Consider the following 62,821-nt stretch of genomic DNA (forward strand, 5'->3'; position numbering starts at 1 on the left):
TAAAAAATCCTACAATGTGATTTTCTGGATTTTTTTTCTCATTTCGTCTGTCATAGTTGAAGTGTACCTATGATGAAAATTACAGGCCTCTCTCATCTTTTTAAGTGGGAGAACTTGCACAATTGGTGTCTGACTAAATACTTTTTTGCCCCACTGTATGTATATACACACATATATATATATATAAATATATATATATATATATATATACACACATACATATATATATATACACATATATACATACACAGTACCAGTCAAAAGTTTGGACACAACTACTCATTCAAGGGTTTTGCTTTCTTTTGTACTATTTGGACTATGGAATCATGTAGTAACCAAAAAACTGTTAATCAAATCAAAATATTTTATATATGAGATACTTTGAAGAATCTCATATATAAAATATTTTGATTTGATTAACAGTTTTTTGGTTACTACATGATTCCACACCTGTTAATTGAAATGCTTTCCAGGTGACTACCTCATGAAGCTGGTTGAGAGAATGCCAAAAGTGTGCAAAGCTGTCATCAAGGCAAAGGGTGGCTACTATGAAGAATCTCAAATATAAAATATATTTAGATTTGTTTAACACTTTTTTGGTTACTACATGATTCCAGATGTGTTATTTAATAGTTGTGATGTCTTCACTATTATTCTACCCTTAAACCCTTGAATGAGAAGGTGTGTCCAAATGTTTGGCTTGTACACACATATACATACATACATTCATACATACATACATACATACATACATATATATAGAAATATCTATCTATATATATAGAAATATCTATCTATATATATATATATATATATATATATATATATATATATATATATATATATTTTAGCTTGGATTTTTTTGCACTGCATCAAGTTCACTGTTTGCATGAATTAATGCATTGTATGTTTTTGCCTTTCCTCCTCATTGATTCCAGAAGTAAAAGTCACGTGACAGTCTTGTGTCCAAGTCACACTCATGTTTCCATCCATCCCCAGGCAGAGTATGCTCACAACCCGCCTCTTCATTCGTTACTTTCCTCCATCCTTTCAATTTGTCCATCGTTTCCTTCCCAGGCTTTTGCTTCGGCACGTATGCATATACTGGATCTCTCGAGAACTGTGACGTCGCCAGAGTAACTCAGGCACGGCACTTTAGCTTTTCAAGGCTGAAAACAGTGGGACAAGGTGTGTCTGTGTGTGTTCTTGTCTCAGTGTGTGCCGGGGATATTTCCAAGTAGAAGAACGAATGGGAGACACTGAAAATTAGAGAGGGTTTCCGCACGTGTGAGTGTGCGCGCACATGGTGTGTATGTTTGAGAGAGATCGAGAACGAGCCACGGATTGCAGTCCTGAGCACAGGTTCAAAGTGCAGTGAAGAGTCCCGCAGTTCTGGCTTGACTGTGTTTAGGAGTCTGTTGTCACTTTCTTTATTTGTAACACAGTGTCCCAAGGAGAAGGTGTTTGTTTGTCAGAATGGAAGGAGAGGGTTGGTTGAGTGACGAGGGGACTAACTGGACAAGGATAGGCAGAACACCGGCAGTACACCGGGAGTCTCTCCTCCCACTCCCATCACAAGAGCTCGTATTGTCGTAAGTGCATCCTCTGAATGATGTCTCGGCAGTCGTTGAAGACGCGCCGGATGTTTTCAGTGTCCACTGCGCAGGTGAAATGGGGATAACAATAGTGCCTTCCGTCTCCACTGGCTGTGCTGATCCTCTGAAAAGGCCACAAAGAAGAGAAGGGATTCATAACCACATAGGGCTGAGTGCATATTGGTACACACAGTCTCAGACAAAAAAGGTCAACAAAAAGGTGAATGGACATTAAAGGCATGTACCAGAAACTCATCACGTATGAAGTACTTTGCCCTTGTGACACGAGGATCCTCCCCTGGCTCTGGTGTTGCTGGTTGAGAAGGACAAATAGACCAAATCATTGATATAATCGTCATGTCTGATCACTGTATACTAGACATTTTCATTTCGATCAGCAACATAATCCATGCCAACAAGATTCATTCTTCCCCAGAGAAGTGTTGTGCCCATCACGTCGCAAAAAAGTTCCAAAGGGTTCCAAGCAATATTAATACAATTGTTACGTTTACAGACTAACAAAAAAAAAACTTGATCTTGACAGCCTTGAATAGTTCCAGTAGAGAGTTGATCAAGAACCTTACTGAATTTGCCTTACCATCATCTGGCGTAGTGTAGCGTGCAAACTCTGGGAAATACTCTTCAATTTTAGATTTCCCTGCCAACACCTTCTCTGCTAGCAGGTCCTGTTTGTTCAGGAAGAGGATGACAGAAATGGTCCGTAGCCACCTGAGGAGAGAAACAACAACAAAGTGAGTTCAGATAGACGTATTCAAGTCAATGACTCATCCATTTACAGAAGCCCACCATGGCTCTACAAATCATAGACCTAGGCCAGAAATGACATTTAATTGTAGCGCATTGCATGTTAGTTGAGCACAAAAGGGGATGAGAAAAAAGTCTATGTCGGCAACTGCTGTGGCTGGGATTAACACAACGATACAGTATGTCAAGGGCAGAAATGGGGTTGTGAGGGGGGAGAGAGGGGGAGAGGCCTAAAAGGGGGAGAGGCCCGAAAGGGGGAGAGAGCATTGAGAGGTCTTGCCTGTTGTTCCAGATGTTCTTGAAGAGGTTGAGGGCCTCCTGCAATCGGTTGGTCTGATTGTCTTCCCGGATCACCATGTTGTAGCTGCTGCTGGCCACCACGAATATAATGGCCGTCACATCTGGAGGGACAGACAAGGAGAGAGAATCACCACTGGGTTAGACATGATACAGGAGATGTTCATGGATGTGAAGGTGGCTGCAACCCCATGCCATTTGCTACACACTTATTGGTGGGAGGAAATACAACAGTATTGGGTAGTACGGAGGCCTTACCATTAAAACACTGAATCCACTTTCGGCGTTCGTCCCTCTGACCTCCAACATCAAACATACTGGGAGAGGAGAAAAGACAGAGTTACTTACTGCCCGATAGATCAACTGATAACAAGTAACACACAGGGATCAACAGTTTACTGGCGTTAATCTTGCATTTAAAATAAAAATGGCCGACACATCAAACTCACTGAAAATTGACTTTGTCCACTTGGAATCTTGTCTCGAAGATCCCTGAAGTCAGTACTCTGCATCTCAACAAGTCCTGATCAGTGGGAGTGTAGTCACTCTGCTTCACAATTTCAATCTTGTCTAAAAAGCTGTAAAAGGCGGAAGCAGATTAGATTACACACTTGACAGCTAAGGACAGAGTATAATGTGCAGAAAAAAATAGCAGAAATGACTCATTTGCACGACATAACAATATACCTCTTTCCTGAGCTACAGATGACCAAACTCCACACAGTACCCCAAATGACCAAGCATCAAAAATGGTCAAACCAGAACTGTTGTATAATACAAAAACGTGTGTTATGGCTGTATTTGAGACATTACATTCCTGTTATCTGTCTGTGAACTCAGGGCTGAGTTCAGCCAGCTGCAGGGGAGACATGGAGGGGCAACAACAACCACACAATGTTTCACCATACATTTTTTTCTTTCCACCTTTATTGAACCAGGTCGGCCAGTTGAGAACAAGTTCTCATTTACAACTGCGACCTGGCCAAGATTTTTTTTAAAGCAGTGCGACAAAAACAACAACAACAGAGTTGCACGTGGGATAAACAAACAGTCAATAACACAATAGAAAAATCTATGTACAGTGTGTGCAAATGTAGAAGAGTACGGAGTTAAGGCAATAAAAAGGCCTGTCAAACTGACCAGACCATACACATTCTCAAGATGACATTGGTGGGCATTCCACCTCTGGTAAATTCCATACCAGACAGACTAAGACTAGGCGAGGGAGGTCACAGTCCCCAACCAGTAAAGCAAAAAGATGGAGAACACTTCCACAAACGACCAGCAGAGGGAGTGTCAATTTTTCCTCCACATCAAGATCACAGAGGCTTGCAGTGTGAGTCACCAGCCGTTTGCTCTGTCAGACACTGTAGTCAATGGAGCTGCTGTAGTAGTAATAGTGAGGGGGAGGGGAAGACTTCAAATGTTAGATGCACACAGTTCAACCATGAAACATGTTTATGCTGAATTTAGAGAGCTAATGGTCTATAGACGACTGACTGATGTGACTTGTCGTCAGCCAGCAAAGGCCAATCGGATCCACCCCTCCATCCTAAGAGGAAGAGGCCCTCCCTTTTTTCTACATGTGGACCCTTGGTGTGGACTGTCGTCATTGGTCCAGTCAATTGGGCAGAGGGTCTTGCTAGACTGGTGTGACAAGCCTAACCTCACACCATGGACATATGCTATACATCAGAGCGGCCTTGTGTGTTGTGTCGTCCCAATCAAACGCAATGAATGCTGTGTGAAATAAATGGAAAACAGCTCATTTCCACAGTGAAGTGCAGTGATTCAGGGCATTATTGAAGATCTCCAGGGAGACTTGCTTTTTGGAATAGGGAGGCCTGGTAACCCGCCTCACGTCCAGTACCCCACCATGGAGAATCAGTGTTCTGCCTGCTTGCCTGCCTCTCAGGCCAGAGGTACATAACCCCCCCCCCCCTTCCCTGAGATATCCAGGAATGTGACACACTAGGGTGAAATATGACAAGAGGGTTGCAGGTCACACACAGAGAGAGAGGAAGGAGGAGGTTGTGCAGACAGACAGACAGGCACACACACACACACACACGCTCACACTCTCCACACAGACACACACATCCCCACACGCATGCAGAACCAGCAAGCTACCACCTCCCTCTTGGGACTGAGTGGTGAGGCTGGTCTCATACCACAACTGCTCTGATGTGTCCACAGATCCAGTCCAAATACACATCTCAATTATAGAATTTCTCCGTATTAATAGAGCTAGTCCAATAATAACCCTCCCCAGTAGTCAGACTGAATAATAGTATTGCCCCAGTAACAGTTCAGCCCACACTGCTACATGTAGATACACTAACCTGGTGTAGTTATATTGGTGGCAGACGGACGTTTGTCTTGAATATTATTTGTATATTTTCTATAACTAGTTTGGTGATCTCAAAAGTATTTCAAAGATATCGTCTTTATACAGTGCATTCGGAAAGTATTCAGACCCCTCAACTTTTTCCACAGTTTGTTAGGTTACAGCCTTATTCTAAAAATGATGAAATAGTTATTTTTTTACTCAATCAAGCTACACACAACACCCCAAAATGAGAAAGCAAACTCAACATTTTTTTTCCCAAATGTATTTAAAAAAAACTTATATCACATCTACATAAGTATTTGGACCATTTTCTCAGTACTTTGCTGAAGCACTTTTGGCAGCGATTACAGCATTGCGTCTTCTTGGGTATGACGCTACAAGCTTGGCACACCTGTATTTGGGGAGTTTCTCCTATGCTTCTCTGCAGATCTCTCAAGGTCTGTCAGGTTGGATGGGGAACATCCCTGCACAGCTATTTTCAGGTCTCTCCAGAGATGTTAGATCGGGTTCAAGTCCGGGCTCTGGCTGGGCCACTCAAGAACATTCAGACTTGTCCCAAAGCCACTCCTGCATTATCTTGGCTGTGTGCTTTGTTGTCCTGTTGGAATGTGAACCTTTGCCCGAGTCTGAGGTCCTGAGTGCTCTGCAGCAGGTTTTCATCAAGGATCTCTCTGTACTTTGCTCCGTTCATCTTTGTCGTCTCGATCCTGACTAGTCTCCCAGTCCCTGCCGCTGAAAAACATCCCCGCAGCATGATGCTGCCACCACCATGCTTCACCGTAGGGATGGTGCCAGGTTTCCTCCAGACGTGACGCTTGGCATTCAGGACAAAGATTTCAATCACCAGACCAGAGAATCTTGTTTCTCATGGTCTGAGAGTCTTTGGGTGCCTTTTGGCAAATTCCAAGTGGGCTGTCATGTACATTTTACTGAGGAGTGGCTGCCTCCTGGCCACTCTACATTAACAGGCCTGATTGGTAGAGTACTGCAGAGATGGTTGCCCTTCTGGAAGGCTCTCCCATCTCCACAGAGGAAGTCTGGAGCTCTGTCAGAGTGACCATTGGGTTCTTGGTCACCTCCCTGACCAAGGCCCTTCTTCCCCCGATTGCTCAGTTCCGGCTGGGCGGCCAGCTCTAGGAAGTCTTGGTGGTTCCAAACTTCTTCCATTTAAGAATGATGTAGGCCACTGTGTTCTTGGGGACCTTCAAATCTGCAGACATTTTTTGGTACCTTCCCCAGATTTGTGCCTTTGACACAATCCTGTCTCGGAGCTCTACGGGCAATTCCTTCGACATCATGGCTTGGTTTTTGCTCTGATATGCACTGTCAACTGTGGGACCTTTATATAGACAAGTGTGTGCCTTTCCAAATCATGTTCAATCAATTGAATTTACCACAGGTGGACTCCAATCAAGTTGAAGAAACATCAAGGATGATCAATGGAAACAGGATGCACCTTAGTTCAATTTTGAATCTCATAGCAAATTTTAAAAAACCTATTTACATAAATTAGCAAACATGTCAACCTCTTTTTTCACTTTGTCATTATGGGGTATTGTGTGTATATTGCAATGAAAACCTTTATATTTAATCAATTTTAGAATAAGGCTGTAACCTAAGAACATTTGGGAATAGTCAATGGGTCTGAAGGCACTGTAGATAGATAGATAGATAGATAGATAGATAGATAGATAGATAGATAGATAGATAGGACATACCTACTCATTCAAAGGTTTTTCTTATAAAGGACAATATCCAAACGTAAAAGTGTATTATTATTATTAATATCATGAATTTGGTATCCTACTTATAGGGCTAATGGTGACTACTTCTAAACTTCAAAAGATCCAATCAACCATGGACGAATGATGGTATACCTAGCTTCACATTGAAATGACGGTGTGCTTTGGGGCAAATCAGATGTCAATGTTATTTAGGTAGTCTACATAAATGAGTACGGAAGCTGATCAATGTCTAAATGCATTGACATGATAGCTCAGCTGAATCGAACGCAGCTTGCTAAGCAGGATACATTAGCAACAGTCACAGAAATTGTTCAAATCTTTTAAAAACAATTCTTATAAATGCAACAGTTGGTCAATGGATGAAGATTCTCCAAACCTTTAGAATGTTTATAATACAACAGATATTGACTGAATTATAGCCCATAAAACAGTTTACTGGCACAGACAAAACATTTGGGGGATTTTGGTGGGAATTCAGGTATTCAATTTATTGTAAAATGTAACTTTTTTCTTTCTTAGATTGCACTCAAATATATATATATTTTCTTACTATATCAGGTATTCGCTTTAACAATTTGCATAAATACAATGGGTGTATTTGCATATGAATAGATTAACATAAAGGGGAGGACCAGAGCTGCAGCCACCAAACACCTGCTCTGTCTATCCTACCAGCACTCACGTACTCTGTCTAACCCTACCAGCACAGCACTCACCTGCTCTGTCTACCCTACCAGCACAGCACTCACCTGCTCTGTCTACCCTACCAGCACAGCACTCACCTGCTCTGTCTACCCTACCAGCACAGCACTCACCTGCTCTATCTACCCTACCAGCACAGCACTCACCTGCTCTGTCTACCCTACCAGCACAGCACTCACCTGCTCTGTCTACCCTACCAGCACAGCACTCACCTGCTGTCTACCCTACCAGCACTCACCTGCTTTGTCTACCCTACCAGCACTCACCTGCTCTGTCTACCCTACCAGCACTCACCTGCTGTCTACCCTACCAGCACTCACCTGCTCTGTCTACCCTACCAGCACTCACCTGCTCTGTCTACCCTACCAGCACTCACCTACTCTGTCTACCCTACCAGCACTCACCTGCTCTGTCTACCCTACCAGCACTCACCTGCTCCGTCTACCCTACCAGCACTCACCTGCTCTGTCTACCCTACCAGAACTCACCTGCTCTGTCTACCCTACCAGCACTCACCTGCTCTGTGTACCCTACCAGCACTCACCTGCGTTGTCTAGACTGTCTCATTAATCACAGTTTTTGTCATGTTCTCTTGCATAAGTGTGTCAATAGCAGGATACAAAATTCAACACACTTGGCTCTAAATTACACCTATCTTAACATACTGTACATTGTTTGCGAGATCTGACATAATACCACTATAATTCAAGTGTTCATTTTCGTAAGTTGCTTTCATTTCAATGCATCTCATTTGTAAACATTTCAACTGTATTAAATTATTACTTTTTCAATTCACCCCCCAAAAACAAAACATCAAAATAAAGTTATTTTTCTTCTCTTTTTTGTGAAGCAAGTGTCAAGGCGGTGTGTTAAAACCCAGACTAAGCTTTAGCGTTCTTATAGATTCAACAGAAATCCAATGTCTCCCATTAAGCCCATTTCAGCCATTACCGGGGTGTGTTTGACAGGTCATTACAAAAATGTTTGCAGTCTTAACGCTAACGGGAAAAAACAACAGGCACTAGCAAGAGTATGAAAGAGTCGCAAGAGTAAAAAGAAAGCAATCAATCCAGTGATATTGAAGTGACAGGTGGATTTTGCACGACTCAAACGCAATAAATAGATGGATGGAAAAGACAGATCCTCAGGTGGGCAGGTATTCAATTTGTGTTGTGTATTGCTAGGGTACATAAAGGTAGGCATCTAGATGGTAGACTTGTTCTCACTGAAGTACATACCCCTCATTAACCAGTAGGAGTCACTGTTCAGGCAGGAATTGTTGGACTGTCGGCTTCATATTATATTTCAACGTACCTCTCAAGATGGCATGACGTTGAAACAAAGACGGGGATTCAAAACAACCATTTTACGATCAACACTGAAACAATGTCAAATCAAATATGAAATTCAACTAAACTTCAACCTCCCAATAGATTAATATAGGATGAAAACTATTTGCTAGGTTTCTACGTGGAATTTCATGTTGAAATTATATTGGATGTAACAACCTGTTAGTTAGGTTAAGTTGAAGTTTTTCCCTACAGATGTTAGATATTAACTACACCTAAACTGTAGCCTATCAAAACTAATTGCACATAATAGGCCTATAATATCAGATGTAAAAACAAGACGAAATTGAGTTGCTTACGGAATGGAACGCAATGGCATGTGAAAGCCCATGATTTTTAGATCTACAGTATATATTATCAAAAAAAGAGGACATCTGATGATTTCTGGCAAACCTAAGGTTACAAATAAACTGTCAATTGAGTTCAATTATGGACTGTGGTGGTCTAATGGTTAGGGCCATTGCCTTCAGCGTGCACATATAGGCCTTCAGTATCGGCCTGGGTTCGATTCCATCCCATTCCCTTCTGGGACAAATAAGGCAATCCCACCAACCCAATTCCATCCCATTCCCTTCTGGGACAAATAAGGCAATCCCCCAACCCAATTCCTTCCCATTCCCTTCTGGGACAAATAAGGCAATCCCCCAACCCAATTACTTGATTTCATCACACATTACAAATATGGACAATCCAGGGATATTTTACCCCCCAATCTTTATAAGGAATGATCATACCGGACACTATTTTTCTCCCCAATTTCGTAATATCCAACTGGTCTTGTCCCATCGCTGCAACTCCCCTACGGACTCGGGAGAGGCGAAGGTCGAGAACCATGCGTCCTCTGAAACACAACCCTGCCAAGCCGCACTGCTTCTTGACACACTGCTCGCTTAACCAGGAAGCCAGTCGCACCAATGTGTCGGAGGAAATACCGTCCGGCTGGCGACAGAAGTCAGCTTGCAGGCGCCCGGCCCACCACGAGGAGTCACTAGAGTGCGGTGGGACAAGGAAATCCCGACCGGGCAAACCCTTCTCTAACCCAGACGACGCTGGGCCAATTGTGCGCCGCCTTACGGGTCTCCCAGTCACGACCAGCTGTGACACAGTCTGGGATCGAACCCGGGTCTGTAGTGATGATGCAGTGCCTTTGACCGCTGCACCACTCGGGAGGCCCAGACACTTATCTTTTAAAGACAGTTGTAATTAATGGATAACAAATAGGAAACAAATCAAATAATAACAACAGTAGGCTACACCAACATTAGTTTCCATTCATACAAAGTGTTGAGTAAATTGCCACAGTAGATTGCCATGGTAAACAAGGAAATACTTTATTGTACAGAATGTTTGTCAATTTTTTTTTTTTTTTTTAACGGCCTAAGTCTGTTCAAAAAGGACTAAGTTGTTCCGATGATAATATCAACAAGAGGGCAAACATATCTTGAAAGACTTTGGTTGCAAGCAGGACTAAGGTAACACCGACATCATTATTTAGGGAGTGGCAATGAGGTGACCAATAATGGTTGCAATTGAGATAAGCTGTGCGGGTGAATTTAGCGTGTATTGATGGTTTAACAAGACATCAGCTGGTGATAATCTAGTGCCATAGATGGAGGCCCCTTGTTATTGGATTACATTCCAATATGCTACATTCTGTAGGCTACCCGTTAGCCTACACTTGTCACATACTAAAAGATGCGAAAACCAATAATAGGCTACTGTTTGTGTTTCCCTGGCTGAGTTGATGAGCTGATTTCAGCCATCAGTTAATTGACAGCTGATTGAACAGCTGATTTCACCATCCCCTCTCCTGCAATTTGCGCCAACCCTGTCTCTTTAATCATGCGACAATGATTTGGTCATTATCATTCAAGAATCTGGCACTTTTCTGCACCCATGTGTTAATGTTAAAAATCCTCCCACTGCTAAATGGCATATTATTAAGCATAGATCATTATACTGTATTATCATTATATTATACAAGCCCATTATTATTTCTTAAAGGTACTTTAAGGAGTGAGGCAGTCCCAATCTTTGAGCTTTTATTGAAGAGATCGAACAGTGTGTCACTTTATTATAATCCACATAAGAATTCACACAAGTGGACTCCCGAGTGGGCAGTGGTCTAAGGCACTGCATCGCAGTGCTAGCTGTGCCACTAGAGATTTTGGGTTCGAGTCCAGCTGGCCATGACCGGGAGGCCCAATGGGCAGCGCAAAATTGTCCCAGCGTGGTCCGGGTTAGGAGAGGGTTTGGCCGGCAGGGATGTCCTTGTCCCATCGCGCACTAGCGACTCCTGTGGCTGGCCGGGCGCAGTGCACGCTGACACGGTTACCAGGTGTACGGTGTTTCCTCTGACACATTGGTGTGGCTGGCTTCCGGGTAGTGTCAAGAAGCAGTGCGGCTTGGTTGGGTTGCGTTTCAGAGGACGCACGGCTCTCAACCTTCGCCTCTCCCGAGTCCGTACGGGAGTTGCAGCGAAGAGACAAGACTGTAACTACCAATTGGATACATAGAAAAAGGGGGTACAAAAATGAATTCCCACGAGACGTGATGTCACGATGCACGTAGTCTACATGAACTGACGCCCTGTGGACATGAGGGGTATCCTACGATTGAGGAGTTAGCAAGGTAAATTTGGTCAACTCAGAGTTCAACTCGGGATAACCGGTACCACGAAAGTGTCTCACATTTTAGCCAGGTTCATTTCTATGGCAAAGAATCCTTCAGAACTAACCTGCTCCTGGGAAGGCTAACTCGCGCCTACATCCACTCACCCTGAACAAAATGACTGAGCTTCAAGTTGAGGACCAATGAAATCAGATTCCCTCCCTATTGAAAAGATTGCCTTATTTGAGGAAGAAGGCTGATTAAATATATGATTAATCCCATTTTCTTGTGTTAAAAATAGGTTACAATATATCACTTTACACATTTATTAATGAGCGAATGCATTTTAAACTTCACACACAGTAACACTTCTGTATGACTTCATAAAATTATTTTATTGATAGGAGTGGGGGGAAAAGGTGCTTGTGGTTGTGCTTGTCGATAAGCACACCAAAGACGACATTAACGGTAAGTAACAAAATAAAGAGGGCACTTCCAAAAGCCTATTTCACACCATAGCCTGTTGAATTTGCAAGATAACTTTTCTTTCATTTTGACCGTCTCGGTGATGGACGAGCAATATCCACCGTCCTATTACATACGAAGCCTGAGCTAACTGAAGCTGGTTAGATCTAGCTTGCGTCGTAGGATACCTACCCCCCCTGCAGTCCAAAAATAGCCTGCATAGCGTGTAAACACAACGAGACCGATGGAACAGATCAGAACGTTTAGCTTTTTAAAAATGTTGATCAACTACTATTTCTTCACATTATAAGCGCAGCAATGCGCACATGGTAATACACGCAAATATTCCAACATGGAAGTAGAGGGAAAACACTGGTCTAATGCGCACAACACATGCCAGCAGTTTCATATGACAGATGGAAATACACATCTGTTAAAAATTCAGATGTAATGTTTGCGTTTTGTGTGTGTGTGTGTGTGTGTGTGTGTGTAGAGACGGTGAAAAAGACTGAGAGCTAAACATTTCTGAAAGTAAAAAAAAATATATATATATATATATGTTTTATTGTCACACATTGGATAGGTGCAGTGAAGTCTGTTGTTTTACTGGGTCAGCCTTTATAGTTCTGAGTAGCTGATAGCGGGACATGTCTCGCATCTGCTATGAGCACTGCTCACACTTGGCGATAATGCCAGGGAGCGATCAACCGTAAATCGAGTACGTGCTTGCGCTTTACGGGCTGCGGCGTTACGTTTTGCTCCAGGTTGGCTCAGATTTCCTACGAATGCACCGGAAGCCTTTAGATCGGGCTAAAAACACATAGTGTTCATCAGGCTTCAAAGTTTGGCTGTGATTGGTTACACTGCCTACTATGCCAATTTCTCTGTATATAATGGGTCTTAACTTTTAAACTAGCAGAGATCCCACTCTGGAACTTTGATATGCTCTCTGCGCATGACACGTTTCAATCTGGCTCTTGGAATTATTTGGGTTGTCAATTCATTTTGGCCTGCATCCAAACCGCCCACGACGTGCTGCACTACAAGTCACAGCAAGCACTTCCAACATGCTGCATGCCACTAAACGCCGAATTCAATATGTTATCAAATCCTTTGAAAATATTTGTTTGGTTTGTTAGACCTACAGAAGTCCTACAAATTCTAAATCAAATAGCTAAAAGATCCATGACCATCTTAAAAACATTGCCACATGTTTAGCTTACTAGATATCGCAAACCAAGGGCTTTAGAGACTTGGTTTATAGTTTAGACTAGGTTTGTGATCGTCTGTTACAAAATCAGTCTGACAGTACTTCAGGTACTTGTGGTTTGAAGTGACTGAAATGCATCAGAAAGGTATTGAGAGGTCTAGAAGATCATCAGACAATCATGTTGGATGATCTGTGCAGACAAAAACCATCATCATTGATGGTGTTCAATTTCAATTTGTAGGAATAAAACAGATACAACCAGATCTAGCGGCAACCAGAGCAACACCTAGTTTGGGAAACGCTGGCTTAGATTTACAGGGGTTTGAGGCTGGCAAAATTATTATTGTGATTTAATGCTTAGTTCATTGAGAATGCACCGTTAAACCCTGCCCCCCCCCCCCCCCCCCAAAAAAAAAAAAAAAAAAAAAAGTATTTTCCACATGCGGAAAATGCGCATTTACAACGTGTGGAAAATATGTATTTTCGATGTCCGGAAAATACGTATTTTTAGCTTTCATTCAGCACCTAAAATGCACCTGACGTCAACATCTGGAAAAGTATTTTCAACATAATTTAGCTTACTGGGTACGCTACACTACACATCCAGAAGTCGCTCTAACACAGAATAGAGAGGGAGAGAAGGAGAGAAAAGAGAGAGAAGGCTGTGTCTGACATTACAGAGCTGCTCCAAAAATAGCTCCCTGGCGCCCTGGCCTCCAGCTTGGTTGTCATGGTGATAGAACCACCAGCGCTATAAATAGACTATCAGCTCCAAATCTTCTGTGACTGGAGTGGGGCCAGAGAGAGGGAGAGACAGACATAGAAAGAAAAGAGGAGGAGGAGGAGAGAGAGAGAGATAGAAAGAAATGCAGGGAGAGAAGAGGGGGAGGGAAAGGTGGAGAGAGGCCAGCAAAGGGAGGGGGCGAGCCCTCCCCAAAAAGGGCTGTGAAGAACATAATGCTGGAAGGAAAGGGGCAACACAGGCTCTAAACAGGAGAGCATTCCAGAAATCACAACAGACTGAGATCTCAACAATTTAGCTACCTACGCAGACTAGGAAAGTTGTGAGACGCACTACAGTGTTACAGCCATACAGCTGGAACCAACAACTGTTTACCTATTCTCACGCTGGAAATGCAGTCAGCTTGATAAATAACTTAAGGATTATTTGATATATGCTTTGTGCAGTGTGTGAACCCACAGGAACACACAAACACACAAAATCAGGGCTTTCAGTTTGAAAAGCGTTCCTACACTCTCCTCAAACCCTGTTTCCAGTGAAACCTTTCTCCCCCTCCCTCCCTCCCTCCCTGCCTCCCTCCCTCTCTCCTTCCCTCCCTCTCTCCTTCCCTCCCTCTCTCTCTCCCTCCCTCTGTCTCTCATTCCCTCCCACCCCATGTGATGACTCAGTGACTCAGTCACAGCCATTTTCTGTCCCTGCAAAGACACTACTACAAACTGGAGACGGAGAGAATGGGAGAGAAGAGTTTACCAAGATAAGTGTTTAGAGGAGTAAAGATAGTGTGGCTTTGAGGGAAAGCTACGCCACATTATAGTAGCGTCAAAAGTGGAGAGCATTGACAGACCAGACTTGAATGGTCTATAGCTCAGCTGATACATACGACAGCGGCTAGGCTGCTCCACACAGCTCCATTTCCTCAGCATTTCCACAGAAAGCTCTCCACAGCAGCCTGAGGGGAACAGCTCAACAACCTCTCTCTGTGGCATCGCAACTTCACCTCCCAGTCTCATTCACCCAATTATCTAGCGAGTTTAGGTGCAAACCTTATCAGGAAAGCTGAGCTACAAGATGAGGCCTAGTTTATCAAGTTTGGTATGGAATACAGAATTAGGCCAAAGCGAACAATTGAAAATGCATTTTGAGAGATTAATTATCAGACAAGACTGCAAAACTCCTAATGGATAGAGACATTTTTTTTTATATTGACATTTATTTCAAACACCCTTTTTTTTGTGACATTCAGGTAGGACTGAGATTTATGCAGGTTTACCATGCTCTCAGTAGGTCTAAACCACAGAGCAAAATTGCTTGACATTTTACTTTGGGTCTCTGTTTGGTTTCCTATCTGTATTACCATATCGTCTTCATGTTCATGTTGGAACTTTTCAAGGCACGCCCCAAATTGACCCCAAATTCATAACGGGATCCGGTAAAAGTTCCCCTCTCAAGAATCTGCGACGTAGCATGTTTTATCACTTTTGTTGATGGAATTCAAATGTGGTGCTCAGTTACAGGAATACACTATGACCCCATTTTGACAACACAAACAAGGAACACTTGTAACAGCCATTTCAATACTTCTAGACATGTGACTGACATAAGAGGAGGGTGATCATATATGTGGTATAAAATTAAATGATGCAGATACATGTGGCACGCGATGCAATCCAATGGGTGTTGTGAAATAAATACTGAGCGGAGTATATTTCAGTATATTTCAGTGTTTTTGGACAATCAAATTGTTGCACTGTAAACTAAGAACAATACACTTTCTGGCATTGCTAAAATGATTAAAATACAAAACATCCAGAATTAAAAACAACACAGACAACCACATATATGACAGAAAGAGCCAAGAAGACATCAAAACCTAGCAATCTGACGATAACAGAAAATAAGGTATTCCATGCGCCTGCCTCCATCTGACTGAGGCCGCATTGCCATTTCAACATCCTCAGCCGAGTTCTTATCACACCCACAGAGAGCAGGGAACACTACAGAGGGAGGGCCTTGACATTCCCTCACCAACTCGGACAAAGATTTTCATTTCATGCCAACACCTTCATCAATGATGCTAAAGTTGTCTCTCTTTCCCCAACACACGCACACACGCTCATTCTTTCTCCTTCTGCAGCTAGCGTGAGTTAAAAATAGCTCTCCCTCTCTCGGCTGCTCCGTTTACATAAGCATACAGCGGGGGGAGGGGAGCACTTCCGGTCTGGCCACCCAGCCCAGCATCTGATCCACAACACAGGCCAGGCTGCTAAGCTTCTGGGTGTGGGAGACTGGAGGAGAGGGCTGACATAACTACCCCGCAATTCAGGAAAGACCTCTCTCTGTACATCTCCATTTAGCCTGCACGAAACTGTCTGTCTGCCTGCCTGTCTTTGACGGTCCAGGAGCGGGTCCCATCCCGGTGCACAGAATAACAAACCAGAATTATGGCTGGGCGATATGACCTAAAAATAATATCTCGATTTTTTCAAACTTACGGGCGATTTACGATATACGGTGCCTTTGGAAAGTATTCAGACCCTTGACTTTTTCTACATTTTGTTACGTTACAGCCTTATTCTAAAATTGATTAAATAAAACAATTTCCTCATCAATCTACACACAATACCCCATAATGACAAAGCGAAAATAGGTTAAGAAAAATGTCTTAAATTATAAACAGAATACCTTATTTACATAACTATTCAGACCCTTTGCTATGAGACTCGAAATTTAGCTCAGGCACACACCTGTCTATATAAGGTCCCACAGTTGACAGTGTATGTCAGAGCAAAAACCAAGCCATGAGGTCAAAGGAATTGTCTGTAGAGCTCCGAGACAGGATTGTGTCGAGGCACAGATCTGGCGAAGGGTACCAAAAATGTTCTGCAACATTGAAGGTCCCCAAGAACACAGTGGCCTCCATCATTCTTAAATGGAAGAAGTTTGGAACCACCAAGACTCTTCCTAGAGCTGGCCGCCTGGCCAAAGTTAGCAATAGGGGGAGAAGGACCTTGGTCAGGTAGGTGACCAAAAACCTGATGTTCACAGAGCTCTAGAGTTCCTCTGTGGAGAAGGGAGAACCTTCCAGAAGGACAACCATCTCTGCAGCCCTCCACAATTTAGGCCTTTGTGGTAGAGTGGCCAAACGGAAGCCCTCCTCGGTAAAAAGCACATAACAGCCCGCTTGGAGTTTGCCAAGAGGCACCTAAAGACTCTCAGACCATGAGAAACAAGAATATGTGGTCTGATGAAACCAAGATTGAACTCTCTGGCCTGAATGCCAAGCGTCACGTCTGGAGGAAACCTGGCATCATCCATACGGTGAAGCATGGTGGCGGCAGTATCATGCTGTGGGGATGTTTTTCAGCGGCAGGGACTGGGAGACTAGTCAGGATCAAGGCAAAGATGAGTGGAGCAAAGTACAGATAGATCCTTTATGAAAACCTGCTCCAGAGTACTCAGAACCTCAGACAGGGACAAAGGTTCACCTTCCAACAGGACAACGACCCTACGCACACAGCCAAAACAACGCAACAATTTCTACAAACCAGTTTTTGCTTCGTCATTATGGGGTATTGTGTGTAGATTGATGATGAAAAAAAACTATTTCATAAAATTTTAGAAAACGGCTGTAACCTTACAAAATGTAGAAAAAGTCAAGGGGTCTGAATACTTTCCGAAGGCACTGTATATCCCTAATTACATTATTTTATAAAAAATTGTTTAACCTACTTTTTTTTGCAATAATCAATGATCTGGCTTTCAAGACCATCTATGAAAAAATGGTGTTACAAATGTAACCAGAACTGTGCCACAACGCACATCCACTAATAATGACTAACTTCTGGTAGCAGGAATTATAGAACATTAACACAGGTCTCATAAACAATCTCTCAAGCACGAGCCCAAGGCTAGTGTGTAGCCAGGCTATTTTTTTCTATTGAAAGTCTAGCCAACTTGGAGCTAGTTGCTGGTTGACGAGGTAGAACAGTCGAACCGTTAATTAAGAATGCCCCGTCTCGACTGTCTCCAACTGATGGAACAACACGGCCTGTTCACTTTGTTTCGACGTTGAAATCAAGTGGCCTACCTGGACAAGATGATGCTTATTTCTCAGAATGAGAATGAGTTGCCAACTCCTGATATAAATACCTATTTTTATACTATTTGCGCATTTATAAAACACAGACTGGACAGGTAGCACATAACAGTATGTGGCTACAACGCTGCTAGCAGTACCTGGTACTGCAATGCTGTGTGCGGCAGAAACTGAGCATTCATTTTCCACAATAATGTTCATGGATACTCCCGTCTTACTAGGGTCTGCGCTGTTCCACATTTTGGGAGTTGAGACATAAAACGGGTATCGTTACAAAAGGTTAAGTTCTCCTCCATGAATGAAATAATGTCTCAATGTGTTTCGTGTCGATATGACCGATTTAAGTTGGACCAAACCTCAAATGCAAGTCGCGAGTTGAAACGGCTTGCTGTCAGAGAGGAAGAAGTGATATTCCGTCTCTTTGTTGTTGTGAGTGGCAGGGTGGAGGGGCTTGGGGTCTGTGTGCGAGTGGGAAGTTGCACAAGTGCACATAGCACAGAAGAAGCGAAGGAGACGAGACCAAAAAAGACAAAACACTAATCAAATTGGGGGAAAAGTAAAACCTTGATCCTTGCGAAACAAGCATTTGGAACATTGTGCTGAAACATACATTAGAAAGACTCAAATGAATTCGATATATTACCAGGCCCGAACCAGCATCACATCGCGCTGCAAAGCGCCAAGAGCATCTGCCTTCCAAGAACTCTGGGTTCATGTGACCAGTGCATGACATACAACAGAGGCAGGCCCGACGGAGATCAAAGGACGGATAAGAAAGAATTCCAGAAATGACAAGCTAGGAGCCGAGGAGGAAGGAAAGGGGAAACTCTACTGTAAAAAGCTCTCCCAACACAGCAGCAATGAACCTGTACTGTAAGTGTGCAAATCAACAGCTACACCTATAAATACACTACTGTAAGACACAATCTCAACAACAGCCATACTGTGCATTGGGGTTGCCATTGTCAAGCTGGACAAATACAATAAGTTTGCAAATGGAAAAAAACCATGAAAAAAAAAAACGTGCATACTAAAACTGTACTCAAGTTTGAGTCTTGAATTGATGATATGAATTCCGAGTAAGCGTCGAAGAATGTGTTACACAGCACGTTTACGCAGAGGGACAACGACTGGGTACTTACTACTGTGCACAGTCGATCAGCTGGTACTCATTGGATCTCTCGAAGCAGGCCTTCACCCCCTCGTCTTGCCATAGGTTCTTTGCATGCTCATAGAACTCCTGCAGAACAACACAACACAGAGAACTGGATCAGGACAGTCCATGGCTAGAGAAGAGAACCGGTTGCTCAGATTAGAGAAGTCCTTTTTTAGCTTTTTAGCTCCCATATTCATTGCATTCAGGCAATAGCCAAAATGTACACCTAGGCCCTGCCCCCTAGGCACTCATTGAGATCTGAAATTGTTATTGTTGAGCAATACGGTGAACATTTCACCTAGCCTATCAGAAGAAAAGATTTGTCAATGATTTCTTAAATCTAACCTATCGAGGCTTTTGCTCTAGTCCTATTACAGCACGCCTCGCCAGCTAATCCTGAGGACGAAATCATTAGTGTGAACATATGTGTTTAAGTTAGACTGAAACAAAATCATACAGGAGCTGCCCAGGAGGGTTGGCCATCCCTGGGCTAGCATGGAGGCTAGGAGTCGATTTGGAATTCAACTTTATTTCAACCAATCAGAATGCTTTTTTTTTTAGTCTGTAAAATAACATATTTGGGCCAGGCATTGCATGTGTATTCCTTTTAGTGGTCTCATTGAACCTACTGCTGTACCCATCCCTTCGGGAAGATGCTGCCATGCTGACATTGGTGAGTGGAGGACAGAGTGGGCGCAGGACACGAGATACAGAGGGAACCAAACATTCTTCAAATCAAGAAGCCTACACAGGAACAATGAGGGACAGCAACATGATAACAAAACATAACTTTCCCTTCTCAACTGATAAGGATTCTCAACTAGGCTTCCTCATAAGGTTCTACAGCTGCACCATCAAGAGCATCCTGACAGGTTGCATCACTGCCTGGTATGGCAACTGCTCGGCCTCCCACCGCAAGGCACTACAGAGGGTAGTGCGAACACCCAGTAAATCCCTGGGGCCAAGCTTCCTGCCTTCTAGGACCTCTATACCAGGCGGTGTCAGAGGAAGGCCCTAAAAATTGTCAAGGACTCCAGCCACCTTAGTCATAGAATGTTTTCTCTGCTACCGCACGGCAAGCGGTTCCGGAGCACCAAGTCTAGGTCCAAAAGGCTTCTAAACAGCTTCTACCCCCAAGCCATAAGACTCCTGAACACCTAATCAAATGGCTACTCAGACTATTTGCATTTGCCCCCCCCCCCTTTTACACCGCTGCTACTCTCTGTTGTTTACACCTATGCATAGTCACTTTAATAACTCTACCTACATGTACATATTACCTCAACTAACCGGTGCCCTGCACATTGACTCTGTACCGGTACCCCCATGTATATAGTCTCGCTATTGTTATTTTACTGCTGCTATTTATTTCTTATTCTTATCCATATTTTTTTTAAACTGCATTGTTGGTTAAGGGCTACCAACATGCAAACAAAACAGAAATGTTACTATCTGTCAGTCTCACTCTGAACACACTGCAATCCTGACATTCAGTTTTGTGGTAAATCAACGAGCATTTGAATGCTAGTGATTCAGTAGCAGGGCCAGGTGTTTCACCTAACCACGTTGCCTAACCAGGTAGGCTAAAACTTCTGTCCCTATTCACAAGGTATCCCATCAGCTACACAGCTGAGGACAGACAGACAGCGAGGAGAGGAAACATCTGAGGAAAATTAACATAGAGGTTCAGCAAATTCACTGAGACACGGACAGAATTTTACTGAGACGCAAGGCCGTTACATAGAATAAGCCAAACTCTTTAAGGGTTGGGGGCTGTACAATGGTAAGGAAAACACTGGATAAAGTATATTCAGGACATCAGCGAAGCTCAGCAGCCCTCTCCTTCTCTACAGGGTTTCCTCCCCCCGTCAGTCTCCCTGTTCCCTGTCAGAAGCCCAAGCAGAGCGGAGCGGCAGGCAGAGCGAACCAGTCAGACTGGTTCCTGGTAGGCCCTAGCCTAGGGCCAGGAGATGGGAGGGAGGGGGAGAGGGAGGGAGGAGGCAGAGGCCTATCAGATAGTCCTTCTCTGCCCAAAACACACACAAACCCACACTAATGTAATGCATTAGACGCTTCAGAGTAGTCAATAGCCACAGACATTCCAATCCCCCATATTGACATAGACTCCCTTGGCACAGCAACAGACCATATAAAATATCTCCAAATCTATATAAAGCAGGGCAAACTCTAACGTAATGTTGTAACTAGGGCTGTGATGGTCATGGAATTCTGGATGACGGTAATTGGCCAACCGAATGACCGCGGTCTCTGTCATAACCCTTCTCCTTTCCTCCACTCCTGACTATGTGCTGCCGTAGAAATCAATGATGGCATTCAAGTCGATGATGGCCTAATGGGGTGGATTGGCGGCCATTGCGAATGTAGGCTAACCGTAGGAGCAAAGCAGGAAGTAAAAGCAGGAAGTAAAAGCAGGAAGTAAAAGCAGGAAGTAAAAGCAGGAAGTAAAAGCAGGAAGTAAAAGCAGGAAGTAAAAGCAGGAAGTAAAAGCAGGAAGTAAAAGCAGGAAGTAAAAGCAGGAATGGCACGCACCAATATCTGCTGTGATTTGTTGATTCAACTCAGCGGATATTACAAAAACTACATTCCGTGGCATGAGCCACATCAGTTGACATCATTTGAATGAACATTCTATATTACCATCGGAAATGATTGCATCACCGTACCAGGCAGCCATTGCGATTGTACCCATAGATGCGTTAAAGGAGTCAATGGAACGCAGACGTTCCATTGACCAGATTGGCGCACCTTCAACAAATCTGATCCAACAAAGTGGATATTCGTCAAATCCGTCAAGATTTTGTTTTATTGTAACAGGCCAACAATGTCCTTACTTAAGTCCGATTTGGATATATTTGGCAGTTTTCGCTGCATAACATGTAGTAGTCGTCCCTTTTCAGGTTTAGAAGAAGTGACTGCTAAACGCTAACTCTCGTTCGTATACGCTGGCTGGCATAGCTAGAGTACAGAAATTAGTGATGACAGTCAGTCTTTTTTTTATTTTTATAACTGTAAAGCAGTTGATTGGTAACGATGACATGAACATCTGCTTGTGTTGGGGTTGACATCCGTACAAGCATTATACACATTAAACAACAGCCTAAATGTAGACTTATTTTTGCTGGGGGGGCAATGAGGAGCCTCATTATCTTTCCCCCCACGACCGTACCCCACGTGTTTCCATTGCAATTTCATTGTTTTGGTCGAGTTCGGATTGACCTCTTTGTTAAGAGTCCATGTTATCGCAGAAACTGCCTCAACCGCATGAATGCCCGTCCATCCCATCTTCAGTCAGCTGTTGTCTCCCCCAAAAATAAGGTATATATCATCGGGGCATGGACTCTCCTGCGTTCCACAGGGATATTGGCCCATGTTGACTCCAATGCTTCCCATAGTTGTGTCAAGTTGGCTGGATGTCCTTTGGGTGGTGAACCATTCTTGATACACATGGGACAAAGTTGAGCGTTAACAACCCAGCAGCGTTGCAGTTCTTGACACACTCAAACCGCTGTGTCTGGCACCTATTAACATACCACATTCAAAGGCACTTAAATATTTTATCTTGCCCATTCACCCTCTGAATGGCACACATACACATTCCATGTCTCAATTGTCTCAAGGCTTAAAAATCCTTCTTTAACCTGTTTCTTCCCCTTCATCTACACTGATTGAAGTGTATTTAACAAGTGACATCCATAAGGAATCACTTGGTCAGTCTATGTCATGGAAAGAGCAGCTGTTCCTAATATTTTGTACACTGAGTATATATATATTTTTTTAAACAGTTATGACAGTTATTTTACTTCATCCATAACCATCGGTTACACGGTATTTGTGCCTGCCCTAGTTATATCTTCTGATTCAGAATCAGAAAACGTTATTACATATTGGTCATACATCACTTTAGAAATGACATTTCATCTGGATTTGAATTTCTGGCTTACTTGCATTGAACATCTTTACATGCCTTGCTTACCTGGCTGTCTGCCTGCCTGCCTACCCTGCCTGTCTGCCTGCCTACCCTTCCTGTCTGCCTGCCTACCCTGCCTGTCTGCCTGCCTACCCTGCCGGTCTGCCTGCCTACCCTGCCTGTCTGCCTGCCTACCCTGCCGGTCTGCACGCATGTCTACCCTGGAAACATACAGTTTGGAGTGAATCCCTGAGGGTCCTGGTGTTTCAGAGGGGAACTCCCATCAGACCCATTTAGTGTTGTTAAACACAATCAGTGTTAACAGGCACCGGCCATGCATCTCTCAGGTGAGAGCCTCATTCAATTGTGAGCATCCCAAGGGGAGTACACCTGCTAATTACTGAACCACAAAACAGACAGACAGACAGGCAGACAGACAGACACCATACTGTCGTAGCTACCATGACTGATGTGATGTTCCACTAGGAAGTTATTGGCCCAAGTTTCAAGTTTTATAAATAACATGTACGGAATACGCGTGGCATACATCGCCCAACGACATGCTTACTTGCAGGTTCCTTCTCAACAATGCAACAACAATAAGAAAGAACAAAATATAAGAATAGGAACATGAAGCAAATGGCTCAGTAGAATATAATAAACATTTTAGCGTAAGTATAACACAGGAAGGCACAATTTATATCCAGTATTTTCACATATTTACCCATTCCTCCCATTCACTGACTGGGCCTAATCCATCCTGCCTCATCTTAAGAGTTCTTCCTTTTGAAATTCAAAAAACGTAGACCTATATCTAGTTAGCAGCCAGTTTGACTAATATTCATAGTTTCAACAGTTTGAAAACTTTGACATGGAGATGATCCTTTGGGACATGAACTCTGATTAAGACAACAGTATCCAATTAGTTCAAACCAGACTGTTTTAGCCCACTGAGCTAAAGACACAAATCTACAGGTGCCAGTCAAAGCTACTCATCAAGTGAGTGTGGTCCAGACTGCAGTAAAAGAGTAACCTCTTTCACTGCAGTCTCCAGAAGGTGCACCGTCAGAAAAAAAAACTGAAACATGCCAACATGACAAGGATAGTGTGTGATTTTCTTTTACTCGAAAAGTACTTACCAATGTAAACTCAAAATCCTTCTGATTTACTAGGTTCAGGATGTATTCGATTCGGAACTGGTGTGCTGGGTTGGCTAACCGGACTGGGGGTGTGAGTGTATTCATGGCTGTCACTATAGTCTGAAATGAAGGAAAAATAGAAAGACATTGCTTTAAAAAAAAAAAAAAAAAACAATACTGAGAAAAACTTAAATATTATTTTCAAAATCGATACATCAAAACATTTGAAAAAATGTCCTCTATTGGGCTACTAGTGCTGACTACTCATATAAGAGGGAGGAAAACAGCAGAAAACAGTACCAATTACTTACCTCAATAGCTTCCTTTATATTATTTTTTATGTCTTGAATTTTCTGTTTTTTCTCCCTGAGAAGCATGAAAATTAGGAAGTCAGTGACCAAATATAATCAAAATCAACATAAAGGTGTAGTAACACCCTGAAAAGTAGAATGGCAGATTGGCAATCTTTACTCATGGCTGAAGTCTGCAACCCCCCCCCTAAAAAAGGGCCCAACCACACAGATTTCATATCCATCAAAAATTGAGCCAATGGTTTTGCTATGGGGCTCATGCGTTGATGGATGACGGAGAGAAAACGTAATTTGGATAGACGGACAGATACATTGCGCATTCTTCATGCATTTCATCAGTCTCTGTGTAGCTGGGTTGAAGGAATTTAGGAGTTGCCGTGAGCAAGTAAGAGCAGTGTACTGTATGACTGAGAGGAGACTCCACCACATTCCTCATACGAAGACCCTGAAAACAACCGTTAAAAAAGAAATAGTAACTGCCATACCAATCTCTTCTCACCTCTGCCATATCACTCTTCTCCTCCTCCATTCTTTTCCCCTCTCCCTATTATTCTGTCACTCCCCACCTCCATCTCCTTCCGTCCTCCTCATCCTGCTCTCCAGGACCTAGCACTGACTGGCACTACCCGTCCCCCTTTCAGTAGGTAGGAAAAACATTCTGGTCTGAAGGGCAAAGCAGAGGCAACAACCCTGAACCGAAGCAAGTATTTATCAATAGGCTACACCGGGGTGTACGGCTGTGGAACACTAAACAGACAACATCTGTCCTGAATTGACCATCAAGACAATCTGTATAAAGGTCCCTGCTATAGACTGACTGATCTGTGTGTGCACAAGTGTTTGTCTGCAAGTGTGTCGGTGTGTGATGTTTACCTATTAAGGTATATGTTTTGAAATTGCGCTTTGTATTAGGTGATCTGTATTATATGACATGCATTTAATGTGTGAGCAGTGGTGTGTGTACGCAAATACACGAGACAAATTTCTCCTTTGGACAATGAAGTTGATCTGATCTTATTTAGCCATATGTGGAAGCCAATAGGGCTGTGAATTCCCAGGGACCTCACGATACGATGTTAATCACTATTCTTAGGTGCCGATGCGATGTATCGCGGTTCTATATTGTATTGCGATTCGATCTTCCGAACATATTGCTTATCATATGCCTGCTGCAGCGGGACAAGAGAGAGCCATGAGGACAAGTTTTGATCAGTCATGAAAATAAAAGTGCTGGGGGAAAAATATGGCTACCTATTTAAAAAGAAGATGAGAACAAGCTATGAAGGACAAATACTGGAGTTTTGGTGCAGGTACAGGTAACTTGCAAAAATAATACTGCGATAGTCAAAACAATACGATACGACATATTGTCAAAAATATTAATACTTTTTTCCATCATCAGTAAGAGCCAAGGCCTTTTGACTTATGTGTTTCCTCTGGAGAAAAAAATTGTAGCAGTAGGGGAAGAAATAGAAAATGTAGTAGAAAGGACTGAGAAACTCACTTCTGGTGACTTTTTAAAAAAGGACATTCTACTCCAAAATTCATTCAAATAAAATGATGCTGACGCCATCTAAAATATAATTTCCCCCTCCAGAAATGAGCCCAAAAACATACGAGTAAAATGACTTGTTTAAATGATTCTAACATATTGGACCATGCATATTGACTATGTATGGTCCATATTATCAGGTATGCTATTAGCAATAAGCATTATCAACTAGGGTTGGGCAATATTCCGATAGTATTGGATATCGAAGATGATTGACAGCCATCGTCGATGGTGACGACATTGTGATGTGACAGACAATGTACAGCCTACAGTGCCTTCAGAAAGTATTCATATACCTTGACTTATTCCACATTTTGCTGTATTACAGCCTGAATTCAAAATGGATTAAATTGATACACCAATACCCCATAAGGACAAAGTGAAAATGACATACAGAAATATTATTTACATAAGTATTCACACCCCTGTGTCAATACATGTTAGAATCACCTTTGGAAGTGATTACGGCCCTGAGTCTTTCTGGGTAGGTCTCTAAGAGCTTTGTACACCTGGATTGAACAATATTTGCACATTATTATTATTTTAATTATTCAAGCTCTGTCAAGTTGGTTGTTGACCATTGCTACACAGCCATTTTCAAGTCTTGCCATTTCAAGTCTTGCCATAGATTTTCAAGCCAATTTAAGTCAAAATTATAACTAGGCCACTTAGGAACATTCAGTGTCGTCTTGGTAAGCACATATTTGGTTATTTTCCTGCTGAAAGGTGAACTTGTCTCCCAGTGTCTGTTGCACACTGCTTTTCCTCTAAGATTATGCTTAGCTCTATTCTGTTTATTTTTATCCTAAAAAAAATCCCTAGTCCTTGCCAATGACAACATACCCATAACATGATGCAGCCACCACCATGCTTGAAAATATGAAGACTGGTACACAGTGATGTATTATGTTGGATTTTCCCAAAACATACAGTTAATTTCTTTGCCATATTTTTTGCAGTATTACTTAAGTGCCTTGTTGCAATAAGGATGCATGTTTTGGAATATTTGTATTCTGTACAGGCTTCCTTCTTTTCAGTGTAATTTAGGTTATTATTGTGGAGTAATTACAATGTTGATCCATCCTCAGTTTTCTCTTATCACAGCCATTAAACTCTATAACTGTTTTAAATTCACCATTGGCCTTATGGTGAAATCCCTGAGTGGTTTTCTTCCTCTCTGGCAACTGAGTTAGGAAGGCCACCTGTATATATGTAGTGACTGGGTGTATTGATACACCATCCAACGTGTAATTAATAACTTTACCATGCTGAAAGGGATATTCAGTGTCTGTTTTTTTTTACTTTTCTTTTAACTACCAATAGGTGCCCTTCTTTGCAAGGCATTAGAAAACCTCCCTGGTCTTCGTGGTTGAATCTGTGTCTGAAATTCACTGCTCGACTGAGGGACCTTACAGATACAGTAATTGTATGGGTGTTGTACAGAGATGAGGTAGTCATTCAAAATCCATGCAACTTATTATGTGACTTGTTTTTACTCCTGCACCTATTAATAAGGCTTGGATAACAACGCGGTTGAATATTTATTGACTCAAGACATTTTAAGTTGACATTTTTTATTAAATTTGCAAAAATGTCTAAAAAACATAATTACATTTTGACATGATGGGGTATTGTATGTAGGCCAGTGACATTAAAATCGCAATTTAATCCATTTTCAATTCAGGTTGTAACACAACAAAATAGTGGAAAAAGTCAAGTGGTGTTAATACTTTCTGAAGGCACTGTTTTTCAACTTGACTGGCACCACGCATTAAAGCACTGACCAGGCAGCCCACAGCAGGGCCTATTCCTTTGCTATAACCTGCATAACCTATTTCAATAAATATGTTATAAACAATAAACAGAATGCAAGAGAACAATGTGGACAGAGCTAAGATATTCACCAAAGTGGCGCAAAAATGTCCTGTCAGATAATATTGGTTTTCCCTCTCTCTCAATGCCGGACGATCTGGGCCATATAGCCGAAGCCTATTTCAATTTTTTTTTTACAGCGGTCACTCCGGTGTGTAATTATTTTAAAATACTAATTTTGTATTTTCTCCCCATTTGATAAGAATATGACTTAAGTTTTAAAACATGCTGGCTTTCTCCCGCCGCCTCTCGCTGTGCTACTTCATGATCAAACAATGGATTCATCTAACGGAGTTCTCCGAAAGTTAAGTTGTTTTTGAATAACCTAAAAACATGATAGGCCTAAGGTAATAAATGAGAGAAGTAGAACAAAGAATAGCAAAGATAGAAAAATCCAACGAGTCGTTTGAACAAGCCTTACAGTTGAGCAAAGCTTAAGTCTATTATAAAAGGAAGGATGCATGTGTCCCTCCTCCTTGCTGTTGAGAACCAAATGGACAAAAGCCAAATCCTACTCATTAAAATAGCCTATCAAAATCATTAAGACAAGTTAAAGTTATGAATAGTATTTTCCAAATAGGCTACTCTAATAAAAAGTGTGTAATTGGAACAATTTTGAAAGTCAGAGTCTATAGTCAAATCTCTATCACAGCAAAGCTTATGAGAAAAACGATGTGTAGAGTAGCCCTATTTCCATAGCATATTATTAGCAATGTATAGAAGCCTAGGCTTAATAAGAATCATTGAATAATTATCCAGTTCTGGGGACAGCAGAGTAGCCTGCTCTGCAGCCGGGACCTGAATGATTTACAACCCATCACACGACGCACAGCCCAACGAGGCCGTCTTTCGCGTAGGCACACACAGAGATACATCTCCAATCGGCTACTAAAAAAAAGGAAAGCGAAAGGGGGATACCTACTCAGTTGTAAAACTGAATGCATTAAACTGAAATGTGTATTTCGCATTTAACCCAACCCCTCTGAATCAGAGAAGTGCTGAGGGCTGCCTTAATCGACATCAGGAATAGGCTACTAAAAAAGATTTGGCTCCAAAATAGAATGATTCCTCTCGTCCTTCCCATAAGCATGTGAGCTCATGCTAGTGGTCCTTTTTAGCTGTCTTTATTTTAATTGTATTTTTTGGGGGGGGGGGGGCAATAGGGTGCGATACCATTGTATATTACAATGTTTTATAGGTACTTAATCACGATAGGACAAAGGTTGACATCGCCCAACCCTAAGCCCAACTGATAGCAGTATAGTGGCTATAAATAAATAGGCTGGAACATTGGGTTGCTTATCTGCATTTACCTTATTGAGCTAATCATTAGCTAGATACCAAATGTGATATTTTAACTAGTTAGCATTATATTGATGAATTTTATGTCCTAAAAAAAACTTGCATAAACACAGTGAATATAATATTAGGGTAACTTGGGAAAAAACACCACCCGGGGTTACACCACATGTCTCCTGCCTGTATTTCTCACCAAAACCACCTTATGTCACTATTTTTTCCTTTTTTCACGTTCCATATTTTTGGGAGTGGCGGCAATGATTTTGCTGTGGCCCAGCGCCACAGATAAATGACTGCAGCAGAAACACTGTTGATTATTGTAGTTCTGGAATGATCAGAATCATTTTGTACATGAGCAGTGAGAATCCACAGAAATGAAGCCTGCATGAACTCATATTGTTGGGGGAAACAAAAGCCTGAGGCAAATGACAGTTTTTCTTAGTTTTTCAGTGCCTAAAGTTCAGTTTTTCTTAAGGTTCTACAGTATTGATGTTGGCGTACTATAGCACATGCTATAGTGACTATGAAAAGAAATGAGAGAAACTAAAAACTTCAGAATTTGCTATAAAAGACACAATAGCACGAACAGAGGAGGAGTAAGCTGTGCATGTGATTTCAAACTACTCAAAAACAACTTCAAGGACCTGTTGTACTTTTGGAGCTTACCAACCACTTGTTGTTTAAAAACGGTTTATAAAATAGGCCATTCTTAGACCAATAAACGTTGTAAATATGATCAATTAACTCAAGCAGAGTTTCACCTACAGGCATAACTAACACCTAGTCTTTCTGGCGACAAACATTCATATAGTTCCTGGGATGGGACGCAATTGTGGGTTTGGGTTATCTTTGTATGTATTTCTTTGATTGCATTTGTACCTGTAAACCCAAAAATAAAAAGTTCGCCAAAAAACAAAATGCATTTGTAGCCCGGAGCGGATAATCAACCTGAGAATCCTAGGACATTGGTTACCAGTTTAGAGTTCAAACCTGTGTAATATAAATGAAGTAAGACCGACTAAATAATATGTGCTTGGCACGGTTCTGCAAAGATTAATGAAATTGGGAAAAACAATACTTACTCTGCATTGAAGCCATTCACATGCAATATTCGCATCTGTTTGACTATCGTGCTCTTCCCAGATTCACCAGCACCTGCAAACAGAGAAAAGAGGAAGATGTAGGTTTAAAAAACACCTCACTTGACAGTGGTCTCTTTAGAGCAATATCAATTCTATTGAGGTCAATTCTAGGCATGTAAATCACACATCACTTCAGTCTCCAACCATGTTACAACCTACAACTAAGGGCCCAGAGTTGTTCCTGGCCAGACCACATGGTCAGGAGAAACTCCTGGCCCTAGTGATGACTGTCCACTAACCACGGGGCATGGAATGCTGGGAATATTCGGAACAGTCATACAGTCGCCACCCATAATGGAACAGAGAGAACAAACGCTGCTCCTTTGTGCTAACAACATGCTACTTGCTAAATGAAAGAAAAACAGACCACATCCTAACTTGGGCCTGAGCCCCTTTTTACAGATTTTTTTGGTCTTATTTGTTTGGTCCCTATTACTGTGCAGCAAAGAAAAGTGTATTTGAATAAGTATGCAGCTTTGAAATTGTATTTTTGTTTCATACGGTGAACATTGTTTTGTTGAGTTCATGTATCCAAAAGTTAATTATTGCAGTGCATGAATAATGTTGTTTTTGATTGTTTAAAAAAAAATGTTGTTCCTAGTCATTGTCACTTCAGACAGGAATCAAGGTTTACATTGTTATTAGGCCTAATAAGGTCGTAGAACATGATTCCATTTTATTCTGTCCGCCAATGATGACGAGGGCTCTGCCAAATCAACCCAATTAAAGAAAAACTGTTAGTTTGGAGGTCATATTTTGGTATTACATGATTGATCAAGTTTTCTAGAGTTATAAGTCAAGAAAACACTCATCATCTGTCTATGTGAAAGAACACAGCATTGTAGCTGTCACTTCCAGACATTATAACCCACACAATACAGTTATACTGAACTTGTGTAATAAGAACAAACTCCATTACTATACAATTATAAAGCAATTACTATGTACTGTAACATGATAATACAATGTGTTACTTGAGTTATTACAGCGTTTTTACATGGGTAGGAGCAACTTGATGCAATGCGTCACCCTAGGCCTTGTCAACTAAGTCAGTGCTGGTATTCGCAACAATTACGATTAAAAGCAATTCAAAGGAGAACGTAGTGTATGATGATGAAAACGGCACACTCCTGAGGCCTATTATTTGTAGGTTAATCTCTTCAGAAATCAGTCCTAGAGACACACATTGCTAGGCCTACACCACAAGCAATAATTCCCCTAGTCGGGTAGAATCGCATGCAACAATTTTGCTCTGGAAAAATAAACACTGTTGCAAATAGGGCTGCAATGGTGTTGTTGGCTTTTCGTGTCCAGCTGTGCAGAGTGCTTAAAATGACAGGACACAAGTGTTGACAGTGGTAGGCCTGTTACAAGAACAAACTCCTATCGAAAATGTCAGCACAACCAAAGGTAAAACCCACTCCAATAAAACAAATGTAATGGTCTTTGTGCAATGGCCTACCTAGGAGGAATATAGGCCTACATAAAATAAAATAAAATGTAAATGGTCATTTACAATGTTAGACGTTTGCCACCCTCAAATGCCACAATAGCAAAGGATGGAAACTATTTATCAATAACTTGAACATGTCAGAAACATACCTAATAGTAGTAGCCGGTGAGTTGCTCGGTATATCTGTTTGTCTTTTTGAAGCTGTTTCTCTATCTTTTTGTTTGCTTCCCTCTGTGCTTTCTCCTCATTATGTTGGTCTTCGGTCTTACTATTGCCCAAACAACCCATCTTCCCAAAAACCCAGCAAAAAGGTTCGGGGAAGGGGTGGGGGGAGGGGGGGGGGTTTAATATAATAGAAAAATTCTAGATTCCTAAATTGGCCCAGGAGAAGAGCACCTTGCTCAAAATGGGTGACATTTATATTGCCAGTTGCAGAATAAAACCACTGTAACCTGTAGACGATCAAGGCATCCACAGACGTAGCCTATATCACATATTATTGTTAATTATCTATCGGCTACAATAGATCATTCAGGGAGAACGGAGTAGTGGTGCTAATGAAGATACCCGGACCGCCCTCTCAGACGGTTGATTCCTATAAGGTTTTCACTGTCAATCCACAATGAAGACATCAATATTACTTTCAATGTGAATATGATTCTTCAGCGCTACAATGTACATAAATGGTCTCTCGAGTCGGGATTCCCACGACGTCTTGCAGTGGAGCTGAAATCCACACTGAATCCTAGCAAATGTCTCCTCTTGAACCCATCATCGGTTTCACTGGTAGAATTCTGACTACTGACATTCAAAACATTTGCTGTTCCATCAAAGCGTATTTCCCTTTTTATTTTGCAATCCGTCCTCAACCCCAGCGAGACGGGCCGAGCAGATAGGGGGATAAAAAAAGACAAAATTAATATTTCCACTAAAATGACGGCATGTGGATCACTACGCCGACCCTTCCTTCTTCATCCAAATGTCTTTTAAATCAAGGACAAAACGTAACCGTGTCAACTGTATCCTGTTTTAGTCAATGATATTAATTTATTTCCCCTCTTCGTCACAGATGTTGGTTGCTTTTGGGGTTTGTCCAGATCAAAAGGGCCTTTCTCTCGGTCTTTTTTTTTGCCGCTGTAAATTGTATTTCTCCTCACATCGGTAAGCTTCTCTGGGCAAACAATGACTCCAATAGGGCTTCTTTTATGCAATAAATACAATTTTCCAGAGTCAGGTATATTTATGAAAATCCTCCGTTATGTTCCCGTTTCTCGCGGGTAGAGCATGCTGTCAGTCTAAGCTATATATCCCTTTTGAATTCGTATGGTAGATGGGCTGGCTGGCCATATGTGTATAATATGAACATACTGCAATATATAGCCTAATCATTTATAGAACGGTGACAGTTCTTTCTTTTTTTGAATGTAAAGTCCAGATCTGCTCTTGAATAAATGTGAATAGATTCGTTTCTTTTAAGTATTTTGTAGTATTTTTTTAAACATTTTCTCTGAGAATTGTACATTGAGATATATCGCGTTGAAGAGATGGGGTGGGGCAAGCAGCTCTCACTGAACCCTGGGAACGACCAGAGTGTAATCACATGATTGCCCAAAACGTCATGAAGTTGCGATTCCCGAAGAGAAAAAGGCGCCCTCTGAAGAAATGATCATCCATACCCTGGTTCTAATGTCTATGGACCATACGGAGTAAATTAGAATACTGTAGCACAACAGATACATTGTAATCGTTATAAAAATGTATACAATGTATAAATACTTCCTGGATCTTTCTATTCACTCTAGACTTATTTATTCCCTCTCTAAAAATCGGAATGTTTTGGTGGATATGGAATTATGATAGATCTATCATAAAAATAATTTGAAAATACAAAAAGGATTTGTAAAGAGTTAATTTAACTATTCACTTAAAGAGTGGTTTAACATCTGTAATAAACAGTTATAAAACTGGTTGAAACATCTCACTACTCTGCAAGCACCAAATACATGCACAATCTCAACCAATGTGTTACAAATGTTTATTAAATTATTATAAACCACCTTTAAATTAATAATAACCTACGTATAAACCCCTTTATAAATAATGAATGTATATCTTGATATAAATTAATTTATGGATTAATATGTAGATGAGTGATAAACACAAATGAAACACATTGCATTTCTAGACAGATTTAGACTTACTAATTTATTGCTTCACTGGGTTTTGCAATTTTCCCAATATGTGAAATATTATCAGCCCGGCCATCATACATACCAGTCTTCCATAATGTGCTTGCAAAAATGTGGATTTCCTACTGCATTTAACAACAGATGTATCTACACTTGACCACAGCACAGACTGTATGAGTAGGCCTATGTAGTGTAAAGATGGGGTCTGTTTCTGAATCACAATATAAAGTCTATGCAAGTCCTCTAACATAAAGGCCTAACCTAACAATTACTTGGTCTTTGGTGAATTGATTTATGCCCAATTATCATTTGTGTAACGCATTTTCATGTGTGTTGTCAACAATGATGACAGACTAATATTAGAGCTCAAATTCTTCCGGAAGTGTTTTTGACATACTTCTCTGATGACTATCCCACTGTTTTGAGAGTAAATTAAAACATATAGGCCAATATATTTCCTTTAAAACCTCTCAAGGATCCAACCCTTTTTTAAATTTGCGCCTAAAATGACATCCTCAAATCTAACTGCCTATAGCTCAGGACCTGAAAGGAAACACTTTGAAGTTTGTGGACATGTGAAATTAATGTCGGAGAATATAACACATTAGATCTGGTAAAAATAATACCATCATCTTTGAAATGCAAGAGAAAGGCCATAATGTATTTTTCCAGCCCAGGCGCAATTTAGATTTTGGCCACTAGATGGGAGCAGTGTATGTGCAAAGTTTCAGACTGATCCATTGCATATCTGTTCAAAATGTTGTATCTTGACTGCCCAAATGTGCCTAATTGGTGTGTTAATACATTTTTAAGTTCATAATTGTGCACTCTCCTCAAACAATAGCATGGTATTCTTTCACTGTAATAGCTACTGTAAATTGGACAGTGCAGTTAGATTGACAACAATCTAAGCTTTCTGCCCATATCAAATATGTGGGGCAACAATCCCGTAGAGGTTAGCCGTGTCATCATATAGACTGGTATATTTCCTTCAACCATCCCATCCTCATCTCTATTTCACAGGGCTGGCCCTAGCTTTTTAGGGGCCCTTAAGCAAGATTTGGTGTGGGGCCCCCCTACCTCGCGGGTAAAACATTTTAGTGGTCGCTCTCTTGACAGTGGAAAAATAAAACATGCAGTTTCAAAGTTAATTTACTGGAATTTGATGCATTTTTCCATGGGGCAAAGAGAAGATGTGGTGGTTTTAAAGCACATTTTCTACAATTCTACATATTTTGCGGCCGGGGGCCCTAAGCGACTGCTTATGTCGCTTATGCTCTGCTATTTCACGAAGGTGAAATTTGGGAAATATTGTTATTGACAAATGTTCATGCAAATATTTTCAAATCCACATAAAGAAAATATGCAAATGACTGCACCCAAAATGTACTTTTTTGCTTAAGTTTTCATCTACTGAATAAAAAATTGAGAGTTCAAACTGTTTCCATCACATTTTCAACTCTACCAATAGTTTTGTCACAAAAACTGTTTTGTTAAATAGCAAATGTGCCTACTCTGGTCTTGGAACATGCACTCTAGCCAACAGCTCACAGATACAGTACAGGTAGGCTAGTCTACATGATTAGATTATTATAGATAGGAGCGAGAATATTTGTATTTTTCAAACGGCAGTCAAGCATCGATCATCATGTCACCAGAATAAGAACCTTAATATTTATTGGAAAGGAGAATCAAGCACCGTAACATCGTAACTTATTTCATCTTTACACTAACAAATTGCTGTAAATTCACAGCAATACTTTTACAGTAAGCTATTGTAACTCTTTGCATCATGGGGTCTCAATGGCAAATTACAGCATTTGTACAGCTGTATATTTACAGCAGCATACTGTGAATTATGGTGCATTGTGGGGAAATGTGGGCAGAGAAAGAATCTCTGTCTCATTAACATATTTAGAGGTATGCCTTGTAAGAGGCTATATTCGTTGCACCCATCAGTGAGAATTCCCGTGCTGTTTGTAATTCCTGTGTGCCTTCCTTGTTCCCCCTGTTCCTCTAATGGAATTTCCCTTATAATAAGGAGCTATTTGTATATTGTGTACAAATTATTTGTGTTCAGGGTGATAGTTTGGTGCCAGATACCTGCCAAAAGGGTATTTTAGTGGGTTTTTCTATATTTTTACCATTTTCTACATTGCATAATAATAGTGAAGGTATCAAAAGATGAAATAACACATAGGGAATAATGTAGTAACCAAAAAAGTAGCCACCCTTTGCCTTGATGAGAGCTTTGCACATTCTTGGCATTCTCTCAACCAGCTTTACCTGGAATGCTTTTCCCACAGTCTTTAAATCAAATCAAATGTATTGGTCACATACACATTTTTAGCAGATGTTATTGCGGGTATAGCGAAATGCTTGTGTTCCTAGCTCCAACAGTGCAGTAGTATCTAACGATTCACAAAAATACACAAATTTAAAAGTAAAGAATGGAATTTAGGAATATATTATTATTAGAATGATCAGTGGCATTGACTAAATACAGTATAATTAAATACAGTATATACACATGAGATCAGTAAAGCAGTATGTAAACATTATTAAAGTGGCCAGTGATTCCATGTCTATGTATATAGGGCAGCAGCCTCTAAGGTGATGGGTTGAGTTGCCGGGTGGTAGCCGGCTAGTGATGGCTATTTAACAGTCTGATGGTCTTAAGATAGAAGCTGTTTTTCAGTCTCTCTGTCCCAGCTATGATGCACCTGTACTGACCTCCCCTTCTGGATGATAGCGGGGTGAACAGGCCGTGGCTCGGGTGGTTGATGTCCTTGATGATCTTTTTGGCTGTCCTGTGACATCAGGTGCTGTAGGTGCCCTGGAGGGCAGGCAGTGTGCCCCCGGTAATGCGTTGGGCAGACCTTACCACCCTCTGGAGAGCCCTGTGGTTGCGGGTGGTGCAGTTGCCGTACCAGCCTGTGATAACGCCCATTAGAATGCTCTCAAATGTGCATCTGTAAAAGTTTCTGAGGGTATTAGGGGCCAAGCCAAATTTCTTCAGCCTCCTGAGGTGGAAGAGGCGTTGTTGCTCCTTCTTCACCACACTGTCTGTGTGGGTGGACCAATTCAGATTGTCAGTGATGTGTACGCCGAGGAACTTGAAGCTTTCCACCTCCTCCACTGAGGTCCTGTACAGCACTTTGAGATATCAGCTGATGCACGAAGGGCTATACAAATTAATTTGATTTGATACTACTGTTGTGTCATCTGCAAACATAATGATTGAGTTGGAGGAGGGCGTGGCCATGCAGTCATGGGTAAACAGTGAGTACAGGAGGGGGCTAAGCATGCACCCTTGTGGGCCCCCTGTGTTGAGGATCAGTGGAGGTGTTGTTTCCTACCTTCACCACCTGGGGGCTAGCCCATCAGGAAGTCCAGGACCCAGTTGCATGGGCAAGGTTCAGACCCAGGGCCCCGAGCTTAATAATGAGCTTGGAGGCTACTATGGTTTTGAAGGCTGAGCTATAGTCAATGAACAGCAATCTGACGAAGGTATTCCTCGAGGTGATTTGATCCTTAACTAGCCTCAAAGCACTTCATGATGACAGAAGTGAGTGCTACGGGGCGATAGTCATTTAGTTCAGTTACCTTTGTTTCTTGGGTACAGGAACAATGGTGGACATCTTGAAGCAAGTGGGGACTGCAGAATGGGATAGGGAGAGATTTAGTATGTCCGTAAACACTCCAGCCAGCTGGTCTGCGAATGTTCGGAGGACGCGGCTAGGGATGCCGTCTGGGCCGGCAGCCTTGTGTGCCTTGCGATGTGGCTGGTTTTCCCTTTGTAATCTGATTGTCTGTAGACCTTGCCACGTACATTTCACATCTGAGCTGTTGAATTGTGACTCCACTTTGTCTCTGTACTGACGTTTTGCCTATTTGTATGGTTAAATGTGGTGGTTCACGCATTCAGTTTTACACAAATGCTGCCATCTATCCACGGTTCATGGTTTGGGTAGGTTTTAAAAGTCACTGTGTGAACATCATCCCCAAAACACTTCCTGATGAACTCAGTCACTGTTTTTCTGTGTAAGCGTCCATGTTATTCTCAGAGGCTACCTGGATCATATCCCAGTTCGTGTGATGAAAAACAATCTTCAAGCATGGATCCCGATTGGTCAGAGCAGCGTTGAATAGACCTTAGCACGGGTACCTCCTGTTGGAGTCTTCTGCTTATAGGAAGGGAGGCGAAAAATGGAGCCATGATCTGATTTCCCGAAGGGATGGCGGGGGAGGGCTTTGTAGGCATTTCGAAAAGGTGAAAAGCAATGATCTAGTGTTTTCCCTAATCTTGTGTTTTCCCTAAATTACAGTCAATGTGTTGATATAACTTCGGTAGCGTATTCCTCAAATTTGCTTTGTTAAAATCCCCAGCTACAATAAATGCGGCTTCAGGATGTGGTTTCCAGTTTGCATAAAGTCCAGTGTAATTCCTTGAGGGCTGTCATTGGCTTGAGTGGGTATATACACGGCTGTGACTATGACCGAAGATAATTCTCTTGGGAGCGAATACCGTCGGCATATGAGGTATTCTTGGTTGGGTGAACAAAAGGAGTTGAGTTTCTGTATGTTATTACAATCACATCATGAGTAGTTAATCATGAAGCATCTTGAAGGAGTTCCCACATATGCTGAGCACTTGTTGGCTGCTTTTCCTTCACTCTGCAGTCCAACTGCTTCCAAACCATCTCAATTGGGTTGAAGTCGGGTGCTTGTGGAGGCCATGTCATCTGATGCAGCACTCCATCACTCTCCTTCTTGGTAAATAGCCCTTACACAGCCTGGAGGTGTCTTGTGTCATTTTCCTGTTGAAAAACAAATGATAGTCCCACTTAGCGCAAACCAGATGGGATGGCGTATCGCTGAAGAATGCTGTGGTAGCCATGCTGGTTAAGTGTGTCTTGAATTCTAAATAAATCACTGACAGTGTCACCAGCAAAGCACCCCCACACCTCCTCCATGCCTAACAGTGGGAACCTCACATGCAGAGATCATCTGTTCACCTACTCTGCATCTCACAAAGACAGCGGTTGGAACCAAAAATCTCAAATTTGGGCTCATCAGACCAAAGGACAGATTTCCACCGGTCTAATGTCAATTGCTCGTGTTTCTTGGCCCAAGCAAGTCTCTTCTTATTATTGGTGTCCTTTAGTAGTGGTTTCTTTGCAGCAATTCAACCACGAAGGCCTGATTCACGCAGTCTCCTCTGAACAGTTGATGTTGATGTGTTTGTTACTTGAACTCTGTGAAGCATTTATTTGGGCTGCAATTTCTGAGGTGCAGTTATTCTAATGAACTTATCCTCTGCAGCAGAGGGAACTCTGGGTCTTTCTTTCCTGTGGCAGTCCTCATGAGAGCCATGATGCTTGATGGTTTTTGCGACTGCACTTGAAGAAACTTACAAAGTTCTTAACATTTTCCAGATTGACTGGCCTTCATATCTTAAAGTAACGATGGACTGTCGTTTCTCTTTGCTTATTAGAGCTGTTCTTGCCATAATATGGACTTGGTCTTTCACCAAATAGGGCTATCTTCTGCATACCAACCATACCTTGTCACAACACAACTGATTGGCTCAAACACATTAAGGAAAGAAATTCCACAAATGAACTTTTAACAAAGCACACCTGTTAATTGAAATGCATTCCAGGTGACTATCTCATGAAGCTGGTTGAGAGAATGCCAAGATTGTGCAAAGCTGTCATCAATTTGTTTAACACTTTTTTGGTTACTAAATGATTCCATATGTGTTATTTCATAGTTGTGATGTCTTTACTATTATTCTACAATGTAGAAAATTGTAAAAAAATATATATATAATAAAATAAAAAGTAAAAACCTGGAATGAGTAGGTGTGTCCAAACTTTTGACTGGTACTGTACATATCATTAGGATTGTAAGAAAATCCATGCGTAAATTATTAGGATCGTAAGAAAAGCCATGAGTGAAACATGAAACGTAAACGTTAAATAGATCTGTAAACTATGTTAGGACTATGAATTAACATTTACACGTTAAATTCTTACTTACCGTCTCCCTTTACTCAGTTACAGATCTTTTTTATGCATCCATGCATTTGTCAGTAATGTGGCATCTGCAAAGGACATGAACAAAACGTAGCTAGTCGAAGTTAGCTAGTCAATCAAGAAACTCTAGCCCAGACATTAGAATTGCTTTGCAGCTTCCAAATTTCCAAAGTAAAAGTCTAGAGCTTGTTTTAGAAGTGCATTCAATAATGACGTTATACCAGTAGATGACAGTGTAGGCTTGGGCTTTCAGCAAATGACGTGTGAGAATGATAAAGACACACAATAGCCTTGTTTAGAATAACCACCTGAGCTGCAAAATAGACAGTAAATAGGATTTAGGCTAGGCCTATTCCGCTATCTAAATACGCCACGCCGTGTGTTATTTCATGGCCATATAATTGCAGAATTTATTTTATAGCTGCGTGGGGCTATTGTGGTGATCATGTAACCTAATGAATCACACTTTTTTCCAGTATTTGGGAGCACGGGACTGTAGGCCTTATATTAGGCATTTTGACTGTTGTATTAGTGAATTCCACTCTGTACGTGGGCTTGTTATAGCCATTTGCATTGCATAACCCCATCACGCAGAGGCTATAACCATATCAATAAATGAGACAAAACAAAATATTGATTTAAGTCTTGGCTATAACCTGTCCAGAGGGAAATTGCCAACGGGTCCCAAATGGTCAAGACTATCTATAGCCTATTCTTATTGCCAGATCTGTTTTCCCTATCAGCCACTGCACGTGCTTAAACTATTTTGTTTAAAATATTTAATTTATATTCTCTTTGATTTAGTTCCTATTGCAACTCAGATAAATGACTGAATGGATGACATACTGACTGACTGAAATGAATGAAGGATGAATTAAATGTTAAAATGTGTTGGAATGACGAGTTGCATGCATCACGCATGCTCTGCACTTATTTGGCTGGTAGGCAAATAGTCCTACATTAGGGTATAATGACTTTATGACTACATGACTACAGATACAACATCTTCTGAGGCTGAGGGGTGCTTTTCTGAAGGTGCATGGTGCTGTGGTGCTGCATGGAGATCACAAGCTCTCCAACTGGGCAGCAGTTTGGAGTAGCCTATACGGAGACTACCTAAAAACCCACTGACACAGAGTTATTGTACAGTGTAGGCATAATCTTATGCCAGATTTAGCCTACGTTTAACCTCTCCCGTGTTCATTTCAGATTGAATGATGAAATAAATATAAACATATTCTCTAAAAAATATTTTGAGTGGCAAAGGCTCCAGTGGTCATACATAATTAATAGATTCACCAAACATCTAGTATTATTCTGTTTCATTATTCTTGGTGGATACTACTGGCTATGATTCATTATTCCTGGTAGATACTACTGGTTATGATTGCAGGCAGAGCTCAGAGAATGGGATGGTTCAATATTGAATGAGTCATATTTTGATAAGGTGCATGCATAAGGATGTCCACGTCACCCAGAGATATGCCCATGTTGTATAGATACACCTAGCGGACTGAAACGTCACTGTTGTAGGCATAATACAGCTAGTGCTATCTAGACTTGCTCTGGCAAACAAATCCATGACATTAGCTACCTAAATGTGAAGTAAACTCAACTGAGGAGTAATGGAAAATGGAGACTTTTAACTTGAAAACGTGCAGGATACCTCTTTCCAGTTTCCCTGACTTCCATTTTTATTTTATATTGTGTTATGCATGTAGCACTCCTCACAGGCCATTTGGTGTACTTTTTTGGTTTGTTGGCGAGATGAAACTGCCAAAACTCTGAAAGGAATTATTGTACGTCAGAATTGCAACACAAGACTTGTTCAAGCCTTAAATGTTAGTCTGTAATCGTAACATGGTGTTTGTATGTTCACAGATGCCATTTCACGTTTACATTCATGTTTCACACATGGCTTTTCTTACGATCCTAACAATACGTACGTTCAATCTTTTCAATCTTCAATCTGTCTCCATATGATAGTCACAACAATAAGAAAATGACTAATCCCTTGAACATGTACACAATTATTTTGCAGCAGAACTTATAGAATAGTCGAATAGGATGAACTGAGTGTGAAAGTGGTACAACAATATTTTTAAAATGGATGACTGACATTTTTTCAGTAGCCTAGATTCAAATGCAACGCCCATCTCCTGCCAGTACAGGGCAGAATTTAGATACAATCACACTGGATTTGAGTCCCCCCCCCCAAAAAAGAGTCTGTCTAAAAATAAAGATGAAAATGTGGAACTAATAACATGAAAAGTGCTCTGTTACTAAATTGGTCACTGGACCTATAAAATGGACGATACTTATACTTATGTACAGTGCCTTCAGAAAGTATTCACACCCCTTTACTTTTTCCACATTTTGTTGTGTTACAGCCTGAATTTAAAATTGACACAATTTCGATTTTGTGTCACTGATCTAAACACAATACCCCATAATGTCAAAGTGGAATTTTGTTTGTAGACATGTTTTAAAAAGTAATATAACATGAGTAAAAATGTGCTTAACAAATCGCATAATAAGTTGCATGGACTCATGTGTATAATATTCGTGGTTACCATGATTTTTCAATGACTACCCCATTTCTGTAACCCACACATACAATTATCTGTAAGGTCCACTCAATCGAGTAGTAAAATTTCAAACACAGATTCAACCACAAAGACCAGGGAGGTTTTCAAATGCCTCGCAAAGAAGATTGGTAGTTGTGTAAAAATAAAACAAGCAGACACTGAATAACCCTTTCAGCATGGTGAAGTTATTAATTATGGTGTATCATTACACTACAAAGGTACAGGCATCCTTCCTAACTCAGTTTCCGGAGAGGAAGGAAACTGTTCGGGGATTTGACCATGAGGCCAATGGTGATTTTAAAACAGTTACAGAGTTTAATGGTTGTAATATGAGAAAACTGAGGATGGATCAATAACATTGCAGTTACTCCACAATAATAACCTAAATTACAGAGTGAAAAGAACGATGCCTGTACAGAATAAAAAAGATTCCAAAACATGCATCCCAAGGCACTTAAGTAATACTGCAACAAAAAAAGGCAAAGAAATTAACTTTTTGTCCTGAATACAAAGTGTTATGTTTGGGGCAAATCCAACACAACACATCACTGAGGACCATTCTTCATATTTTCAAGCATGGTTGTGGCTGCATCATGTTATGGGTATGCTTGTCATCAGCAAGGATTAGGGAGTTTCTTAGGATAAAAATAAACAGAATACAGCTATAAGCACAGGCCTTAATCCTAGAGGAAAACCTGGTTCAGTCTGCTTTCCAACAGACACTGGGAGACGAATTCACCTTTCAGCAGGACAATAACCTAAAACACAAGGCCAAATCTACACTGAAGTTGCTTACCAAGATGACATCGAATGTTCCTGAGTGGCCTGGTTACAGTTTTGACTGAAAACGGCTTGAAATCTATGGCAAGACTTGGCTGTCAAGCAATGAGCAACAATCAACTTGACAGAGCTTGAAGAATTAAAAAAATTATAAAATGGGCAAATATTGTACGATCCAGGTGTGCAAAGCTTTTAGAAAGTTACCAAGAAAGACTCACAGCTGTAATACTCGCCAAATGTGCTTCTACAAAGAATCGACTGTGTGAATAGTTATGTAAGTTAGTTATTTCTGTATTATATTTTTCAGTAAATTAGCAACATTTTCTAAATACATGTTTTCACTGTCATTATGGGGTATTATTGTGTGTAGATCTATTAATGTAAAAATCTATTAATCAATTTTGAATTCCGGCTGTAACGCAACAAAATGGGGAATAAGTCAAGGGGTATGAATACTTTTTGAAGGTACTGTAATTATGATGTGTAACATGAGGACTGATTTAAACCTAACACAGAATTGTAATTTAGCTCTAACAACTCTTATACAACGTGAAAGCTCCAGAACAGTCCTAATAATCATCATACTCCTATTTTGTTTTCTACAAATTAGCATTTTTACACACAATCATACCTGTACTTTGTTTTTAACACATTTCAAACTCCAAAAGAGGTCCCCTAAGGACACATAAGAGAGGCTTAGCTAACAGGATGGAGAATATCACGAGTACAATGAGGAGAATGCAATTAATAACCTATAACTAACTCACACCTGGCTGGATTACTAGAGCATCGTTCACAAGCATACTTATCATCTCGTTCTGCTCGTGTCCAGTCTGTTTTTAAACCTACAGCCCACATGACTAGTGTATTTTGGTCACAGAGCCCACACAGTTCTTCCATTTGTTTCTGCAAACTGCCCTCCTTTCCTTGTGTAACTTAGAAAAAAGGGGCAGCTTCTATAAAGGCAACAGAGCTAAGGACCTCCTTGTGATACAGTTTATAACTAGGCTATATCAAGGGCTTACTTTGCAAACACTCTTTCAATTTAAGGGTTTAAAATAAATTAAAACCTGTTCTCCTTCACTTGATCAAAGCAAATAACCCCTTCCACAGGAAAAAAATGAAGTGGAGATGAAAAAAACGGGCTTCTCCTGAGGGGAAAAACACAATACTTCCATAAGCAGTTATAAGAAGACATAAGCAGTGATTACTTGTTCTTATGGATTCTTATGGATATAGCCAAATACAGTGTGGAGGACTGCACAGTGAATTAGGTTAACTTACCCAATAGCAGAACCCTTGCCTCCATGTCATGGAAAATGCTTTGTTAGTTTGTGCGTGTGTGTGTGTGTGTGTGTGTGTGTGTGTGTGTGTGGGTCAAAATTGATGTGGTTTTGTTCTCGTTGCTGAAATAGCAAGCATTTGAGAATCAGCCTGTTCTCATTTACCCTCAAGGCAGCATGTCTTCTTTTTTTTCTTCTTTTTTTTCATCCACCAAATAAACTATAGGCTACAATAAGTAATGTGTTTGTAATAACAAGCAATGAATAGGGCTGTAGATGTCACTTTCTAATACACACTGTCCCTCAAAATAATGTGTTGTTTGGACATCAATAGCATCACCCACACTGGTGTGTAGAATAGGCAACTTGTTAAATAAAGGTTAAATCAAAATGTATCAATGTAGACAGTCAGTTTGATATCCAAGGGAATTAAAAAAGTATTTGTCTTGATAAATAGGTCAAATAACATATAGGCTAGGGTACCTTGATATTACATTACAGAGGACCCCCCCCCCCCCCCCCCCCCCCTCCCTCCCACTGAAACAGAACTAGCTTATGCAGTCATAATTGATAGGTTCCTTGTCCTGTTGGCAAATGATCACCAAGTTGAGACCCTTATGGATATATGGCCAAATATAGCCTACAGTGCAGAGGACAAGGCTGTAAATTAGGTTAACTTACCCAATAGCAGAAGCCTATGGGTCTGCTTGTATTCTCTCTTCTCTGCTTTCAGACTCTTGTCTATGTTCCGACTTCTCTTTATCTCCGCTTTGATGCGTGCTTTCTCCTCCACTCTGCGTTGATCCCGAAGCCCCAGGTCGGAACAATTGTCCTGCTGCCCAGGCTCGCCATCTAGCCCAGCATTAGCACCCGTTCGCCCGCTGTAGGTTATCGACGAGTGGGGTCCTATAATCCTAGATCTAAAACTATGACACATCCCCATAACGAGCTGCCACGTTTATAATTCAACTAGCTAACACTTGACCGTGCGTGGAAACCCCATAATTATGATAACAGTCTCGCTGTCTATTGTCACATCCCGTTAGCGGACACCGGGTCCATGCAATGACCAAGGTGTCCACTTCTCGCAATTCAATGTATTTTTGTCTTCGGAAAACGTAAAAGCCACTCACAGTAGGCCCAGCCGACGAATATGAATCTGACCGGCACACAGTTCCCGGTGCTCCTTATTGTGATGTATAGCTTATAGAGATGGCTTGTTGGTTTTGCCCTATTTTGCTCTCGAAGTCCTTCCTCATCCTTCCTCTTTCCTGTTACAATTTGTAGGAGCAACAGGGGGGAGGCAGAAGAGAAGCCACGCGTCTGAGTCACGTGATCTGCGTCGTTCATCGCCCACCTCAGCACACCTGTTTCGTTCTCAAATCAACCGTTCTCACAAGATGTATATTAGCCGAGATGTCTTTTCAGTGGCAGACTACTTTAAGCATCAAAAAGAAGAATAGGCCTTTAGATAGACACAGAACTGCAGTCAATTAGCTATCTGAACATTGTAATATCTTACTCTGAGGAGGGGACAAACAGTGTCTCTGTTTATATGAAGATGGATTATATTCACACTAACTGTTAACGGTTAACTGTCTATGTTTGTATCGTATGTATGTATATGTGTGTGTGTGTGTGTGTGTGTGTGTGTGTGTATGTTATAGATTTTTACAGATTGGGCCATAGAAATTTGATTAGGGTTCTTTGTGATTGGATAGAATTCATCCAGCGCCAGGGGGAAAAGAAACCTCTCTGAGATTGCCACTAGATGACAGCAAATTCTAACTCACGTAGACTAGTTCGGTGTGAGACAGCTTCATAACATGCTGACCAGACCGCCAGCGTTGCGTTGCCGCTCAAGCGTTGCCGCTCAAGTGCTCAAGCGTTGCAAAAATAAATGTACAGTGTATTAGGGGGTAACTAGCCCCCCTAAGAACCATGTCTAATTGCTGACACACAAAAAAATCGATGTTTGGAAAATAATTGGTGTGTGGATGAAGGACATGATTAGGCTAATAAACTATGAATGGAAATAAATGGCTACAGTTTAAACTTTTTTAGTTATTTTATGAAATTATGTTTTTAGAAAAGGGGCGTTTTTTAAAAGTTCCGGGGTAACTGGCCACATAGTGCAGATATTAATAGTGACATATGTAACACAATTTTCCCCCCCATATTTTATTTAAATAATTAAACTAAGACAACTAGACTTAAAAGCGAAGTATTATTTACTAAAAACTTTCTAAATAAAACTGATTAAATGGATTTTAACACATCTATGCCTTAATCTTTGATGTCCCTCTTTTTAACTCACCTGCACATACATTTTCTTTAATCTCTCGATGTTGTTCCTTTTCCTAACAATCCATTATGTACAATTGCACTAAATATTATTGGAATAATGCAATAATTTGTATCTCTGCAGTCTTTAAAATGACATTCAGGGGCAAAAGGTTTTCAATAGTTGTTTTTAATTCATTCAAAAAAATATATTCATTTGAATACAATATTGGAATGGAATATAACTAATAACATTAAATAACATTGGAATATAACATTTCATTGAGGCACAACTCACGAGCCCACCTCCTGCACTGCTCACACCTAATCCAGTCCCACCTGTGGCTGAAAACAGCTCCTCACAGAAAATACACTCTGCATCCCCTTTGGTGACTGATGTGGCTTATTGTGTTGCAACAAACTTCTTTGAGGCAACCTTTCTTTGAAGAACTTGATTCGTTTTCCTACTCCCTCTCTATTTCTTTCTTCTTTTTGATGCCTTTTCCTCCAGCAACCTTTTGTAAGGTGAGGCTATCAGCATAGCCGCAGACTCTGTCTTCCTCGGCCTCGCCTCCTGGAGCCTTGGCACAACTCCAATAGAACTGCCGCAGCTGTTGGTTGTTGGTTTAAGCAAAAACATACAAACAAACAAACAAAAACACATGAGTATTGGTACAATAAACACTTCTAATCACTATATGCAAATATATGTTCCCTAAAATGAGTGCTGATTATTTTATTACTAACATTTGGAGCAAGGGTAGGCTGCAGGGTGGAGGTTGTGGCGGAGGTAGATGTGGTGGAGGTAGAGGTTTTGGAGTTAGAGCTGGTGGCGGTGGAGGTAGAGCTAGAGATGGCGACGGTAGAGCTGGTGGCCGCATCGGTAGAGGTGGCAATAGAGCACTGTGGCTGAATGGATTCTTTGCATTGAAAATAAAACGACAAAAGCAGTACATCGGTGTTAGTACAATAAACACTTTCTACCAAGTACATACGGCTTCTGCTACCTTAGAATACTTTTTCTTCCCAGCAATAGGTTCAGGCTCCTAGATAACCTCAGCGGCCACGAAATCCACCTCTGTGAAGATGTACTTCTCCAAAGGCCACAGCCCACTTGCCCGGAAGCCCTCCACTCCTCTCTCCACACTGGCCACCTTGTTATAGGCCTTTGTGATGAGGCCTGCCATTTGCTATATACCTATCCTTTCCCCAGGAAGCGTCATCATCCATTGATGTCGGTACGGTCTAACAGCTGCATCTTGTGGCTGCAGTGGGGTGGCAGAACAGCCTCCAGGGTCTTATGAAAGTGGTGCCCATCGAGGATGAGGATATGGGGTTCCTCAGGGGTGCAACCAACACTGTGAGCAAAGTGGTGGAGCCAGTCGACAAAGATGGTACTGTCGACCCAGCCTGAGTCACTCCTTCCAATGGACCCTGGAGGTGCTCCAACCAGCAGTTGTTCGTTCATCCTCTTCCGGGAGGAAGATGAAGAGGGGCGGTACGTATTGCCTCTCTGAATTGATAGCACAAATGACTGTGACTGTGAAGCCCCTCTCTGCACTGTTCATCCTTGCAACCTGTTTTGCTCCCTTGGTGGCCACCACAGGCAACGGTTTCTGGACGTTTTGTATTCCCATCTCATCATTGTACCAAATCTTCGTTGGCCTGACGTTCCTGACGCTGTTTAAAACGTCCTCGTAGGCCTTTAAAAAACTGGTTAACCTTAAGCTTATTAAAGCCCACGGCCCTCACAAGACTGGTTGCTTGCGATACTCTTACTGACAGTTGAGGGTTGTGCTTCATGAAGCCACTGAACCAATCCACCTCTGCCTACCCCTTTCCTTTGTTGAGCCTGTGCTTAATTCCCATCCTCTCTGCCAGATCAAAGGCAAGTCTTCTCACGTCCCATGATGTTAGGCCAAATAGGGCTCTTTCCATTTGTTGAATGTGATTGACAAGGTCACTTTCAGACGTGGAAGAGAAGACTGGTGCCCCCCCCCCCAAGCAGAAATAGAAAATTGCCCTGAAGAGCCATAGCTTCCACGGTCTGTTTTCTTCGTATCTTCTCATTGCCATCAGAGCCATAGCTTCCACGGTCTGTTTTCTTCATATCTTGTCATCTGAAAATAAAAACATGAAATTGTAATAGGAACAGATGTCCCCCTAACCCTTACCCAAAACCATCCCTAACCCTAACCCCTAATCTAACAGATGACCCCTTACCCTAACTACCCAATACAGGACTGTGTACCTTAAGACAAGCCAGTTTCTTTCAAACCACCTGACTCAAAGTATTATTATTAACCTGCAGGGGGAAGAGGTGCCAATTTAAAAGCTCTCTCTTAAAAACGTAGCTAGATACCCTACATGTCATTCAATAATTTCATCCAAACTGCCTGCACCCGTCAACGAGCTTCTGTGTAGCCAGGCGCTAAAATAGAACTTGGTTCCGCCTCTCCCAAGTCCCGCCTTTCCCATTTAATCATTGGTTTTTAGGAGTATATACCCACGTGGGTGATTGAAAGACGAATGAGGTCTACACTCCAGTCCAGTTGGCTGCACTAATGCACATTAAAGTTGGTTGCCAAACGCCATGCAAATTCCACAGAAGAAGAAGAATAGTGAATGAGGAGGGATTAATCAAAGAAAATGAACAACAAAAACAAACTAGGTTTCCCTTTTCATCTGTGGATTAATTGTCAGAGTAGAGAACACATGATTTTGTGTGACTCAAAATCAATATAAATTCTACAAAGATCCAGCAAAAAAAGGACCGTATGCGTTTCAGGTAAAATGACCCAATGTTTCTCTCCCAGGACAAATGACCTAGCAACTGCAAGCTAGCTAAATGTCCATGAATGTTTAATGTGTTTCGACCTCTCCCCAAATGAATATAGTTGGTCCGCAGTTGATTTTGGCATTTTAACCTGTGTGTCACACATCTGGTGGTGATAGACAAAATCAACATGTGCATGAGGGTGCACACAGGAACCCGTTTGGTCATCATGTAATGTAATGTATTCCATTCGCAGTATTCCGAACAGGGGCTCTTGTTTCTGGGGGTGCCCAGGAACCGGTTTGGCCATCAGGTAGGCATTTACTTCATTTTTCTTTAAAAGGTCTTAAACAGTCAGTCATTCTAATTCCCATGTAAAATAGCCTTTTGAGTGACTGAAATATCACCCATAATATTTTTTTGAGGATAGAAATAATTTTTCTGTCATGGCTAACTACCAGGAAGTTTGAAAAGACAGGCTGAGTGGGCAGGGAGCTTATATTCATGAACTCCCCTTGACTGACAGCTCTTTGAAACACCTACAAGAAACTTGGATGAAGTGTTGCAGTAAAATCATCTCAAGCTAATTTGGTGATACACAAAGCAATTCAAGTAACATTGAAATGTCATCATTGATGTCAATCTTTTTAATACATCACCTGTTTGGCAAATGCGGTTCACAGCAGCACTGACGGATGAAGACATGACAACTGCATACATTTTTAACGACCCCCCTTTTTGTTCCATGCTAGCTGAAGTTACTGAATATTACTGGAATACCTGACTACAGCAACATTCTGTATTTCCATCACGGTTGACAACTCAAAGGTGTGCCCCTCTTAGAATACAAAGAACCTTGGTTTGACCCTTCCACTCCTACGGGAGGGCAGCTCCCGCTCAGCTCAGCCCAGCCCAGTCCAAGCTCTTCTTTGTCCTGGCACCCCAATGGTGGAACCAGCTTCCCCCTGAAGCTAGGATAGCAGAGTCCCTGCCCATCTTCCGAAAACATTTGAAACTACCTTTTCAAAGAGAATCTTAAATACCCCCCCCCCGCCCCCCCCTTACCACATCTCCCCCCAAAATAAATAAATTAAAAGCTTTTGTGAACTAACACTGATACTTTAGCCCCCCCCTTACTAGCTCTGACCTTGCTGATAGCTACTTATTGAGGAAAAATGTACTTACTATGACTGTGATATATGGTTGTCCCAGCTAGCTGTCTTAAGATGAATTCACTAACTGTAAGTCACTCTGGATAAGAGTGTCTGCTAAATCAGGGGTACCCAAACGTTTTCACTTGGGCACCCCTTTCAGCATTGGGGAACATCCCGTACCGCCCCTGCAGGCGCGCACACGCACAAGCACTGTTCATGACACAAACTGTCCACACCCCTTTTGTTGGTGGATAGAATTTTGCAGTTTTTAAGCTTATTTCCCGCAATTCTACACACTTGTCATGGGGTGGAAACAACATTTTGCAGTTTTAAAGCAAAATTTCTTGCAATTCTATATATTTTACCATGTCTAATGTGTATTCATGTGATATGTGATATTTGAGTGACAAAAAAATGACAACTATCTATGGGCTAAAAAAAAATACCTAAAAATTATTAACTGACATGGTCTAGTTGATCTGGACATTTCTGACAAGTAATAAATAGCTTTTTAAGGTACATGACTAACATGATAAGAGGAACTGATGATGCACTATCTAATTTCAAAATTGCACATTCACTGTGCCACTGTGCTAAATGACTAAAATGTAAATGTAGAATTTACTGTGCATTACTGGAAGCACAGTGGTAAACGGTTGCAGATTTACAATGCCAATGACAGGCAGTATTTCTGTTACATGTATTTGATATGTACTTTTATACGTTCAATGCCTATTTTGTCATTTGTATTTCACTGGCCTGAACTACAATTCACTTAGCCTATTTTGTAACAGAATTGAAATACATGTATTTTGTATTTTCCATTACAATTATATACTTAAGTAGCCCACTTAACTAAAGCATTCTCAGTAATGGTAACCATATTTTTTACTTGCTATGACTGGTATATTCTTGTTTACCTAAGTTTAATACATTGACTGTAAGTCGCTCTGGATAAGAGTTCCTACTAAATGACCAAAATGTAAAAATGATTACTTGCACACTCCTGTATTATTCTAAACCAGGCCAAATTTGATCAAAATACAAATAGTTTGAGGGATTATAGCCAGCAGTGTGCTATGCAAATTGTAATTTGTTCATATTTACATTTTGGTCATTTCGCCGCTCCATTTTTCATGTATCCATTTGTTTTGTCTTGTTTCCCTGCACACCTGGTTTTCATTCCCCAATCAATCTATATGTATTTATTCCTCTGTTCCCCATCATGTCTTTGTGTAAGATTGTTTGTTTTACTTGTGTATTGTTGTCGCGCCAGACTGGCTTGTTTTTTCCATGTTCTTTTTCACCAAGATGTTTATTGTTAAACATAATTCTTGTGACTGTTTTGCGCGTTTTGCACTTTTGCCTAAATAAAGTGTGCGCCTGTTCACAAATCTCTGCTCTCCTGCACCTGACTTCGCTACCAGTACGCACACATCTGACAGGCATTCAGGCTAAATAGTTCAATCTTGGTTTCATCAGACCAGAGAATCTTGTTTCTCATGGTCAAAGGCCTTTAGGTGTGCTTTTTTACTGAGGATGTGCTTCTGTCTGGCCACTCTACCATAAAGGCCTGATTGGTGGAGTGCTGCAGAGATGGTTGTCCTTCTGGAAGGTTCTCCCATCTCCACATAAGAACTCTGGAACTCTGTCAGAGAGACCATAAGGTTCTTGGTCACCTCCCTGACCAAGGCTCTTCTCCCCCGATTGCTCAGTTCCGGCTGGGCGGCCAGCTCTAGGAAGAGTCTTGGTGGTTCCAAACTTCTTCCGTTTAAGAATGATGGAGGCCACTGTGCACTTGGGGACCTTCAATGCTGCAAACATTTTTCGGTACCCTTTGCCAGATCTGTGCCTTGGACACAATCCTGTCTCGGTGCTCTAAGGACAATTCCTTCAACCTCATGGCTTGATTTTTACTCTGACATGCGCTGTCAACTGTGGGACCTTATATAGACAGGTGTGTGCACCTTTCCAAATCCTGTCCAATCAATTGGATTTACCACAGGTGGACACCAATCAAGTTGTAGAAACATCTCGAGGATGATCAATGGAAACAGGATGCACCTGAGCTCAATTTCTAGGTCTGGATACTTGTGTAAATAAGGTATCGTTTTTTTATTTTTACTAAAATGTACAAAAATGTCTAAAAACCTGATTTAGCTTTTATCATTATGGCGTATTGTGTGTATATTTATGAGGGGAAAAACGAATTTGAATACTTTCAGAAGGCACTGTAGCGCTCTAAGATGAAAATTGTTGATGCACTACCCAATTTGGAAATGACACCTTGTGCATTCTGTTATTACAACTTTCAAGAGTTTCTTTAATCCTGAAAAAAAGAAAAACTGTCTAGTTTTTGTATTACATTCATGTAAATTACTGGAAAATGCAGAGCAACGACCTTACAATACTGTAAAATTAGCCTGCTATACTGTAAGAAAGTAAATGCTACTGTAATCATGTTGGTATTTTGCTGTAATTATATGAGATCTGTGCAAGCAGGTTGGATGCTCGGTATTTGTATAATTACAGCATATTTATAAATATTTGGTATATGTTTTATATCACTTGCAATTTTAGAGGCCTAAACAAAAGCTTCCAAACTGGGTGTGATTACAAGGAAAAAACAGATCAAAGGGCATGGCTTAATATTCAACCATTCAAGGTCAATTTGGTTACTCCAAAATTCATTACATGTCTAATCTGATTTAATTAAAAGATTAGATATCTCAGGTCAGGGCGTGACAATATGTAATTATAATTTACAGCATACCAATTAATATTTGGCGTTTTATATCACTAGCACTTGTAGAGGCCTCAACAAAGTCTTCTAAACTGGCAGAGACTGCAGAGAGAAACGGATCAAACGGACATTGCTAAACACCGAACCATTAAAGGTTTGAGACTTGCTGCCACCGATCTGTCCTCTGTATGCATTTAGTTGTTAGGGAACTGCTACCACATATCACTTAAATTGGTACAGCACTCTCACTAATGGGTGCAACAAGTATAGCCTCTTACAAGGCATTCCTCAATTTGTTAATAAGCCACAACAATACCATGCACCCAGAAAAGATTGTTGGCGCTCCAAAATTTCAGTATGGTACTGTATTCTGTGGGGTGGTATTGAATTACAGTAAATTACTGGCCACATAGCAGACAGAAAATTACTGCAGATTTACAGGAAAAGGTTTTTAGATTCCAAAAATACAGTATGGTACTGTATTCTGGTACTGAACTACAGTAAATTACAGGCAGCACAATAGACAGTAAATTATTGTAGATTTATTATGTGGGGTACAGCATTCTCACTAACGGGTGAAACAAATAGAGCCTCTCACAAAGCACACCTTGAAATATGCTAATGCTGTACTGTAATATAGAGTTACAGTAGCTAACTAAACGTTTTGCTGTAAGTGTACAGCAATGTGTTGCAATGAGCAGAAAAATAAATATTATATCATGGAATTGTTTATTGGTTTGCTTTTCCTTTATTTTTAATGCAACTCTACAGAAATGAGTTCATTTGGGAGTAATTAAGCTTGCCAGTTGGCAGGTTGAATATTGATCTACAATCAAAGATCTGTTTTTGCAACAGAGCAAAGTTTTATAGTACAATCAAAATAGTTTTAATATTAGTTAGAAATTATATAATTATAATTATAATTATAATTATATAATTACTGAATTTGTGGTGCATACATGTCCCTTGACAAAGAAACATGATATTTTATATTGCCTTGTTTTCAGTCACCAAACAATTCACTACAAGTGGCTTGTTTTACATTCTGAGCACAGTTTGAGTCTTTCCTGATGAGTTATTCAGCTGTGACTGAATAAGGGACCTCTCATTGACGAAATAAGTCTTTGTAATGAACAGAAAGATCATACTCCCGCTACATTTCTAACACAATGTCTAACATGTAGTTATCCTCTTATGAACTGGACTCAAGTATTATAGGTGCATGTATTATAGGGGCATGCCGCCACCTACTGTATTGACTGTGTATCAGTCTACTATTCTGTAGTATGAATTCATTACACTTTGTGAAAAATTGTCTTACCAACTAACACTGCACACATTAAAACCTCACCACTATTCTGGCCTTATCTGATCCTACTCCAGGCCAGCAGCCTGTGAGGACAAGACATTATCGTTCAAAACATCTTATAACTCTTCTGTAGTAAAATCTTGTACACCCAAGTACTTTCTTCGCAGCTGCCACCACATCTATCCTCTGTGACTTTAGGGGATGGAACTTTGGATTTGCTTGACAGTGCAAAATCCTTTTTATGCCTTTTTACTCCTCTTGCCTTTTGAATGACGTTTCAAATGAACTCAACATAACCTTGTTATAGGTTAGTAATTAAGTTTCCTTAATCTCTATACCTGAAATATTGTTCCTCAAATTGGAGCTTTGTTTGTGGGTGACTGAGTGAGTCCTTGCTGGACTGATCAAGACAAGAAGGTGTAGAAATAACTAGTGCTGTAATATCCTCCATTGCACGGTTGCAAGGCTTCAGTTAGACCTTGTCTCCTACAAGCCTGAAACAGTGTAGAGGAGAACATTGTGCAATTATTTAAAGATATACTCTTTGAGAAGGTAGGGTTCTTTTCGGAAGATGCAGGGACACTGCTGTCCTAACTTCAGGGGGAAGCTGGTTCCACCACTGGGGTATTAGGACAGAAGAGAGCTTTGATTGGGCTGAGCGGGTGCTGCCCTCCTATAGGGGTGGGAGTGCCAAGAGACCAGAGGTGGCAGAACGGAGTACTCGGGTTGGGGTGTACAGTTTGAGTGTAGCCTGAAGGTAGGGAGCGGCTGTTCCTTTTGCTGCTCCGTAGCCAAGTAGCATGGTCTTGTAGTGGATGCGAACGTCGACTGGAAGTCAGTGAAGTGTGCAGAAGAGCATGGTGACATGGAAAAACTTTGCATTAGGACCTTGCGTCTCTTCCTGTGTGAGGTAGGGCCGTACTCTACGAATGTTGTAGAGCATGAACCTGCAGGAGCGAGTCACTGCTTTGATGTTTGCAGAGAACGATAGGGTGTTGTCCAGCAAGGTTCTTTGCACTCTGGAAGGAGAGCAGGCAGACCCTCCCTGGGAAGATGAGCAGGGCCATCTTCACTATCACAATTCCAATGGGTCAGAAGTGTCACGAACGTCGTCAGGGAAATGACCGGACCAAGGTGCAGTGTGGTGAGCGTACATTTATTTTTATTATGAATGTCGCCAACAAAAACAAGAAACAAAAAAACGAACGTGAAGCTTACTAGGGCTATACAGGCCACTAACAAAGTCAACTACCCACAACTAAGGTGGCAAAACAGGCTGCCTAAGTATGATTCCCAATCAGAGACAACGATAGACAGCTGTCCCTGATTGAGAACCATACCTGGGCCAAAACATTTAAACAGAAAACATAGAAATAAAGAAACTAGAATGCCAACCCTAGTCACACCCTGACCTAACCAAAATAGAGAATAAAAGCCTCTCTATGGCCAGGGCGTGAAAGTACCCCCCCAAAGGTGTGGACTCCGGCCGCAAAATCTGACTCTATAGGGGAGGGTCCGGGTGGGCATTTACTTCGGTGGCGGCTCCGGTGCGGGCCGTAGACCCCGCTCCACCTCTGGCTCACCCCACTTTGGTGGCGCCTCTGGTGTGGCGACCCTCACCACAGGCCCCGGACTGGGGACCCTCGCCGCAGGCCCCTGACTGGGGACCCTTACTGCAGGCCCCAGGCTGGGGACCCTCGCTGCAGGCCCTGGACTGGGGACTGTCGCTGGAGGCTCCGGACTGGAGACCGTCGCTGCAAGCTTTGGACTGGAGGCCGTCGGTGGAGGCTCCGGACTGGAGTCCGTCGCTGGAGGCTCCGGACTGGAGACCGTCGCTGGAGGCTCCAGACTGGAGACAGTCGCTGGAGGCTCCGGACCGCGGATCAATGCTGGAGGCTTCGTGCCATGAATCATCACTGGCGGCTTCGTGCCATGGATCATCACTGGCGGCTTCGTGCCATGGATCATCACTGGGGGCTTCGTGCCATGGATCATCACTGGAGGCTTCGTGCCATGGATCATCACTGGAGGCTTCTTTGCTTGACATCATGGGAAAATCAAAAGAAATCAGCCAAGACCTCAGAAAAAAATTGTGGACCTCCACCAGTCTGGTTCATCCTTGGGAGCAATTTCCAAACGCCTGAAGGTACCAAGTTCATCTGTACAAACAATAGTACACAAGTATAAACACCATGGGACCCCGCAGCCGTCGTACCGCTCAGGAAGGAGACACGTTCTGTCTCCTAGATATGAATGGACTTTGGTGCGAAAAGCGCAAATCAATCCCAGAACAACAGCAAAGGACCTTGTGAAGATGCTGGAGGAAACAGGTACAAAAGTATCTATATGAATGTAAACATTATTAAAGTGACCAGTGTTCGAAGACTATGTACTACGTAGCAGGGACTCCAGACAAACATGGATTATGAAGGTCAAGCCAGCGACGTCGACTAGAGCTCAGCCTTCAACACCATAATGCCCTACAAGGTCATCACTAAGCTCAGGAGCCTGGGTCTGAATCAGTGAGTGATGGTCAGTGATGTGCACGCCGAGGAACTTTAAGCTAATGACCCTCTCCACTGCGGTTCTGTCAATCACTCTGCCAGTGCACTCACCTCCTCCCTGTAGTCTGTCTCATCGATGTTGAGACAGCCTACCCCTTGTGTCGACAGCAAACTTGATGATCGAGTTGGAGACGTGCAGTCACACAGTCATGGATGAACAAGGAGTACAGGAGGGGGCAGGAGCAGTGTGGTGGAGATGTTGTTTCCTACCTTCACCACTTGGGACCGGCCGGTCAGAAGTCCAGGACCGAGTTGCACAAGGGGGGTTCAGACACAGGGCCCTGAGCTTAGTGATGACATTGTAGGGTACTATGGTGTTGAAGGCTGAGTTCTAGTCGACGTCGCTGGCTTGACCTTCATATTCCATGCTTGTCTGGAGTCCCTGCTACATATGTACATCTTGTGTCTGAGCCATTGAATTGCGACTCCACTTTGTCCCTGTAGTGTCATTTTTCCTCTTTGGTTGCCTTATGAAGGTTTGCAGCAGGTCTGTCTGTTCATGTCCATCTTCTCAGTCACCTTGCCATGGTTAAATGCGGTGGTTTGCGCTTTCAGTTTTGCACAAATGCTGCCGTCTATTCACATTTTTGGTTTGGTTAAGTTCTTCAGTGGGAACAACATCCTCTATGCATTTCCTGATGAGCCCGTCACTGAGTCAGTGTATACAGTTGTGGCCAAACGTTTTGAGAATGACACAAATATTACTTTTTACAAAGTCTGCTGCCTCAGTGTCTTTAGATGTGTTTGTCAGATGTTACTATGGAATACTGAAGTATAATTGCAAGCATTTCATAAGTGTCAAAGGCTTTTATTGACAATTACCCTTCTTTTTCAAGACCTCTGCAATCCGCCCTGGCATGCTGTCAATTAACTTCTGGGCCACATCCTGACTGATGGCAGCCCATTCTTGCATAATCAATGCTTGGAGTTTGTCAGAATTTGTGGGTTTTTGTTTGTCCAACTGCCTTGAGGATTGACCATAAATTCTCAATGGGATTAAGGTCTGTGGAGTTTCCTGGCCATGGACCCACAATATCGATGTTTTGTTCCCCGAGGCACTTAGTTATCACTTTTGCATTATGGCAAGGTGCTCCATCATGCTGGAAAAGGCGTTGTTCGTCACCAAACTGTTCCTGGATGGTTGGGGGAAGTTGCTCTCGGAAGATGTGTTGGTACCATTCTTTATTCATGGCTGTGTTCTTAGGCAAAATTGTGAGTGAGCCCACTCCCTTGGCTGAGAAGCAAGCCCACACATGAATGGTCTCAGGATGCTTTACTGTTGGCATAAGCTCACCTTGTCTTCTCCGGACAAGCTTTTTTCCGGATGCCCCAAACAATCGGAAAGGGGATTCATCAGAGAAAATTACTTTACCCCAGTCCTCAGCAGTCCAATCCCTGCACCTTTTGCAGAATATCAGTCTGTCCCTGATGTTTTTCCTGGAGAGAAGTGGCTTCTTTGCTGCCCTTCTTGACACCAGGCCATCCTCCAAAAGTCTTCGCTTCACTCTGTGTGCAGATGCACACACACCTGCCTGCTGCCATTCCTGAGCAAGCTCTGTACTGGTGGTGCCCTGATCCCGCAGCTGAATCAACTTTAGGAGACGGTCCTGGCGCTTGCTGGACTTTCTTGGGCGCCCTGAATCCTTCTTCACAACAATGGAACCACTCTCCTTGAAGTTCTTGATGATCCGATAAATGGTTGATTTAGGTGCAATCTTACTGGCAGCAATATCCTTGCCTGTGAAGCCCTTTTTGTGCAAAGCAATGATGATGACACGTGTTTCCTTGCCGGTAACCATGGTTGACAGAGGAAGAACAATGATTCCAAGCACCACCCTCCTTTTGAAGCTTACAGTCTGTTATTCAAACTCAATCAGCATGACAGAGTGATCTCCAGCCTTGTCTTCGTCAACACTCACACCTGTGTTGACGAGAGAATCACTGACATGATGTCAGCTGGTCCTTTTGTGGCAGGGCTGAAATGCAGTGGAAATGTTTTTTGGGGATTCAGTTTTGGGGACTTTCTCTTCATAACATTCTGGAGTATATGCAAATTGCCATCATACAAACTGAGGCAGCAGACTTTGTGAAAAATAATATTTGTGTCATTCTCAAACCTTTTGGCCACGACTGTACATCAATACTATTCTGAGGCGGCCCAGAACGTTTTCCAGTCTGTGTGATCAAAACAATCTTGAAGCATAGATTCTGATTGGTCAGACCAACACTCGTACGTACCACGAGAGCTTCCTGTTTAAGTTTCTGCCTATATTCGGGTAGGAGCAGAATGGAGTTATGGTCTGATTTGCCGAAGGGAGGGCGGGGGAAGGTCTAGAAGGCCAGCACCCCGGCGTCACCTCTTCACCTTTGGCGTTGAGACTGGTGTTTTGAGGATATTATTATTATTATTATTATTATTTATTTTTTATTTTTTTAATCTTACCCCATTTTCTCCCCAATCTCGTGGTATCCAATTGTTTTAGTAGCTACTATCTTTTCTCATCGCTACTACTCCCGTACGGGCTCGGGAGAGACGAAGGTTGAAAGTCATGCGTCCTCCGATACACAACCCAACCAAGCCGCACAGCTTCTTAACACAGCGCGCATCCAACCCGGAAGCCAGCCGCACCAATGTGTCGGAGGAAACACTGTGCACCTGGCAACCTTGGTTAGTCCGCACTGCGCCCAGGCCGCCACAGGAGTAGCTGGTGCGCGATGAGACAAGGACATCCCTACCGGCCAAGCCCTCCCTAACCCAGACAACGCTAGGCCAATTGTGCGTCTACGACAGAGCCTGGGCGCAAACCCAGAGTCTCTGATGGCACAGCTGACGCTGCAGTACAGCGCCCTTAACCACTGCGCCACCCGGGAGGCCTTTGCAGATACTATTTAATAAAGCTGCCAATTGAGGAGACTTGTGAGGCGTCTGTTTCTCAAACTAGACACTCTGATGTACTTGTCCTCTTGCTCAGTTGTGCACTGGGGTCTCCCACTCCTCTTTCTATTCTGGTTAGAGACCGTTTGCGCTGTTCTGTGAAGGGAGTAGTACACAGCGTTGTATGAAATATTCAGTTTCTTGCATGGAATAGCCTTCATTTCTCAGAGCAAGAATAGACTGACGAGTTTCAGAAGAAAGGTCTTTGTTTCTGGCCATTTTGAGCCTGTAATCGAACCCACAAATGCTGATGCTCCAGGTACTCAACTCGTCTAAAGAAGGCCAGTTGTATTGCTTCTTTAATCAGCACAGTTTTCAGCTGTGCTAACATAATTGCAAAAGGGTTTTCAAATGATCAATTAGCCTTTTAAAATTATAAACTTGGATTAGCTAACACAACGTGCCATTGGAACACAGGAGTGATGGTTGCTGATAATGGGCCTCATGTATATTTATATATATATATATACATATACGACAAAACACACATCACGACAAGACAACACTACACTAAGAGAGACCTAGGACAGCAAGGCAGCAACACATGACAACACAGCATGGTAGCAACACAACATGACAACAACAGGGTAGCAACATATGGCAGCATCACAACATGGTACAAACATTATTGGGCACAGACAACAGCACAAAGGGCAGGAAGGTAGAGACAACAATACATCACGCAAATTAGCCACAACTGTCAGTAAGAGTGTCCATGATTGAGTCTTTGAGTGTTTATTGAGCTCGTTCCAGTCGCTATCTGCAGTGAACTGAAAAGACGAGCAACCCAGGGATGTGTGTGCTTTGGGGACCTTTAACAGAATGTGACTGGCAGAACGGGTGTTGTATGTGAGGATGAAGGCTGCGGTAGATATCTCAGTCCTAAGGCCTAAGAGGGGTTTATAAATAAGCATCAACCAGTGGTTCTTGCGACGGGTATGCAGAGATGACCAGTTTACAGAGGAGTATGGAGTGCAGTGATGTGTCCTATAAGGAGCATTGGTGGCACATCTGATGGCCGAATGGTAAAGAACATCTAGCCACTAGAGAGCACCCTTACCTGCCGATCTATAAAGTACATCTGCGTAATCTAGCATGGGTAGGATGGTCATCTGAATCAGGGTTAGTTTTGGCAGCTGGGGTGAAAGAGGAGCGATTACGATAGAGGAAACCAAGTCTATATTTATGGATGGCAGCCTGTTCAGAATGTCGCTCAACAGTTGAGGGATACTGATACATTGATTGTAAATTACGTGGATTTTGTGGTGTTTATTACGCTGCTCAAACAAACAAGACGTTGTAGAGGGGACATAATTGTAGGTGCGGCTGAAAGGTTGTTGGGTCTGCAGGAATTAACAGCTGAAGAATTGCAGAGAAAACTGAATGAAGATGTTTCCCCCACATAAAAAAAACATCCCCCTGTCAGTGTATCTTTTTATTTATTTGTTCAACTTTGTTTGATATTATTTACTACCCATACAGTAGGTGGCTTATTGCACGTAAAATGTGTTTGAACGTCATTAAACTATAGAAGAAGAGAACATTGTCAACGTTTTTTATTTATTTTTATAACCCAAGATAAACCACAACCTGTCATTTACAATGGGCGCAAATTAATCATACTCGGCAAAACAATCAAGGAGGCGGGCAGAGCCATGCACGACCTAACGACATCTTATTGGCGCGATCTAGCATATATTTGCATTTGCCATTAGGGAACGCCTATTTTGAAGTGAACTCAACTTGCCCTTGCACTCCTAAACGACGCCATTTTTTTTTACAACTTTGGCAAAGGGTAAAGTCTACAAAACTTTGTCCACTGTTCATAACATATTTTACTTTTGGAAAGAGAAACTCTATTGAGCTCAAATGTGTCATCGATGAGAAAATGTGCAGAATGTTGGCCAAAATCCATCTCGATCTAGCTTCTCCCACTGGGCTTCCTCATCCCCATTTGTGGTTGTGAGTGGAAATACCAACCGGATGCTTCAGATTTATACATCCTGTGAAACATCTGGCTCATTGTTCTGTGATTTTGTTTACCACGTACCCGCCGCTAAGCATCTTGGGAAGAAGAAGGTGCTGAAGACCAACAACCATTTTTCATGTGAAATGTGCAAGTACTTGAATTGTTTGAAAAACCAATTTAGCAAACAGATTATCATCGGGAATCTCCTACATTTTGTGTGAGTGTGTGAGTTAATATGCTTCTGTACAGTTGTGTTACTGTTTGTTCTTGAGCTTACTAGATGGTTCGTTTTAAATCGTAACGTTAGGTCATTAGCTAGCTAGCTAACGTTAGCCATAACGTAACTTTAGCAATGATAGAGTACTGTCTTATGAGTCACCATATAGCTTCTGCTTCTAGCAGACATGCCAAATAGCTAGTTAAGTTCGC

At 41.8% G+C, this 62,821-nt stretch overlaps 2 protein-coding genes across 6 annotated transcripts in view; one reads left to right on the forward strand and one right to left on the reverse strand.

Moving 5' to 3' along the window:
• Window positions 1–857: 857 nt before the first annotated feature.
• LOC139414232 (guanine nucleotide-binding protein G(s) subunit alpha) lies at window positions 858–33,141 on the reverse strand. The gene is made up of 11 exons (XM_071162129.1): window positions 31,928–33,141; window positions 30,266–30,338; window positions 24,461–24,515; window positions 24,150–24,269; window positions 19,069–19,166; window positions 3,107–3,235; window positions 2,916–2,974; window positions 2,641–2,761; window positions 2,194–2,324; window positions 1,841–1,908; window positions 858–1,719 (listed from the first exon to the last, which is right to left on the reverse strand). The coding sequence occupies exons 1-11, from the start codon at window positions 32,064–32,066 to the stop codon at window positions 1,573–1,575; spliced, it is 1,140 nt and encodes a 379-aa protein (XP_071018230.1). The 5' UTR covers window positions 32,067–33,141; the 3' UTR covers window positions 858–1,572.
• A 29,615-nt stretch (window positions 33,142–62,756) lies between these two features.
• The window catches only part of LOC139413276 (RNA-binding protein 5-like), a 15,344-nt gene continuing 15,279 nt past the window's right edge, over window positions 62,757–62,821 (forward strand). For 3 of the 5 annotated variants that reach the window (XM_071160464.1, XM_071160466.1, XM_071160469.1), the window contains exon 1: window positions 62,757–62,821. This exon is cut by the window's right edge and continues 84 nt beyond it. The gene's annotated coding sequence lies outside the window, so the exon portion shown is untranslated. The other 2 variants (XM_071160465.1, XM_071160463.1) reach the window with 1 other exon arrangement.

This window comes from Oncorhynchus clarkii, chromosome 7, assembly GCF_045791955.1.
Source record: "Oncorhynchus clarkii lewisi isolate Uvic-CL-2024 chromosome 7, UVic_Ocla_1.0, whole genome shotgun sequence".
Classification (NCBI taxonomy): Eukaryota; Metazoa; Chordata; class Actinopteri; order Salmoniformes; family Salmonidae; genus Oncorhynchus; species Oncorhynchus clarkii.

What these genes read in the sequence shown, in the direction of transcription:
- LOC139414232 (XM_071162129.1), bottom strand. Translation starts at nt 32,066, where the DNA reads ATGGGTTGTTTGGGCAATAGTAAGACCGAAGACCAACATAATGAGGAG. An exon ending in CTGATCGACTGTGCACAGTA is followed by an intron (nt 3,236 to 19,068) that starts GTAAGTACCCAG and finishes CGCCTTTTACAG; the next exon opens with CTTTTTAGACAAGATTGAAA. An exon ending in AAGAACATCTGGAACAACAG is followed by an intron (nt 2,325 to 2,640) that starts GCAAGACCTCTC and finishes TTCTCTCCTCAG; the next exon opens with GTGGCTACGGACCATTTCTG.